Source organism: Leptosomus discolor, chromosome 26 (assembly GCF_034619465.1).
Source record: "Leptosomus discolor isolate bLepDis1 chromosome 26, bLepDis1.hap2, whole genome shotgun sequence".
NCBI lineage: Eukaryota > Metazoa > Chordata > Aves > Leptosomiformes > Leptosomidae > Leptosomus > Leptosomus discolor.
The window spans coordinates 2,354,138-2,419,311 of record NC_141416.1 but is presented as its reverse complement, the minus strand read 5'-3'; the positions used below and the strand labels follow the sequence as shown (position 1 = coordinate 2,419,311).

At 63.1% G+C, this 65,174-nt stretch overlaps 6 protein-coding genes across 8 annotated transcripts; 1 reads left to right on the top strand and 5 right to left on the bottom strand.

Annotated features, from left to right (window-relative positions):
• The first annotated feature begins 4,451 nt into the window (after positions 1-4,451).
• PAQR6 (progestin and adipoQ receptor family member 6) lies at positions 4,452-7,567 on the top strand. The gene is made up of 8 exons (XM_086478432.1): positions 4,452-4,502; positions 4,716-4,843; positions 5,258-5,463; positions 5,580-5,706; positions 5,951-6,047; positions 6,139-6,283; positions 6,424-6,681; positions 7,377-7,567. Exons 1-8 carry the CDS (start codon positions 4,452-4,454, stop codon positions 7,565-7,567), a joined length of 1,203 nt encoding a protein of 400 aa, XP_086334558.1.
• A 762-nt stretch (positions 7,568-8,329) lies between these two features.
• On the bottom strand, positions 8,330-9,201 carry BGLAP (bone gamma-carboxyglutamate protein). Its single transcript, XM_086478402.1, has 4 exons — positions 9,141-9,201; positions 8,809-8,853; positions 8,617-8,683; positions 8,330-8,462 (listed from the first exon to the last, which is right to left on the bottom strand). Exons 1-4 carry the CDS (start codon positions 9,199-9,201, stop codon positions 8,330-8,332), a joined length of 306 nt encoding a protein of 101 aa, XP_086334528.1.
• A 2,056-nt stretch (positions 9,202-11,257) lies between these two features.
• On the bottom strand, positions 11,258-13,769 carry PMF1 (polyamine modulated factor 1). The gene is made up of 5 exons (XM_086478250.1): positions 13,621-13,769; positions 13,402-13,507; positions 12,867-12,967; positions 12,164-12,359; positions 11,258-11,311 (listed from the first exon to the last, which is right to left on the bottom strand). The coding sequence occupies exons 1-5, from the start codon at positions 13,767-13,769 to the stop codon at positions 11,258-11,260; spliced, it is 606 nt and encodes a 201-aa protein (XP_086334376.1).
• Positions 13,770-16,535: 2,766 nt separating this feature from the next.
• On the bottom strand, positions 16,536-21,307 carry SLC25A44 (solute carrier family 25 member 44). The gene is made up of 4 exons (XM_086478368.1): positions 20,980-21,307; positions 19,345-20,080; positions 17,302-17,429; positions 16,536-16,769 (listed from the first exon to the last, which is right to left on the bottom strand). The coding sequence occupies exons 2-4, from the start codon at positions 19,964-19,966 to the stop codon at positions 16,578-16,580; spliced, it is 942 nt and encodes a 313-aa protein (XP_086334494.1). The 5' UTR covers positions 19,967-20,080; positions 20,980-21,307; the 3' UTR covers positions 16,536-16,577.
• Positions 21,308-27,440: 6,133 nt separating this feature from the next.
• On the bottom strand, positions 27,441-31,105 carry SEMA4A (semaphorin 4A). The gene is made up of 12 exons (XM_086478249.1): positions 31,043-31,105; positions 30,835-30,933; positions 30,253-30,361; positions 30,022-30,138; positions 29,773-29,903; positions 29,505-29,674; positions 29,272-29,422; positions 28,843-29,032; positions 28,632-28,747; positions 28,373-28,539; positions 28,173-28,285; positions 27,441-28,075 (listed from the first exon to the last, which is right to left on the bottom strand). The coding sequence occupies exons 1-12, from the start codon at positions 31,100-31,102 to the stop codon at positions 27,441-27,443; spliced, it is 2,058 nt and encodes a 685-aa protein (XP_086334375.1). The 5' UTR covers positions 31,103-31,105.
• Positions 31,106-40,664: 9,559 nt separating this feature from the next.
• On the bottom strand, positions 40,665-62,602 carry LMNA (lamin A/C). 3 transcript variants are annotated; one of them, XM_086478343.1, is made up of 12 exons: positions 62,220-62,602; positions 45,147-45,303; positions 44,845-44,970; positions 44,568-44,738; positions 44,335-44,460; positions 44,007-44,227; positions 43,713-43,917; positions 43,472-43,579; positions 43,162-43,281; positions 42,973-43,071; positions 41,396-41,653; positions 40,665-40,810 (listed from the first exon to the last, which is right to left on the bottom strand). In XM_086478343.1, the coding sequence occupies exons 1-12, from the start codon at positions 62,567-62,569 to the stop codon at positions 40,778-40,780; spliced, it is 1,974 nt and encodes a 657-aa protein (XP_086334469.1). In that variant the 5' UTR covers positions 62,570-62,602; the 3' UTR covers positions 40,665-40,777. The 3 variants fall into 3 exon arrangements, with proteins under 3 accessions (XP_086334469.1, XP_086334470.1, XP_086334471.1); XM_086478344.1 differs by having other exon boundaries at positions 40,665-40,804; XM_086478345.1 differs by lacking the exon at positions 42,973-43,071 and having other exon boundaries at positions 40,665-40,804.
• Between the last annotated feature and the right edge of the window lie 2,572 nt (positions 62,603-65,174).

The following is a 65,174-nucleotide window of genomic DNA, read 5'->3' as shown; positions in this document are numbered from 1 at the left end:
CATCTTCCCCTGAGGTTTTGCACCCCTGGAGAGGAGGAAAAGGCCCCAGCCCGTCCATCGGGAATCTCAACCGCCCAGTGGCGTCTTTCAGCTCCTCGCACCGAGCGGGGAGGGACAGGAACACCCTCCAAGAGCCCTGTGGCACCTCCTTCCTCTCCACAACCCGCGACTATGGCTGAGGACCTGATGGGTTCATCTGTTTTGGGGCGCACAGCCCCGGTCAGAGGGACACGAAGCTGAAACCGTGGGAGGCTTCAACGCTCCGCCACAGCGTAGCCTCAGGGACGGGGGCAAGCCCTGTCCTCGGGCGGGTGTTGCCTTCTCCTGGAGCCTCAACTTGACGTCTTTAAGTTTGGGGTGAAGGAAAACCCTTCTTAGCCCCAATCCCAGCACTCACAAGAGGTTGGGGTCTCCTCCCAGCGTCGAAATCGCTACAGCTCGCCCGTGGCCAAGGGCCAGTTTGCCCCACGCCGGCGTTGGGCTTCCACCTCCCCACCGCGACGCCAAAAGCAGGAGGGCTCCTTTCCCCGGCCGCGGGCTTTGCTGATGCTCAGCGCTTCTCCCGGGGCTAAAGCAAACTGGAAGGCCTGCGGGGAGGCTCCGTGGGGCCTGGCTTACTGCTGCCACGGGGGTTTCCCGGCAGCTCGCCGCGGCGTGTGGCTGCCAGCGAGCCGCCAAGGGACTTGCCAAGCTGCCGTCGCGCGAGGGTTGAGCCTTGGGAGGGCCGGCTCTGCTCCCCTGCTCGTCCCCGGGCTGCTGGTTCTGTACCAGCTCGAAGGTTGCCAAGACCAGCTCCGAGCTGGTCCCGTTCACGCCCGCTGCGCTGAGGGAGGAGAGCGAGAAGAAAAACAACACTCGTGGGCCGAAAGCGTCGCTTGCCACGTGGTTTTGTGTGTTTTCTTGGGTCGGGTTGGGTTGTTCTTTGCGTGACCACCGTGTTGAGCTCTTGGAAGCTTCTAGGGGTGACCCCAAGCTGGGAGAGCACAAGTTTGGGGTGGTTGAGGCTCGCTGGGTTTCCCAGGGAGGCAGCGGAGCGGCCAAGGGCCGTCCCCGGGCCGTGGGTGGTGGAGGACACAGTGACTCTGGTGCTTGTTGGACTTCTGCTCGGTGGTTTCGTGGGCTGTGCCAAGCAGCTCTTCCCTCTGCTCCCATCCTTGCTCGGCTCGATGCCACCTCCAACGCCTTGGAGTTTCGCTTGCATCTCAGATTATTGTTCCTTCTTGACGTCCAGCAGAGCTCGCCGGGCTGCCCGGGGCCGAAAATAGGATGGGGAAACCAGCGTGGCTGCGAGAAGGGCAGGAGGGGTGGCCCAGGGTCCCCGGCTCGCTGGTCCTTGCTGCTGGCAGGGAGAGGAGCGTGGCTCGGTTTGAGGCGAGGGACAATCAGCTCTCGGGCCTCCTGTTGTAGCACAAAACAAAACAAACAAAAAAAAAGCCCAGCCTGTGGATTTGTGCTTGGAGAGCTCTCGCTGGGGGACCGGGGGGACGGCCGTTGGGCCCCAGCTGGGCCGAGGTGGAGCTGGGGGGCTCTCACGGCACGTGTCTTGACTGTGAGCCGAACACATCGACTAGCTTAATAAAATACGAGACGTTTGTACCTCTTGGTCTGTGGTGATTGTGGTGGTGATTCCCGGCCCGGCCTCTCTCCTACGCAGCCCCAGAGACGGGGGTGGTGGGGGGGGTGCTTTTGATGTACGAATCCACCCTCCCACGGGCGCTTTGCTGACCAAACTTTCTGCTTTTCAGGGAAAAAAAAAAGGCAAAAAAAACCAAAAAAAAAGCTTTGCCACTCCCAGCGTCTCCCAAGGGCGTTTGTCTCGGGCGAGGGCAGGCGTAGCCTTGGTTTGCTTCTGGTTTGAGGGGCCGAACGGCAGGTGGGTCCCTTACCCCTCCAACGGCAACGGCGTTTGTTCCCTTCCCCTCTCCTGTGGGGCAGGAGGAGTTCGCCCTCTTGCCAGCACCTTCCCGCCCGCAGGAGCGTCCCCAACCCTCAGCAAAAAGCCCCGCCGTGGTTTATCGGGCCCCTTCTCGCCTTGAACCGCGGCGCCGGGCTGGGGAAGTGTGAGTGATTGAAATGTTCGTTTGAGGGGTTTGGTTTCAGGGGCAGAGCTGGGCAGCACGCTTGGGGTCAGGCTCCGGGAGGGTCCGTGCCAGGCGCTGGTGACTGGGGAAGCTGGGGGGAGGCCGTGTGTTATGGAGCGGGGCTGGGGGAAACCTTCCATTCCTGGTATTCGCTTGCGCCAAAGCTCCTTTATTCGCTCTCCTGGTGGGAAGCATCGAGCCAGGCACCGGGATGATTGACTCCCCAGTCCTTTGGAGGCTGCCAGCAGCGGGAAGGGTGGAGGAGGGAGGTTGTGAAAAGGCGAATCCGCCTTTCGGCCCCTCGTGAGAGACCGAGCCGTGGGCGAGACGTGCCCTGCGTCCCAACGCCGGCGCTGGCACCAAAGGGGCCCCTGGCGCTGCCGGCTCCGTCCCCTCCAAAGGGCTCGGAAACGCCTCCTCCAGCTCGGGAGGGCTGCGCCCAGCGGGCCTGGCCTTGGCGGGGGGCTGTGGGTGGGCTACCTGCCCCCTCCGCGAGGACCGTGCCTCTTTTCGGCGTGTTGGTGCCCCCGTGGTGTGGGGCAGGCCCGGAGCCCTCGTGCTGGAGGTGACCCGAGGGGCTTCGCTCGTGCCAAATCGAAGCAGGACAAAGCTTTATACCACCGAGCCAAGAGCTGGGACTCCTGGTTCTGCTCCGTGGGGCGGCGAGTCCTCGGGAAGTGCCGGGAGCCTCCCGCTCGCCCGCCGTTCCCCGCGCAGCGGTGGGATTTCCCTGCCCCAAATACGTCCCCGCCCGGGGTTTGCTGTGCTTGATGTGGGTTATTTTGGGGGGGCTTCTCAGCACCGGGGCCTGCAAAGACGCAGCAAGACGGGCAACGAACCCCAAACCCTCCCACCGGCCTCCTGGCAACGCCGGCTGGAAAAACGCGGCTTCCCCTTGGCCGGGGCTGCCAAAGCGCCCGAGCCCTGGATGCAGATCAGCCCCGCGGCTCTTCCTCCCGAGCTGGGGGGGGATCGAGCCGCTCGTCCTGGGCCGCTGGGGCTCCCCCCGCGCCCTGCCTGACCCCCGCAAGCTTGAGCCAGGAACATGAGCCCTCCGGGGGTCGATAAATCCCCGAAGACGGGGGCTTGGGCAGCTTCGCTCCCGCTCACGGCTCGACCTTCCGCCTCCTGAACCGTGGCGGCGTCCCGCCGCGGCGTGGGCACCTCCGCTGGCGTGTGCTCCCGCGGGCCGAGCCGCCGCCAGCCCGCCTTGTGCCAGCAGGACGCCGTCAGGTCGGTTGAGGGGGGACGTTTTCCCCCATTTTTTGTTTGCGTTTTCCACCTCTCTCCATCTCCCCGGCCTGACCCCGCGGTGTCACCTGGGGGGGGGGGGGGGTTTGCCGTGGGGTCCCGTGTGGGTGCTCGGCTCCGTCACCCCACCCCGGCTCTCCCAGCCGAGGGGCTCGGTGCTGGTTAAACGCTGGAGCCGCTTTCCACCAGTCCCTCCACCGCTGGACGCACACGGGCCCCTCCGGCAGCCCACCGGCGGCAAAACCCCCCTGTGCACGGCGAGGGGGGTCTCACATCCAGGGGGGATTTTGGGGGGGGGGTGTGGAGGCAGCAAGGCCGTGGCCGGGCAGGCGACGTGTCCGGCACAAAGCTCCCTTGGAGCCCCCGCGGCGAGGCCCCGGCTGCCCCTTCCGCCACCAGGCGGGAGCTGCCGGGGGGGGACCCTTGGGCCCCTTTCCACCCCCCAGGAGAAGGACGGCAATGGGGCCCAGACCCTGAGCCTGCGGTGACGAGGAGGGGGCTCCACAGGGCTGGAGGAGGGGACACCCCCCCCCCACGCCATCACCCACCGTCCCACCCGCGCTCCTGCTCCACCACGTGGGGTGGTGGGAGGCGTCTCTGGACGCTTTTGGGTTGGTTTGGGGGTTTTTTCCCATTTCTCCCTCACCCCTTCTAAACTACTGGGTGAGTTTTGGGCTGGAGGGGGGTTGGGGGTGGGGGACACACACACTCAGGACTCCCTTTGTGCTCCTGGGCTGCTTCCCCCATCCCGTGCCTCAGTTTCCCCACTGGGGAAACCCTTCCCTAACAGCCGAGTTCTGTGTCCTGCTTCGTCCTGCCCCTCTGGCTGGGCCAGGACTCGGGGGGGGGCCTGCAGGGCATCCGTGGGGCTTTTCCCCCTCTCCGCGGGGTCCCGATCCTGCTCACACCCCCCATCCCGCCCCGCTGCAGCTCTCTGGAAGGGTCGGCCGGGGAGCGGGCTCTGCTGGTGGCACCTCTGGGAGAGCCAAGCTGGGGGGCGGCTGTCCCAGCTCCCGCAGCCCTGTCCTCGTCACCCAGTGGGTCCTGTCCCACCTCCGCAGGACATGGGCCGTAGCCCAGCACCCCGACCCCTCCAGCCCTGAGCGCCTCGGCCCCGCCATGCTGACGATAAAGCTGCCGCAGATCTTCAGGGTCCATCAGGTGCCTCGGGTACGTGCGGCTGCGTGATGGTCCCCCAGGTTTCCCCCCACCCCGCCTAGTTCCTTCCTCCAAATCACCGGGGCTCCCCACCCAGCAACGGGTGAGACCCTCCCAGCCCACCCTGCCTCAGTTTCCCCACCCACCATGAAGCCAGAGCAGCTCTCTGGGGCTGCCCCGCTCCCCCTGCCATGTGTCCCCTGACCAGCCCTGGTGTCCCCACAGATCTTCTGGGAGGACGGGATCATGTCAGGGTACCGGCACCCCAAGAGCTCAGCCCTTGACTGTGTCCTCAGCTCCTTCCAGATGACCAACGAGACAGTCAACATCTGGACACACTTCCTACCCACCTGGTGGGGATGGGGACAGGGACGGAGATGATGGAACAGGAACGGTGATGGGCTTGGGGACACGGGCTAGAGACGGGACCGGGGATGGGGACAAGGATGGGAATGATGAAAGGATGGAGTTGGGAAGTGAGACGGGTGTGGGGATGGGGACAAGGATGAGGATGAGGGGACGGAAACAGGGATGGGGACAAAGGAAGGATGGAGATGGGGATGGGGACAGGGCCAGAGATGGGGATGGGGACAGGGATGGGGATGGAAATAGAGATGGGGACAAAGGAAGGATGGAGATGGGGATGGGGACAAGAATGGGGATGAGGAGGGGTTGGAAACGGGGATGGGGACAAAAGAAGGATGGAGATGAGGATGAGGACAAGGATGGGGATGGGGACAGGGATGGAGCTCATGCTGTGCCCCCAGGTATTTCGTGTGGCGCTTCCTGGTGCTGTCGTCCTCCCTGGACTTCTGCCAGGAGCCCTACCACTGGCCCCTGCTCCTCTACCTGCTGCTCGTCTGCCTCTACCCCTTCGCCTCCAGCTGCGCCCACACCTTCAGCTCCATGTCGGCGCGCGCCCGCCACATCTGCTACTTCTGCGACTACGGAGCCCTCAGCCTCTACAGCCTGGGTGAGCCGCTGCAGAGAGGGACTGGGACAGGGATGGGGACGGAGACAGGGATGGAGACAGGGACGGGGACAGGGACGGGGAGCCACCGGCCCCACGATGCTGCATTTCTCTTGCAGGCTGCGCGTTTGCCTACGGCGCCTACGCGATGCCAGACCCCTGGGTCGGTGGCGTTTTGCACCGGTGCTTTGTCCCCGTGGCTGCTTTGAACTCCTTCGTCTGCACCGGCCTCTCCTGCTACTCCCGGTATGTTTGGGGTCGAAGCGCCAGTGCCGCAGCTGGATGGAAACTGGGGCTGGGGATTTCCTCCTCCTGCTCCTCAGCTTTGGGGTCCTGCAGAGTGTTTCGGGGGGGGGAATGATGGGTGTCCCCCTGCGCAGGCGGTGCCTCTGGCCCAAAGCCAAGGTGCTCGCAGGGTCCTCGCTTGCGGGGGCTGACAGGGGTCTGTGCCTGCCCCCCGCCCCCCACCAGCCCTGTTCCCCCTTCACAGCTTCCCCGAACTGGAGCGTCCCCGGCTGAGCAAGGTGCTGCGGACGGCGGCTTTTGTGTACCCCTTCCTCTACGACAACATCCCGCTCTTCTACCGGGTGAGTCGGGGGTGTCCCGGGTGCCACCACCGGGGGGAGGGAAATGGGGGTCTCAGGGTGCTTCCAGGGGTGCTCACCCGCCTCCCCGCAGCTCCTCTGCTGCTCCTGGGGTAACTGCGCCTGGAACGAGGCTGCGGCCGGGTACTGCCACCACCTCCTCTTGGCGCTGCTCACCGGCTTCCTCTTCGCCTCCCACCTGCCCGAGCGCCTGGCGCCCGGCCGCTTCGACTACATCGGTGAGCACCAGCAGCCCCCCAGTGCCTCCCAGCACGGCTCCAGTCCCCTGCCCTCCCCCTCCACCAAAGGAACCCCTTTGCAGCGGGAGCTGGGGCAAGGAGAGCAGCGCCCAGGGGTGACGGGTCTCTCACCCTGGCAGGACACAGCCACCAGCTTTTCCACATCTGCGCTGTGCTGGGCACCCACTTCCAGCTGGAGGCCATCCTCTGCGACGTGGGCTCGCGCCAGGCCTGGCTGCAGGGTCGCCTGCCCGTCCCCGGCTTCTCCGGCACCTTCGGTACCGCCGGACTGGCCCTTTTGGGCAACGCCGCCATCATCGGCGCCTTCACCGCTGCCTTGCCGCGGGCGCCGGGCGGCTCTGTCGGTCCCCCGAGCATCCCCGCCGAGGCTGGGCGCTGTAAGGACCTGTGACACTGCGGGGGGAGCGCGGGGGCTGTGGGACGCAGGTGTCCTGGCACCCCCAAAGCCTCCCCCCCTGTGCCGTGTTCAAGGGTGAGGGGCTCAGCCCCCTCGTCCTGCTGTCGGGGCGTCCCGTGTCCCTCTGTGGCCAGCCAAGCTGGGCCAACCTCCGCCCCGTGCCTGTTTCCACACCTTTTAACTAGGGCTAATCCTACTGATCGAGGAGGGAGGGCACCCCCCCGCACTTACACTATCCCTAACCCACGTAGCAGCCCCACATGGAGGCGCCCAGCCCCAGGCCGTGCGACCCCCCCAAATCCATGGAGCACCCCCCCCAGCCCCTTTCCCAGCAGGTTCAGTGCAGGAACCCGTGCCTGTGCGTGAGTGGGTGTGTGAGTCTGTGCACGCACATGCGTGTGGGGGTGTGTGTCTGTAGCCAGGATTGTCACAGCCCAGCAGGGCCTGAGATGCAGCCCTGGTGGCCCTGGTGTGATGTGCATGGCCCTGCTGCAGCGTGCATGTCCCTGCTGCAGCATGCACGGCCCTGCTGCAGCGTGCATGGCTCTGAGACAGTGTGTGTGGCTCTGAAACAGCCTGTGTGGCCCCAGTGCAGCGTGCATGGCTCTGACACCGTCTGTGTGGCTCCACTGCAGCGTGCACAGCTCTGACACAGCGTGCATGTCCCTGCTGCAGCGTGCACGGCCCAGCTGCAGCGTGCATGGCCCCACCGCAGCGTGCACAGCTCTGACACCATCTGCATGGCTGCGCTGCAGCGTGCACGGCCCCAGTGCAGCACAGCCACTGCTCAGTGCCAGGCACTGGGTGCCCCGGGGCTGCGGGGCCTGGGGCTGGAGGCAGAGCGAAGGGATTTGGGCTCAGGGTGAGGGTGCAGAGGGCTGGTGAGGGGGGACCAGGGGTCGGTGGGTGCCCGGTGTGGAGTTGGCCCCAGTGCCCTGGCTGAGCCAGGCAGCGTGGGGCAGGGCTCTGGTGCCATGGGACCGCAGGAGCTGCGGCCAGGGCCGTGCAGGAGGTGACTTTGGGGAAGGGGAGCTGTGTCACCCCGCGCGGGGACCCAGCAGCAACGTTGCAGGTGGTGCGGGGGGGATCGAGAGGAGAGACGGAGCCCAGCAGCCCCCAGCACAAGGTGCGTGGGGCGGGAGGGGACTGGGGGTTTGCAGAGGAAAGCCTGCCGCTGGGAAGGGCGCTGGGGGGGCGCGGCCCCGCTGCCCCCCAATAACCCTCCGCTTGGGCCAAGCAGCTTTAAATTAAACTGGAATAACGGCGGTGCGAGCGCTGGGCTCATCCTTGCCGGGGAGAGGCAGCAGGCAGTGGGGGACGCTGCTCTGCCCCGCAGCCTTTGGGTGGTGGGAGAGGGAGGAAGAAGCCGGGGCGGGGGGGGGGGGTCCTCAGCCTTAGGGGGACGACGTGGGGTCCATCGGCTGCGGGCTCACCCCCATCCCACACCCTCCGCCTTAGGAAGGAGCTGCCCACATCGTTCGTGCGTTTATTTCTCGTCGTGGTTAACAGCCAGGGGGGTAAAAGGGGGTGGGGGTGGGGGGGGTGGGGGTGGGGCTGGTGCTCTGGGCTCAGACCCAGCACCTGCAGGGCCCCAACAGGGCTGGGGGGCGGTCGGGGGGGGGGGGGATCTAGACGGGGCCATAGAAGCGCCGGTACGCCTCCTGGAAGCCGATGAGGTCGGCCAGCTCGTCGCAGTCCGGGTTGAACTCGCACACCTCCCGCCTGGCCTCCAGCGGGTCCCGCACGGCCCCGTAGACGCTGCTGGGGACAGATGGGGGGACGTCGGAAGGTCCCCAGCCCCTTGGCAGGGGACACCCCCCCCCGTCCCGAAACCAGGATTTCATTGCTGGGTGGGGAACACGAGCCCCCCCGCCTCAGTGCCACCCAGGCAGGGGGACGTGGTCCCCAGCGGTACCTGCCGTAGACGTAATTCCTCTTGTGTCTCCGCACCATCGCGGCGCTGGCGCGTTTGGAGACGAAGGCTGCGGGGACACAGCAAGGGGGTCAGGGAGGGCTGGGTGTCCCCGTGTCCCCCCCCCCATCCTGGTCCCCATCCCTTGGGGGGGGTGGGTAGGTAGCAGGGAGGAATGCGGCCGCAGGCACTCACCTTCGGAGCTGGGCGAGTCGTCCGCGCTGACGGAGGGGTCGGCGGCTGAGGAGAGGTCAGGGTGGGCTCAGGAGGGGCTGGGGGGGACAAGGCTGGGCCCTCGCCCTCCTCCTCCTTTGGGGCTCTCATCCCACCCAGACACCCCCCCCCCCCCCCCTTCCCAGTTTGGCAAAGGGAGTTCTGAGCCCCAGCCCACTCCAGCCCCGCACTCCCCCCCCCCCCCACCCCGAGGCTCAGCAACTCCCTCCCTGAGCCCCTCGGCTCCCTCTAGCTCCTTTCTCGGGGTGCAGGCCCCCTCACTCCCCTTCACCCCCCACCCCCCCCCCCCGTACCTCTGCGGCAGAGGCCGAGGGTGAGGAGGGCCAGGAGGGCGAGCAGGACGAGGGCCTTCATGGTGCCTCTCCGCGTGGGCGCCGGGCTGGGTGCAGCCCCCCGGCACCCCGGGCGGTTTTATAGGGTGCTGCCACCGCCGAGGAGGGGCCCCGCGGCCCCGCCAGGGCTATTTCCAGCACATCCGCCGGGGCCGGGAGCCGCCAGCGCAGGCGGCAATTGTGGTTTGGGGCGAACTCGGTTCCCCCCCAGTCACCAGCCAGAGCCCACAGGGAGGGAAACGCAGCCCCGGGCCAGTGGGGATTTGTTGGTGGGCCCAGCCCTGCCAGCCTGGCAACCCCCAGTCCCTCACCCTGGCGCTGGTGGGACTCTTCGCCGTGCTTCCCAGTCACCGCCGGGGCCGTCCCAGTTCCCGCTGCTGGCTCCCAGCGGGGTTGCTGCCGCGCTCGGGGTGTCACCTGCCAAACCCACGGGGTTTTCCCGCTCGGGGCCAACGCGTTGGCCAGCGTTTGCCTCGGGAGGGGAGGACGGGGCCACGCCAGCTCGTGCCCCCCCGCTCCGCGGCACCGCCGCGACCCAGGAGAGGTGCCCACGGGCTCCACCAGCTCCCGGTGCCGCGTCCCACGGGCAGAGGCTGCCCCAGAAGAGGTTCAGCACCTCTTCAAACCCCGCCACGGGGCTTTGCCAGAGGAAAAAGCGGGGTTCAGGCATCGAGCAGAGGTGGGAGCGGAGCAGCTGAAGCAGCAGCTCGTGGTCCTCCATCCCCCCTGCTCTCCCCGAGGCCCCGGCAGCACTCAGGGCGCTCCCCCACCTCCCCAGTTCGCTCCTGTCGAGGGCAGCAGCGGGAGCCCCCCCAGGGCCGCCTGGGGTGACATTCCTCTTTGGGATCCTGACCACTTTCCAGACTTTCCAATCCTCTAAAATCCCAGGGAAAGCGGAACCGGAGGCTTTAGGGCGGAGGAGGAGAGAAATGCTGAAGCCAGAGCCTTTGTCAAACAACCCCCTAAAGTACAGGGTGCGGCGGCCAAGCGCCCGCAGCCGGAGCCAAGAGCGGGGGAACAACAGCTCCGATTTATTTCGGTTATAATGCAGCGAGGGGCGGCTTGTTGACAGCAGGAGGGAAACAGGCCCAGGGCAGCCCCTCGCAGGCTCTGGCGGCCTCTAATTGAAAACAGAGGCCGGTGCTCGGGGGAAAATCGCCGCTGCCGGGCTCAGGAGTCGCGTTCCCCCACGGCGCAGGGCGCGGAGAACCCGCTGCCCTCGACCGTCGGTTCAGTCAGCCCCGGTGAGGCGCGGGGGGACGCTCCTCGTCACCTGCCCAGCCCCCGGGAACGACCAGTTTGAAGCCGCATCTCCCTCGTGGGGCTTTGCTACGGCCCCAGCAGGCAGCCTCCAGCGAGTCCCCGCAGCCCAGGCTGGGAAACTCCGGCTGGAAAACTCAGGAATGATCCCGAGGGGTAAAGCCAAGCGCAGGCTGGTTCTAGGAGCCGGCACAGGAACGCATGAAATCCCTTCGCCACGCGCCCGCGACGCCGAGGCGAGGCCGTTGGAACCTCCCCGCACACGGCGCGTCCCCGGGGCCTTTGAGGGGGGGAAGGGTTGGGAAATACCCAGGAAAAAAAAGAAAAAAGAATCAAGTGCAACGAGGAATTTGAGGCGATAAAGCAGCTGCTGACACGACTGTTGCGACAGGTGGACGATTGTTTAAAGACAAAGGCGCTGACAAAAAACCCGGCGAAACCGCGGCGGAAGAGCCCGACGGGGCCGCTCGCGCTCCAGCTGCTCCCGGTTTTCCTCTGAAAACACCTTCGAGGCCACCAAGGGGGCTTCAGGCAGCCGCCGCCGGGCCTGGCAGAGCGCTGAGGGGGTGTGTGAGCGTCCAGCCGATCGGTGAGATCCTCCCCCTGCCCTTGAGGCGAGCGGGGAGGAGGAGGTGGGCGTCGGCTCCCCAAGATCCTGGGGGGTTCTGCTCGATTTCTTTGTGAGTTTTGATCCCGCTGTGGAAGCCCAGCCCGGCTCTTCCGTCCCACCGCAGGTTCCTTCCAGCCCGCTGAGGCGAAGGCGATCCGCACCGCCCCGCTCCCGAGCCGAGGATAAACCCCCCCCGACCCCCATGTCCTCACTGGGGCTCCTTGAACGTCAGGAGGAGATCTCGTTGCTCCTGGATGATCTCCTGGAAGGGAAACAGCCCCCGCTGACCTCAGAGAGCTTCTCCCCACAGCGCCCAAAGCTCAGGACACCCAGCGTCGCCCCCACAGCGCCCAACGCTCAGGACACCCAGCGTCGCCCCCACAGCACCCAAAGCTCAGGACACCCAGCGTCGCCCCCACAGCGCCCACCGCTCAGGACACCCAGCGTCGCCCCCACAGCGCCCAAAGCTCAGGACACCCAGCGTCGCCCCCACAGCGCCCAAAGCTCAGGACACCCAGCGTCGCCCCCACAGCACCCACCGCTCAGGACACCCAGCGTCGCCCCCACAGCGCCCAAAGCTCAGGACACCCAGCGTCGCCCCCACAGCGCCCAAAGCTCAGGACACCCAGCGTCGCCCCCACAGCGCCCAAAGCTCAGGACACCCAGCGTCGCCCCCACAGCGCCCAAAGCTCAGGACACCCAGCGTCACCCCCACTGTCCCCACAGCTCAGGACACCCAGCGTCGCCCCCACAGCACCCACCGCTCAGGACACCCAGTGTCGCCCCCACTGTCCCCACAGCTCAGGACACCCAGCGTCGCCCCCACAGCGCCCAAAGCTCAGGACACCCAGCGTCGCCCCCACAGCGCCCAAAGCTCAGGACACGCAGCTGATAAACCCCAGCATCGCCCCCAGCGCTGTCCCCCCCACAACCCACCAGTGTCCCCCCCCGGGAACACCCCACGGGGGGGGAAACCCAACCTGCCCGGGCCAGCGCCAGCAGCGCTTGGCTCCCGCCGCGGCCCCCCGGCCAGCGGAGGGCTGAAACGCGGCGTTGCCGTCAGCTGCCGCCCAGGGAGGGGGGTTCTAAGCCGGGGGGGGGGGTTTATTTCTACCTGCCAGGCACGTTGGCGAGCTTGGATGAGCCGCTGCAGCTCGGCGATCCCGTCCCTCCCCGCCAGCACGGCCGCCGCCGCCCTCCCGTTCTCCTCCTCCTTCTCCCTCAGGGCGCTCCGCAGGTAGCCCCGGTGCTTCAGCAGGTACGGCACCAGCGCGCCGCGGGCGTCCTCCTCCGGGATCCCGCTGGGGCGCCTGGGAACAAACTGGGATGTGAAGCAACCAGAGAGCAAGAGGGGGCGATGAACCTCCCCCCTCCCCAGCGCAGAAACAAGAGGCGGCGACGAGGCTTTCGCCGGGCGGCGCGTCCCCCGCATCGTGCCGAGGCCCCCAGCGAGGCTCCCCAGCCAGAAACGGCGATGTCACCTCTGCTCCCGGCACAGGAGCTGAGCCTAAAACGCGCCATCAGCCTCCTGGATGATTCAGGAGCGAGTTTCCCTCCCCTCTGGTCTCAGCAGCACCCCTTGCGCTGAGGGAGTACAGACACACGACCTAGGGAAGCGCAGATAAAACTTATTTTCGGGTGTTTTAGACACGGTGACGTTGCTGTTTCAGGTACAGGAGGTTGAAAAAAATTCCCTCGCAGCACAAGGACGCAGCAACACGACCCCCACGTCACATGGGAGCCGATTTTTGCCCTTGAAGGAACGTGGCTCCACACAAACGCGCTCCCCGGGCTGCGTTCCGCCAGACCAGCCATACCATGCAGGCTCCTCCCGGTTCTTTGCCTCCTCCACGATCTTATCCAGTGAATTGAAGAGCATATCCAGATTCCCCTCGTCCTTTACCTCCTGGATCTCCTCCTGCGAAGGAAGGACACCGCAGGGATTCCAGCAGGGCTTGAACTGGACCGACGCAGGCCTCCCCCTGCTCGCGAGCCCTCACCCTTCCCTGGATGAAGGCTGCGTTCTGAGAATCACCAGGTATCGAGCCACCATCCCTGGAGGTATTTAAAAGATGCGCAGATTTGGCGCTTAGGGACACGGTTTAGTGCTGGAATTAGGTTTTATGGTTGATCTTAAGGATCTTTTCCAACCTCAACGACTCTACAGCTCTCTCTGGGGAAGCCCAAGCGGTCTGGGAGGATCTCTGGGGAGCGGCCTTACCTTTGCCACTCAAGAAACGTATTGGCTACCCTTCGTATCAACGTTCAGCGCCCCCACACCGAGCCTCGAAGCCCCCCCGAAGGCAGCGCGTCCCCCAGGCCCTGCCCCGAAGGTTCTTCTTCCCCTCTCACCTTGATGGACGCCTGCAGCTGGGCTATAAACTGATCGTAAATGCTCCTGGTCATCTCGGGCTGTAGTTTGTAGAAGCAGCGGTAGCAGTTCGCGAACCTCTGGTAGCTGCAAAACCGGAGGGGCCGGGGAGTCACCGCCGGGGGCCGCGGCCTCCTCCCGGCGCAGGCCCCGGCCCTCCCGGCGCGGCCCGTCCCGCCGAGCCGCCGCTCCCGCCTCACCTCCCGGCCGCCACCAGCTTCTCCAGGAAGGTGTCCACCACGGTGGCGAAGAGCTGGGAGCGGCCCGGTGCCTCCGCAGCGGCCGAGCCGCCGCCGCCGCCATCATCGCCCGCCGCGGCCCCCTCAGGGCCGCTCCGCGCCGCCGCCATCTCCGGCCGCCCAACCTCCCCGCCGCCGCCGCTCATTGGCCGCCGCCGCCGCGCGGCGCCGCTACCATTGGTGGTTGCGCGGGGGAGGAGGCGGGGCGGGACCCGCCCATGCTGCCTGCGCATGCGGGGAAGGGCGTGCCCCACCCGACGGCAAAGCGGAGCGCGAAGACTCGGCGGCAGGGAGGCGGGGCCGGGGAAGGAGTGGGCGGGGCCGGGGAGGGGGTGGGCGGGGCCGGGGAGGGGCCCTGCAAAGCCCAGCTCAGCCCCGGACTCAGGCCGGCTTGGGGCTAAAAACCCCCAAAGCAGTAAAAATCCCAGGGGCGTGAAGTGCTTCCCCCGCCGTGTCCCGGCAGGAAAGAGGGAGCCAGGGCCGGGGGCAGAGCCACAGGCGCCATAACCCACCCCGGGCTGGGGGCTCCCGCCGAGAAGCTCCCCTCCCCCCCCCCCCCAAATCCCTGATCATTAATGAAATAAAGTGATCAAGGCTGGAGAATCCAAAGTGGGAAGAGAGGGAAAAACAACAGATCTCACCCCTTTTTGCCCTGTCACGATGCCACCTCTAAGAGTGAACCAGAACGAACCCCAGCTTGGGAAGGAGGAGCCGGCCTTGCAACTAATCGATGGTTTTGGATACTAAATGTGCTTTTTTTTTTTCTGGCTGGTTTTTTCAGGCAGGCACCTCTGGCCGGGTCCGTCGTGGCACTACTCAGAAGGCAAAGCATCGTGGTGAAATGTCAGAACCCAGCAGCCTCCCTCAGGGGTGTGCTCGCCCAGACCACCGCGCTTTTCAACTCAGGCGTCCAAACTGAAAGTCTCTGAAGTTTATTAGTTGTTAAGAACTTCACTGGTTAAGAGAGGAACACTGAGCTTGAGAGTGTCTCCCCACATTCCTGCTGTTTCCCGCTTCCATGACACACCCCGAGACCGACGCCGCTGGTGACCGGCAGAGGCCGATTCTCACCGTTTCTTTTACCATCGGTATTTTTACCACCTTCGAGTGAGAACGGGGCTGCCGCCGGCCCGGGCTGCCCCCCTGCCATCCGGTGATGCTGCTGTTCCACTGCTCAGAGCAGAAGCTGCCATGACAGAAAGAGCCAACTGGCGCCGTCTGTTGAACGCCAAACCCTGGGCAGCTCCGCCAGCGGCTCAGGCACTTGTCGCCTCAGCCGGCGCCGCGCGGGTGGGATTTCGGCGACGACCCCCCTGCAGCCCCACTCAAGAGCAGCTCAGCACCGAGTTTTGCCCTTCATCGTACCAAAGTCTCTCGCCAACCTGAGCAGCACCTGTCTGCGCTGGTTCCCCCGCCAGCAGAGGCACGGCCAGTCTCCGCCCGGGCTGAACTGCAGACGTCGGATGGAGGTGAGTCTCGGGGGGCGCGGGGGGAAGACACCTACGAGCCTGGCAGCAGCCCCAGCTCCGCAGGATCAACGCTACAACCAAGAATCCCTCGTTTTGGCGGCGAGAGGAACAGAGGTGCCGACCCATCTGCTGTTTGGAGGCGTCTCCTTCACCTCCCAGACACACAACCGGGACGAGCCCCGCGCGGGGGAGCGGGCGGCAAATCTCAAACGCCCGAGACCAGCGGAGCGAAGTCAAGCAATCCCTTCGTTCCTCCTCCGCCACGAGCAGCCTCTTGCTTCATCCCTCCACAGCAGCTTTTGCATCTGGTGACGAGCACAGCCCACGGCTTCAGCTGGATCACACGAGTGTGCGAAGCACCGGCCCTGCCCTCCCCAGACAGGACAAGCAGGATCCAAACTCACGAAGCGTCGACGAACCACGACTCCTTACTCACGCCAATCGTGTTGGAACTGGATCAAAAGCCAGCACAAGGTGTTTTCTTTTTTAACTCCCCACTTCACATCCAGTTGTGGCTCCGGTCTCCTTCAGTTCTCACCCCACAGCGTTGGACACTTCCAAACTCGGCGTCGGTTGGAGCTTAAACGAAAGGGGGGAGGTGGCAGCTGCCACCCTGGACATGCAGCGTCGACACTCGCACGGAACAAGGCCACAGAACAAGCACTCAGGCCCCTCCCCCCGCCCCGAAATCAAAACACAAACTCCCCTAGAACAAAAATTAAATAACAACAGATTAAAACCAGAGGTTAGGTGTCAAAATTGCCGTCAGCTAAGGACAAACAGCCGACTCGCCTCCCCGTCGGCCAGCTTGCCATTTGAAGGGTGAGAGACAGGGAAGGTTTCCCGAGGACGTACAAAAAAAAGGTATGTACAGATCTACTCAAAAAGCGGTAAATAAGGTCTGACGTGGTTCCGGGTTGCTCTTGCCTCCACGTCTAGAAACACACGTGGGGGATTGGAGACATTTCCTTCTCTGTTCGGTTCTTCCCACGGTACAACTGCAATCGGCACCCAACCCACCAGAGGGCTCTGCTGCAGCCTGTTAGACTCCCCTCCTCGGAAGTTTGGCAAAGATTAAAATAATTTAAAAGAATAAACTGGCTTTTTTTTTGCTTCAGCCAGTAGGTCTTTAATTTAAAAAAAAAAAAAAAAAAAGGGCATTAAGAACTCGCCAGGATGCGTTCAGCCCCCTGGCTGCTCTCGAAGGAGCTGTCACCGGCAAACGGCGCTGCCCAAGGTCACGTTTGGATGGTTTGGAGCAGCAAGGGCAGCAGAGCATTGTTACAATCGAATCTAAAGAGGTGAATTGCAGTTGCTCTTGCTTCTGCCTCGGACTGGGAAACCAGCTAGAGACAAAGGAGACGGCGGCTGCCTCCCCTCCCGAGCTTTCAACCGTGACGGTCCAAATCCAGCGGGTTCGAAGGGCGGTTCCTCTGCCAGCAGCTGCCTCTACCAGTGTCTCGAATCCACCAGCTCTGGGCGGAGGCTCAGCTTCTTCAGCGTCTCGTACCCCACCACGATGACGATGGTGGAAGGAGTGGCCGAGATGATGCGGGCAGAGAGGCCTTTCGTCAGGCCCCAGGGACCTTCCTCCGCCATGAGCTGTCTGAAGGTGAGGATGATGGAGCTCTTGCCTTCCACCTGCAAAGCCAGAACAAAGGGTCACGGAGCTGCCAGACCTCACACCGAGTGCTCTGGGGTTCTGCTCCAACCGAAGACTCAAGAGATTACCGATCAGCCAGGCCAAAATCCTTGATCTACCTCTAGAACTCCCTGAGGGTAGGGGTGAAAAACAAGCCAAAAGTCCTAAAGAGGCAGCAGCCAGTGGGATTCTTAGACCTGTCTCCTCCTTCCTCCCACCTAGAAGGGGCTGGATCAACACGGCAGCTCGAGTCTCACCAGAGCTGACGCTGCCAGTAGCACCCCTGAAGGATGCCACATCAGCTGGGGACAGTTTCAGCCACCCAGGCAGGCGAAGCCACCTTTGCCACCCGAGCTGCCTCCCGTAACTGCCGAGCGCCAACTAGGCGGCACGGGATCTCGGACAAACCCACCCACGAGCAGAGAGAGAAGGGGAGCAGCTGACCTGAACCCCTAGAGATCAGAGAGCAACCCCCACCCCTGCATCACGCTGCTGTGGCAGCCAGCCAGGCCAGGCAGGCTGAGCTCCTACCTGCACCCGAGCCCTGATGACGTCCATGGGGTTGGTGAGTGTGGAAGCTGTGGCAGCTGCAAGCGGCCCCGATATAGCTTGCAGGAGGAGGTGGGGACAGTCTTTAGGAGTCAAGCTGGAAAGCTGTTCTGGGAACAGGAGAGAGAGCGTAAAGTTTCAGGCTGCTTACCACTTCCTTAACTCCCCTTCCTGGCTGAGACTGGTTTGCACTGGGCAGAAGCCCTGACGTACAACCTGCCACCCCCTCCCGCAGCCCGCCTGAGCGGTGCTTTCTACATCAACCAGCCAGTCAGCCAAGCGCAGGGAGCAAGCCCTGAACCCCCCCCCCGGCGGCTCAGCGCTCCGGCACAGCCTCCGGGCAGCTCAAACACGGGCTCTCGGACCCGCTGGGCAGAGGCAGACAGGGCAGAATCACTTCTACGTCCCCAAAACAGCGCGTGGAGACATCCCCCCCCCCCCCCCCCCTTTAAAAGGCAGGGGGGGAACCTTTCGACAGGGCAATCAGCAAGTTGTCTGGAGAGATCTGAAAGCTGCCGCTACCACCGAGCGCATTGTCCAAGAGTTTCCTGCCTGGGGGATCTCCGAGGGAAAAACCGCTACGTCCTGCTCGTCCCAGGGCTCTCCTCGTTCTGCTCCTACCACCTGGCCAACGGGATTTGAATCTCCCCCACTTTTACTGGTTAAAGCACGGAAGACTTTAACCAAAGTCCCGGTTTCTTTGGATGACGGGGTGGTTGGGTCTCTCTGGCAAGAGGGAAGGAAGCTGCTGTTTGCCAGCAGCGTACTTTGAGCCCCGAGGAAGGTTCGATGAACCCTGCTGCTGCCAGCCGAGACCAGCAGGCTACCCAGGGACAGGGGACTGGAAAAATCAACAAAAAGCAGAGGTGCAGCGACAGCTGGGGCTTACGTTCAGCATCACCTCGATTTCCACTTGCAGAAGACTAGGAGAGAGCGAGCAAACTCCCCCAAGAGGCTCCGGATCAATTTGCTCCTTCTTAGGTGGCCACTTTTGAACCTCTTTGGCCTGAAAGTCTTCCAATTCACACAGCGGATTTGGGTATTTTGGATACAGAGAGCGAAGGGGAGCGCTCCCAAAAAGTTCAGACCGGACCAAGCTGCTGGTGCCATGGAACCGCAGCGCTGATGGGTAACCAGAACGCCCTCACCAGAACGTGCCCACTCTGAAAAGCAAACTAGACGTTCAAGACACCTGGATTTTTAAAAGCAGGTGATTTCCAAGATATACTTTAAGCCTGGTACAGTGAAATCTAAGCCTCTCATTACCATCACTTTCAGGCAGCTCGCTGTTAGGTAAATATTAGCCTAAAACCCACAGGCAAAGCTGCACGACAGAAATCGGAAGGATTATCAGGAGGGGGGGAAAAAAAAAAACACATCAATCTTAGCTGGCCAATATCTTTAGTATGTGGGAACACCCTAAGGATTACCAGAGCTGAGCTAGGGAGAGAGAACACCCTGTTCAGTGTAGTTTTGTATCACAAGGCTCGGTGCCAGTTTTAAAGCTGCAGAAACCAAAGTGTGATCTTAAGACACAAAACCACAGGAGATTTGGCCTTTGTCTCTGCCCGTGGTTTCGCTGGGCTATGAGATTTGTGGCTCTAGAAGTCTTTTTGCCGTATATGAGGCTCCCGAGTCCATGTGAACTGAAAGACAGATTATACTGAAATGGTGGCTTCAAAACTCTGCCGGGTGCCAGACATCAGCCTCCGTCCCTTCCATGCGGAAAGTCAGCGTTATTTGGGGTTAGCGGAAGAGAAAGTTAAAGCAGGCAAGTCCCTCTGGCCTCGAGCCACCCAGGTTTAAGCCCTCCAGCACTCCAACCCCTATTCTTTAACTTAAAACAACGCTGCCCTGTTAAACTTCCACCCGACACCTGCGGAATCCGTTCCCACGGGATACAGCGGGTTCTGCTCCCACCCCAAAGCAAAGAGAGGAAGCAAACGGCGCTGGGCCCACAGAGCCGGGCTGAGGGGCTTCTAGGTCTCCTGGGACAAGCTCCATTCAGAGTTTCCTTTCACTTACCGGCATAGAAGTGGTAGAAGGGCCACCAGACTGCGCTGTTGGGAATATAGGTGAGCAGCGAGGCCACGTAGCCCCTGTAGAAGCCTCTAAAGCCATCGGCCTTGAAAATCTGGACAATGATATCCTTGGTTTGGCCGAAGACCAACACCCGCTTGCCGTCTTGGTTCTGCACCTTAAACCTGCCCATGCTTTCCCCCTTCCTCTGCATCATGAGGTGCTGGGAGACCACGTCGATGGGGACCGTGATGCTCTGGGCCACCAGGGAGGCCGAGCCGCCTGCCACCAGAGACTTCACGGCGTTGTTGTTGTTGTACCGCGACACGTACTTCCGAGTGAGCTCGTACGTCGTCACGTAGCACTGTCCGGAGATGAGGGTGAAAGTGTTGACCAAAAAGCCACGGTAGAGCCCGGCTGCCCCTTCTGTCCGCAGGATTTTCACAAAAGCATCAAAAGTCCCGTTGTACAAGCTCTTGCCCTTCTGAACCTGCAACCGCGTCCGGATGAGCGTGAAGGGGTAAACGCTCACCCGGATCATCATCGTCATGCAAATCCCAAACACGTAGAATTTCCTTTTGTCCAGGTGCTCCCACTCAATGATGGGGATGTTGCGTTTGTCCTCCATGGCTCCTCGGAGCGGGGCGGGAGAGGTGGTAGGCCCCAGATCCACCTCGGAAGTACAGAGCAGATCCAGGCTCAGCCCTCCTGTCTCCACTGATTAGATCGGAAGCGCCGGCATCTGCAACGAGAGACACGTTCAGCAGACGACGAAGCCCCAAAGGCACCAAACTCCGCCTATTTTCCCAAATTAGAGGGAGCCCTTGCGCCAACTACGCTGCCGGCAGAGCGGGACCGCAACCCCGGGACGCAGGGAGGTATCACGGGGTGGATGGTGGCACCTTCGGATGTCACCGCAGCCATTTGGGAGGGTTTAACAGCAGTTCTCCCCGCAGCAAAGCAAAGCTGGGCGAGACTTTGCAAAGCAGCTCGAGATCCACAGAGGACCGAGGGGGACAGCTCTGCGCCGGGACGGCTCGGCGTGCGTCGGCAGATTCCGCCCGTCCTCCCCGCCAACCCCCTGAACGGCAGCGAGGGCTCTGCACGGCGCCGCCGCGGGGAGCCCGGAGCACCCGGCAGCGACTCCCGGGAGGCGGAGGGGGGACAGCGAGGCGGGGGGAAGCCGGTTGCCGGAGCACCGCCCCGCTGAGCCGTCCTAGACCCGTTTCTGCTCGTCTAGACGTGGTGCCGGTACTGCCGGGTGCACCGGGCAGGCGGGGAAGCCGCGCCACAGCGGTGGGGACCGCGGTCCTCCCCGGCACACGGCGCTGTGCCAGTCCTCCCCGTGTCCAGAGCCGCCGCCTCCCCCACCGCTCACCCCCTCACCGCCTCCTCCTCCTCCTCCCCCGTACTGCCAGCACGGTAGGAACGAGCTTGCGGGGGGTCCCCCCTCCGCCCCCCAGGCGCCTCAGGGGCTCCCCGCGGCGTCACGCGGAGCCCTCATTGATGTTCGAGGGTTTCGGGGAGCTCGCCGTGAGGCGGGGAGCACCCACAGAATCTGCCGACCCGCGGAGAGTTGTCCCCGCAGGGAGTTGTCCCACCCCCGCCGAGGGAGAGCGCTGCTCTGACAGCAAGCACTACCTTTTCAGGAACAGCCAGGAATTTGGACTGTCAGCCGAAGCAGCTTCTCCCCGGTTGTTCTGGGTTTGCGGCGCTCCTCGATGGCGGGATGTCACTTGTCAGTTCCAGGCTCTGTACAAAAAAAAAAGGAAGGGCCAAGTCTCCATGTGTGTTCCCAGCTTCCCCGCATAAATTCGACACGTTTTTCCATGCGTTTCCATTTTGACCTTCTGGAGGGCGACGCAAGCCAGGGACGGGGGAAGAGAAAGGCGTGAAAAGGGGAACAACGGCAAACGCAAACAGCCACGTAGAGGCTCCACGTTGGTGACCAGGACCCTGAAAAGAAAGGGTTAAAAAAAAAATCACAGCCCAGGGACCTCTGGGTGAAGCGGTGCCCAACTGTGCTTTTGGTGAGCAAAGTTCACCCTCGCTTCCGATACGGGCGGGCGGCGTTATCGCTCCTGGCAGGACGACACTCGCAAACCTGCGGAGCACCAGGGACTGAGGGCCGAGGAGGGGAGGTCCTGGCTCAGCCTCCGCCGGCAGACCCTTCCTCATCCCTGCAGCCTCTCATCCCACAGGCAGCAAACTCCTTAAGAATACTTCTCAAAAAGTGGTATAAAAATACAGTACAACCCCCACAGCCTCCAGTACAAGACTCGCCGTTACAGCAGCAGTTTCTAGAACATGAAATCCAAGACAAGCTACGGCGTGAAGTGGTAAGGAAGCGAGGCACAGTCGAGACAGTGAGGCTTGGACCTTAAGGGATGAGCCAGTGAGACTTGGGACTTTAAAGGATGAGACATTAAGGCTTGAGACACTAAGGCTCGAGACTTTAAGGCTCAGGACATTAAGGAACGAGCTATTCAGGCTCGAGACGAGACACCTCTTCCCCAGGACAAGGCCCTTGGTAGTTCCACCCGCCTCCCTCTGGGCTGTCATTTGCTCTAACCCGTGCGGGATTAAGCAAGGTTGGAACAAACAAACCTCCAGGCCAGGCACGGCCAAGCAAAAAGAGAAGAGAATCTCGAAGAATCAACCCAACACGAAGCTGTTTCACTGACCGCAAGCACTTTCTTTCCACATCCAAAAAAAACCCCACAACCCTCTGGGTCTTCAGGAACAACAGACTGTGAAATTATCACAGATAACAACTTCTAATTCTGCTTGATCACAACTTCTACTCCAGGCTCTGCCAAACGGGTCCGTGAAGTCTGTGCACAGGCACAGGGAGAGCAGAGCAACGCCGAGCAGCTCCGCTTGGAGCGGAACAAGGGCGCCGACACCCCAGAGCTGAAACCAGATTCGCTTCGAATCCGGAGCGAGAACCGAAATTGAACGTTGAGACGCCGCCAACGCATTTTGGGGCCATTTTACACCGTCTGTCGGGCAGCAAAGCCGCGGCACAAAGGGCTCCCGACCCCAGGCTCCACGACGAGAGCTCGGCCGAGCGCCGCTCGGTTGGGAACGAAACACGGAGGAGAAATCAGCCTTGTGAAATTACGGCGGGGGCAGGGCGGTGCTATTCACAGAACAACAAAATATTTGCTCAACACCAGCAAAGCACGTTCCGGGCTGCCACGGCTCTTGCCGACGGGGTGGTGAAGTTAAAAATACCCGAGGGCAGCTGGGTCCGACAGGGAGGGGGGGGGGAAACCCCTGGTTTACCCAGAGAAAACTACAGCGTTCCAGTCGATTGACTGGACAGGTAACGCGTAACAACCGCCACGGCTTGTCTAAACAAAGCTCCTGTTGCTCTAATTGTAATTACAGTATTGCTGGTTCACTAATACAGGCGTAATTAGGCAGCGTAAAGCTTCCCACACCGGAATTATCTGCGCACAGCGCCTACGAAAACATTATTTTGTCCTTGTTAGGAGGCCCCCCGCAGCTTAACATGGTATAAAAAAAAAATAAAATAAAGTTTAGCCAAATTCCTGGTGAAACCTGAGGGTTCAGTCCACACTCCACACGCCTCTGCCACCCAAAACCGGAACGACACATCACCGAGCTCCCCACATGAAAGGTGAGGGGAACCCGCGAAGAAAAATCCTCGCTGCTGCAATAAGGAAAACAAACAAGCAACAATAAAAAAAAGAATCCTTGGGTTTTATTTCGTTTTATTGGCTATAGAGCTTTGTTTCTAGGAGTTTAGCCATAACCTCCTGGAGGAAATAACTGTAGTTTCTTGGGGTTCTTCCTAATTTCATTCAGAATCTCAACTAGAAAGACAAAGCTGCTTTAATCCCAGGGCCCAAAAGCGATCCAAGCCACAGGGGGTGAAGGGGGAAGGCATCCTGGCACCACCAGGGATGCTTCGCTTCGGCCACCCCAGCCGCAATTCTCGCTCTGCCCAGACGGGAAGTTTCGCTCAGGGCATTTATTCTCCCAGAAATTAAACCCAGGGCCTTGCTGGGAGCAGCGATCCCGTCGCATCAACTCTCTGACGCTCTTTTGGGGAGATTGGTGTAAAAGGAATTGCTAAATCTCAAAGGAACGGACCTGCCCCCTCTCCCTCCCAGGTCACGGAGCCGTTCTGTGCTTCAGCACTCGAGCAGTTTCCACGCCAAAACTACAGTAGCTCTATGCAGGTGGCAACTCCTCACCACGGACTGAAAAGGATTTCTTGAATTTCTGCCTAGAAATTAAAGCTGAGGATCCCTGAGCAGCTGCACCCGCTTCTGCTCCCTCGCTAGCGTGACCTCCAGGACGCAGCTTCGCTCCTCCAAACGCAGCAACTGAGGACGAAACCCCCTCCCCAAAGCATCTCCTTTCCAGTGCAGCCCCATCAATCCCTTCCCCAAACCGGTTTTGCTGCAGCTGTATCGAAATACGACTCGTTGGCAAATAAAGACGGGGCCTTTGTATCCCCCTGGCCAAGGAGGGTCCTGCTCAGCATACTAATGCCTCACCAGGACAGCCTGGGAACCCTCCTGGAGCTGGCGGCGAGGCCCGAGCGCTCTCCGCCGTTGCCTGTGGAGATCCTCTCAAGTGGGAAAGCACGAAATCAAACAAATCCACCACAAGTCTCTCAAATTTAAAGCCTGCGCCGCGCTACACCGAACCTGGCCTAAGCGGGCAGCTCCGTTTCCAAAGTCTTTGCTGTTGTGCTCCTTAAACTGACCCCAGGATGGAGGTGGGTACAAAACCAGCCCCACTGAAGACCTGCAGTTCCCTCCGTGAGCAGCTGCCTGTCTGTGAACGACGAGGCAGAGACACTCAAAGGCCAAAACTTCTCAACACACCCACAGCACCGCCTCATGCCACCTCCTGCACGCAGCAGGCCCGTGGCCAGGAGCTGGGCAAGGCGGCGCAGCAATAACCCAGCCTCCCGGTAAAGCCACCGGCGCTTACGTTGGGCCAGACAAAACCAACCACCACCACCGCAACAAAGTGCTCTAAAGGCGGCGAACGGGTGGGAAGTTTGGCACAGGAGCCGCTCAAGGTCACCGGGCGGATGAGCAGCAGCACAGACGAGCAGCCTTGCCCAGCACCAGCCTTGCCCAGCACCCTGGTTTCATGTCGCACCCATGTCCCCGTCCCCGTCCCCGTCCCCCCCCCCCCTCCTCTCTCCCCCTCGCCAAGCACCTTTGCCTCCCGCAGCCCCGGAGCCGCAGGGGACCCCCATCCCCTTCCCCTGGGCTCCTCGATGGCGCAGCACCCGCCTCCTTCAGCCGAGCGGGTCTTGCATCCAGCCGCCTCCCCCGCCAACCTCTCCTTCACCCCGGTGTCCCGGAGCACACCCCGGTTGCGGGGACAGGGGACATCCTCCATCTGCCGCAGGCCCGCACCGGCCCCGTCCCGCAGCCAACCCCCCCCCCCCCGCGCCCCAGGCTTCCCCAACGCCCCCCAGCACCGGCCCCGAGCCGGGCCGCCCCCGTCCTGCCCCGCCGCCACTCGCCCGGGCCAGGCCTCCTCCTCCCGCCTCGCCACCGAGTCCCCGCTCCCGCCCCACAGCCCCCTGCCCCGCGCCTCGGGCCCGTCCTCCGCCGCTCCCGGTACCTCAGGCCGGCGGGCGGGAGGCCCCCGCCCCGCCCCGTCCCGCCGCCGGCCGGTCCCGCCACCCCATGGCCGCTCCCCGCCCCCCCCCCCCGCCGCCCCGCTTCAGCGGCCGCCGGCCGGAAGTGAACGGCGGCAGCACGTCGGGGCCTCGCGCGCGCCGCCCGAGCAATCAGCGGCCGAGCGCCGGCGCCATCTTGGGAAAGGGCTGACGCCGCTCCGGAAGAGACCGCCGCGCGCTTCCGGCCTCAGTAAAGAGGGCGGCCGCCCGCTGCGCCCCGGCAAGACGAGGGGCGGGACAGGGCGCGCATGCGCACAGCAGTACGCCTCGCCTGCCCCCCCCCCCCTTAAAGGGGCAGCGCCGAATTACAGCTCTTAAAGGGCCAGCTGCCCTTAACGGTGCGACGCCGGGGTTTGCCGGGAAGAATCCCCCGTGCTGGCTGCTGGGGGGCAGAGGGCACGGCGCGGTGGGGCGAAGAGCAGGGATGCACCGAAAGGGAGCGATGGGTGCGTGTGAGAGGGCCGTGTCCCCCCCGCCTGTGGGGTGGGGGTGGTGCCCCCGCCCCCCCCAGCTCCTCGCCCCTCGTTGCACGCGCACACCTTGCACGTGCGTTCCGCACCCGCGTCACCCCCTCGCGTCCCCCTCCACGTTGCACGTGAGTGCACGACGCCACGCGCTGCGCGGGTGGGCTGGCAGTGCCCGCCTCGCACGGCCTCGCACGAGCACGCTGCGGACACGCTGCCCGTGCACATGCACCTTGCACACGCACACCCTGCACACACGCACCTTGCACGTGTACACCCTGCACACGCACACCCTGCACACGTACACCCTGCACGTGCACACCCTGCACGTGCACACCCTGCACACTCACACCCTGCACGTGCACACCCTGCACATGCACACCCTGCCCACACACACCCTGCACACGCACACCCTGTACACGCACCTCACACACATACACACCCTGCACACGCACCCCCTGCACACACACCCCCTGCACGCACACCCCCTGCACGCACACCCTTCATGCACACCCTGCCCACACACACCCTGCACACGCACACCCTGTACACGCACCTCACACACATACACACCCTGCACACGCACCCCTTGCACACGCACACCTTGCACATGCGTACCCTTCATGCACACCCTGAACACACACGCCTTGCACATGCACACCCTGCACACACACACCTTGCACAAGCACTCCTTGCACACGCACGCCTTGCACATGCACACCCTGCACACACACCTCACACACATACCCACCCTGCAAGCACACACCCTGCACATGCGTACCCTTCATGCACACCCTGCACACACACGCCTTGCACACGCACGCCTTGCACATGCACACCCTGCACACACACTTCGCACACATACACTCCTTGCACACGCACACCCTGCACATGCGTACCCTTCATGCACACCCTGCACACACACGCCTTGCACAAGCACTCCTTGCACACGCACACCCTGCACATGCGTACCCTTCATGCACACCCTGCACACACACGCCTTGCACACGCACACCTCGCACACACGCACACCGCGTGGGCCTGAGGCCAAGGGGCCTGGCACTGCCCGCCCCGGGGCTGCTCCTTGGACCCGGCAGCACGAGGCGATCTCTTCACTTTTCCTTTTTTTAATTAAAAAAAAAAAAACAAAAAAATCAAATGTACAAAGAGCAGGAAAATTTACAGCTGGTTCATCTTAAAAAAAAAACCCAAAAAAGGCTCAACATCAGCAAAAAAAGCAGCTGGGGCCAAACCCCGCGAGGGGCAGCTGGTGGGAAATGGAAGATGGGGGCGTGGGGGGCCCCACCGCCATGGTTGTCCGGGGGGGGGGGGGGGGTCAGGGCGGTGCGGGGTGTCCCCCCCCAGCCCAGCACCCAGGGCGGTGGGGAGGGCTGGCGGCGCAGGGTGGGTGCCCATGGGGTTGGCCCGTGGAGCCCGTTGGGGGTCGGCCCGTGGAGCCCGTTGGGGGTCGGCCCATGGGCCCCATTTGGGGTCGGTCCATGGGCCCCGTTTGGGCTCCGCTTTCCCCATTTTGGAGCTTTTATGGAGCCCAGGGTCTTCTCATTTTCTGGGGTGACACCGGTGCCCGAGTCTGCCAACTCCGCCCGCCCCCACCCCACGTCCTTGCCCTACAGCCACATCCTGCCCTCAGACCCATCTCTTTGCCACATCCTTCCTTTGTCCTTTCCCTGTCCCCGTGTCCTTCCCTGGCCCCCCCATTCCTCCCCCACCCCACCTCCTTGCCCCATCCTACCCCCTTGCTGCCTCCCTCACTGCTCCCAGGGGCCCATCCCACCCCGCTGCCCCTCGCCGCTACCCCAAAATGTTGTTACCTTATGTTAAAACACAGGTATTAAATTAAAAAAAAAACAAACAAACAAACAAGAAAAAACACTTCACCTTCATGTCACCCCCGCACCCCACTGCTTCCCCACAGTCTCCCCGACCTGGTGGCAGCGTCATGCTGTACCCCCCGCTGGCACCCTGTTGTTATCAGCATCGACGTCCCCTTCAAGCTGGAGGCAGCAAGCACGGGAGCCTTCCTCCTCCTCCTCCTCTTCCTCCTCCTCGATGGGCACTCCGGGTGCCGGGGGCTCTCCGGTCCCCCCGTTGAGGGGTACCTTCTCCCGGCGCTGCGACGGGGGGCTGTGGGGCGCGCTGCACCCCCTCACCTTGCTCCTGGCTTTGAGCTGGTCGCGGTAGGCGAGGAGGGCCAGGCAGGCGGCCACGGCCAGCGTCACGGCCAGCAGCACGGTGACAGTGACAAACTGCGGCCAGTAAGACCGGGGGTTGCCAGAGCCTGAGGACCCCCAGGCCAACCCCTCCTCAGCCAGCCCGTCCGGCTGAGGGGTCGCCCCGCTGGGGTCCCGTAGCTGGTAATGAGCCACCGTCCAGGTGTAGCCGTTCTCGGTGGCCCGGCACTTGTAGGTGCCGGCGGTCCCCTGCTGCATGATGACCACCAGCGTGTGGTCGGGCAGCAGCGCCGTGTCCCCTCGGCCCCCCTGGCCACCGGGCTGCTGCCAGCTGTAGGTGGCCAGGGCGGAGCGGCGGGGGCACGGCAGGCGGACCACGGCGTTCAGTGGGGGGCTGAGCCCTGCGAGGTGCGGAGGGGGAAAGTGGGGTGATGCGCTGCACCCCACGTGCCCCGTCCCACCCTCCTGTCCCCGTCCCGCTGCACCCCCATACTCAACTCTCTGCGGCAGGATCCTCGTGTCCCCCCCAGGCCCGGGGCATGGCCGCGCTCCTCCCGCGGTGGCACACGGTGGCCGGGCTCCCCGCCTCGACGTCCTGCAGCCACGCGCTCCTGCGCCTGGCCGGGAGAGTGACATGAGCATCCCGGTCCCCTCCGCGTCCCCCTGCCCATCCTCATCCCGACGCCTCTCCGGCTCACATGTCCTCGGCGGGGGTGGTGCGGACGGGCTGGCAGGAGCCCTCGAGGCTGTGCCAGGCGCAGTACGGGTCCCGCGCCAGCACGCACTCGGCGCAGCTCCGGTGCAGGCTGCAGTTGGCCAACGGGACTTGGAGGACACCACCGGAGTAGCCCACGTAGAGGATGCCCTGGGGAAGGAGAGGCGCGGGGCTGAGCCTCCCCGCCGTCCCCGCCCCGTGCCGGGCGTGGAGCGGGCTCTCGGGTGAGCCCCATCCCCTACCTTCCTCGGGGACAGCAGGAGGTTCTTCACCGGCTCCGGCGTCTCGAAGAGCTGGACGCTCTCCACGATGTGGGGACCCCCAGGCAGCTCCACCGCTTTGTGCAGGAAACCCTCCGCTGTGGGGGGCACAGGGGACATCACCGGCATTTTGGGGGCCCACTGGGGAGGAGGGGTGAGCGGGCGCCCTGTGCCTACTCCCACGTGAACCCACCCGTGGCCAGGAACATGACGCGGTAGGTGGTCCCCGAGATGCCACGGGTCTCGTCCACCACGATGCGCGTGTACGTGACGTCTGTCTTCACCAGCAGCGGCCGCCCGTGGGTGGGCGACACCTTCCCGTCCATTAGGAAATGGTCCTTCATGAAGGTGAGGGCTTTGTCGGAGGAGGGACCCATGTGACACTGCAGGGAGAGAGGAGTCAGCGCTGGCGTGGGGAAACTGAGGCACGGGGAGGGGGGGACGTGCCACTAGGCTGTCCCGTGCCAGTTGGGTGCCAAGGGACCCTGCCACCTTTCCCATTCCCGCTTGCAACACCACCACCACCTCACCCCAGTGCGAGCGCACGGGGCAAACTGGGATGGACAAACTACCACCGTCCCTCCGGGAGGGTCTTGTCCCCCCCCGGGCGGGCAGCACTCACGCTGCCGGGCCGCGGACTCATGTTGGGGCCGCCGTAGACCGTCCAGCGGGAGCTCTCCTTGTTCAGCTCCTTGTACTTGCCCTCGAAGACCTCCTCCAGGGCCTCCTGGCTGTAGGCACAGACGGCGGCGCTGCCCGCCCTGCCCGCCTGCCTGCAGGGACAGCGAGGTGGGTACGGGGAGGGTGCGGGTCCCCGCAGCACCCGCAGCACCCCCCTGGGGTGCCGGCACTCACCACTGCGAGGTGAAGACGGCGTAGAAGTCGGCGCCGCCGTCACGGCGGGGCAGGGCGAAGGCGTGGTGGATGACGTTGAAGGGGAAGCGGCCGGGTTGCGAGCACACCAGCTGGGCCTTCAGGAACGTTGTCCACTTCTTCTGCAGCACCTTGTCCCCTCCGACGTCACTCTGCGGGAGGCGGGAGGGTGCTCAGCCCAAGGGCGACAGCAGCCGGGTCCCCCCCATCGTCCCGTCGTCGCCCACCGCCGCTGTCCCCCCGCGCCCACCTTGCAGACACGGGCCACTCGCGGCACCAGGAGCCGCTCGAAGAAGTCGAACTCGTCAGCCGTCTCCTCGAAGAAGAAGTAGACCTTGTCATCTCCAGGGATGCTGAAGGAGGCCACGAAGGCGGCGTCGGCTGTGGGGCACAGCCAGGGCGGCGGGGGGGTGAGGAGCTGGAGCAGGGGCTGCTGCAGGCACCCCCCCTGTCACGGGGAGGGCGAGGTGGGGCTGCGGGGGGGTGTCTCCTTGCTCACCCGAAAGCCAGCGGAGGAAGGCGTCCGTCTTGAGCAGGGTCCGGCTGCCCAGCGAGCGGGAGATGATGGGCTCGTTGCCCTGGAAGTTGTTCATGGTGCCGGCGTAGAGCTCGCCGTCTGCTCGGGGATGGGGTGGGGGTGAGCCGCGGCGGGGACCACCCGCCGCCGTCACCCTCCGCTTCACCCCAGGGATGGGTGCCCACCCGTGGGGGCCGCTCGCCCTGTACTCACCCACCAGCAGGGCCGTGTGGGTGTGCTGGGGGTCGAAGGGGCACTGGCCCTTCCCATCCAGGAAAGGTTGTCCTCTGCCGCTGGACACCAGCGTGAAGTTCTCCAGGTACTGTGGGAAAGGGGAGAAACATCAGCCGACGGGAGTTAAAACAAACCCAGAATCTGCAAGAAAAGTCCCCTCTGGCCTGTGGGGAAGCTGCGGTGCTCAGCAAAGTGGGGAAACTGAGGCAGGACAGGTTGCCTGGCTTCACCAGGGAGAACCCGAACCCAAAATCAGGCGTTTGCCACCTGCATCTGACCCAGCAGGTGAAAAGCTGCTGGCAGCCGTGGTGAGAAACACCGTGGGCTCCTTTGGTCTGTGAAATGCAAAGATACACCTGGGTGGCGGGGTCACCCCGCACCCCCCATCCCAGGGGGCTTCCCGCGATGCCATTAGCTCAAATCCCCCATCCCGCTGGAGCTCCTTGGGCCGGTATGGTGTGGCTCCTCATGGCAATGCCACGACACGTCCGGTGAGTCCCCCTTGTCCCTGTCCTCGGCGGGGACACACACACACACACACACACACACACACACACTCACGATGTAGGTGCAGGCAGGGCTGAAGGCGTAGGTCCCGCAGACGTAGAGGTGGGTCTGGTTCAGGGCCACCAGGACGCGGATGAAGTTGAAGCACTCGGTCTGCGGGAGGCAAAGAGCAGACGTGGGGGCTGAGCAGCCCTGCAGCTCTGTGGGACCCCCCCCCCTCCCCCCCCCGCTCCCCCCCAAGCCCCCCTTGGTGTTGTCTCACCTCCTGGCTCTTCTTCTTAAAAGCACACTCAGAGGTTTTCTCGGCCGTGGGTCCCCACATGATCTGCGGAGGGAAGGGAGAGGGTCCAGAGCTGCTGAGCCGAGCCACGACCACCCGGCCTGAGTGGGGAAAGTGAGGCACGGCGGAAGGCACCTCCCCAAAAGCGGCTGCTGCTCACCGAGGCTTTGGCACGGACGGTACCCGGGGTGCCGACGGCGAGGGCCAGCACCCGGTCACGCGCGCCCACGTACAGCTCCTCCTCGCTCTCGTGCAGGAGGAAGGTGTCGTAGTGGGAGACGTTGTCCTGGCTGAAATGGGTCAGGGTCCGTCGGGGGTCCCCTGGCAGGAGCAAAGGGGGATGACGGGGCCCAAGGGACACACACACGCGCACACGGACGTCCCGGCACCACCATCAACCCCGGGCGGATGCAGCAGCAGCTGCCATTGCGCCCCACGTCACCTCTCGTGGGGGAAACGGGGGTGTGTTGCTTCCCCCAGGGGCCCCCCATCACCGTCCCCGCTTCCCCCTCCAGGTCCTCACCTCCCCCTGCCCCCACACCTCTGGGTCCTGCTGCAAGGGCTGGATGTCCCCAAGCTGCAAAGCCCACGCATCCTCCACCCTCGGATGCTGCTCTGCTCTCCCGTAAGAATCGGGGCGCATTTTTCCCGGTTGGGCTGCAAATTCTGCCCGTGATGCTTTGGGGCCACGGCCGTGGGGTGATGCTCCGTTTGGGGGATGCATCGCCCCAAGGTGCCAGCCTGGGGTGGGCTACAAGCCCCCACTGTGCCCTAAACACAGTTGGGGGCCGCAGGCTTCGTGTTTTCCCCCGCCAGCCACCAAAACAGGGAAAAAAGGCAATTCTCGGAAGGGCTGCATGGGGAAGGGGAAGTGGCAGCGGTGGCAGGGGCCTCGGGAGGGCAAGGCCCTGCCGTGGGGGCACAGCCCCCTCTCGCCGTCCCCCAGCACCACCGAACCCCTTTCTTTGCCATCTGCCACCTGGCTGGACATGCAGGCAGGACTCAGTGCCCCGTCTTGCCGAGCAGGCAGCTTTTCCTTCCATTCAGGGTGCCAGGCGGGTGCCAAAATCACTCTGCTAGATCTGGCACCCTGGGGTGCACCCAGCTCCCGCTTCCCAAAGGTGTTCAAGTGCCAACCAGCCTCATTCCAGCTGCCCCCACAGCGGCCCCGTAGCTCTTTTGCACCATCCTGCTGCCACCAGCACCCGTCCCCAACCCCACAGCCACCTTCCCCCTTCCCCAACCCTGCCCGGGGCTAACGAGAGGGGCACCGGGATGGGGAGGCTGTGATGGAGAGCAGCCCACGGGTGTCCCCGACGCTGGATGCTCAACCCTGGGGACAGACGCTCCCCCAAGCCGCTGTTGTGTCCCCCCCCAGCTTGTCCCCATCCCCTCCCCAGCCATTTTGCTCTCTCGGTGCCGTACTCACCGCTGGGGAAGGCGACGCGGGGCAGGGGCTCGGCGCAGAGCATGGCGGCGGGCATCACCACACCGCAGAGCAGGCGGAGGGCAGCCGCGGGCATGGCGGGGGGCGGCAGGGATGTCCCCCTCGAGGGTCCCGGCACCATCCCTGCGGGAGGGGTGGGGGTGAGGGCAACCGCCGCTGGCGCTGCGTGGCACCGAGCGGAAACAAGACGGGGAGGGAAGCTGGCGCCCAAAACGGGGGGGGGGGGGGGGCCGTGGGGCCCTGGCGCCTCGAGCCTCTCGTGGGCCCCAGACGTGGGGGAGAGCTTCCCACCGCCACCCCGGCACAGGAGGGGACGTCCCCATGCCCTGCTGGGCTCCCTGCACTGGGCCCCCCCCCGCCCCGGCACAGGGGTGCCCAGATGCTCCTGCCTTTGCCCCCGCAGTGGCCCACGGTGCCCGTCCCCATCAGGGACTCCTCCGTGCAGCTCCGTCGGTGGCTGGAGGCTCCACAAATTTAGGAGAGGACGGCACCCCCCCCCCCCCTTCTTGCAGCTCCTTTGGCGGGCCTTGCCGGAAGCCACGGGGAAGGAGCGACGCCTCGAGAACCGTGTGGTGGCCGGCACCCCTCGCGGGTGGCCACCACGTCCCCAACGCGCGGCATTACCTCTCCGGCGGGCGAGGGCAGAGCTGGCTCACCTCCGCCCCTGGAGCACCGGCCCCCGGCAGGCGCCTGGCCCCGGGGGTCTGCGGCCAGAAGACCCCCGTGGGCCCATGCCCAACGCCCGGCCAAGGTCCGGCCGCGGTGCCAGGCTCCCGGCCCGGCTCGTGGCAGGGCTCGCTGTGGCCCGGCCCAGCCCAGCGTGGCCCCGCCGGGGACTACGGGAACCAGAAAGTCCTGCTGGAAGAGGACGAGCCTCAGCAGGTTGGGGCAGCGGGCGCCTGCTCCTGCCTCGCCTGCCTTGCAGCCCCAGCGGGAGGGCAGCGAAGCCTGGCGGAGGGAGGCGGGAGGGGAGCCGGGGTGCTCTGCTCCTCCGACTGGGGTACCCAGGGGGTGACGTGGGGGGGGAATGGGGTGCCTGGGGTCCCGTCTTGCCTGTGGGGCAATCTTTGGAGTGAGAGCGAAGCAACGTCGTCGCTCCTGCTGACCGCGAGGATCGGCCACGGGGCTGAGCATCGCATCGCACCCCCAAACGGCCCCCCTGGGGCTGAGCATCACCCCCACCGATACCCCCCCAGGGCTGAGCATCACCCCCTGCAAACAGCCCATAGCTGTGCCAGCGGCCAGGCTCCTTCCCTGACCCCACGCTGCTCTGGGATGGCTGTGGGCAAGAAACCCGCCAAAGCCCAAGCCCTGGCATCCCTCCAGCGCCATAACCACATCCGAGGTGCCCCAATATCCCGCTCCAGACAAGGCTGAGGAGCATCCTGCCCCGGCAGGGCCTCCTTACCTGCCTCCCCTGGTGCCACCATCCGCCTGCCGGGACACCGAGCCCCGGGAGGGCAGCGCTGTCCCCACCACCTTGCTTGGCCAGGACAGAAAGCTCCTTGTCAGCACAGAAACTAGGTTACTCTGCCCCGGATTTCCCACTTGGCGAAGGGTTGGCGGAGAAACGGGGCCGCACGGAGGCTTGGACCGGCCACATTGTTCTGCCCTGGGCCAGAGCCACTGGGGCCAGAGGAGGGGGAGGAGGGATGGGAAAGGGAGCGGAGGCTCCTCGGTGAGGCTGAAGGCTCAGGGGGGACTGGGGCTGGGGAAAGCCCCTGGAGAGGGTTCCCCTGGTGCGAGCCAGCTCTGAGGCAGGGTGTGAAGTGAGAGCAGCCTCAAGCTGCTCCAGCGGCACGGGGAGCTGAAGCTCTGTCGCAGCCCTGTCCCTCTTCCTTTCTGGGTCCCCTGGCCAAGGTAGTCTGGGGACACGGGGGGGCGGGGGGACATTACAGCCTCCCTGCATAGGATTTGACACCTGGAAGCAAGTGTCACCAAGGGCCTCTCCACACTGGGGTGGGTTTTTTTTCCTCTGGTGTGAGTATCACCGTGGCCATGGCTCCACGGGACTCGGTCTCTTGGCCCACTCACTCTCCAGATTCCCTCCAAGCCAGGGAATATCACGCTGCCAATAAACACACATCCTCCTTGCAAAGAGAGGTTTGACCTGTCCCAGGACGGAGCCAGACCCAGCCCGTGTGCTCAGCGAGGTGAGACGTGACGGCGCTGGTGGCCACATCGGCGCTGACCTCCTGCCTGCTAAAAATTTCCCTGTGCCTCAGTTTCCCAAGCGGCTGGGAACCGGGGTCCCCCCCCACAGCAGGGAAGAGTGTGTTTCTTCTCTGCTGCTTGACCCCAATCCCTTGCCCATCTTGTGTCCTCCCCCTTGACTCCAACCCCCTGCCCATGTCATCCCCCTCCCCCTGCTCCTAAGGAGCATCCCTGTGCCATGGGGAGTGCAGGGATGCTTCCAACACCCCGACAGAAGTCGGGGGCTGGGGCAGCCCGGCTCAGGCTGGGGGAGGCTTTTTCGATCCCCCCAAGATCTGGAGCAGAAGGGGGTGTGGGGGAGCTGGAAAGCAAGAGAGGAGGCGGGGGGGGGGGGGGGGGGATGCAGTAAGGGTATGGGAGGATGCAGGGGAGGAATCTGGGGGGTGCAGGGGAAGATGGGGGGGTGTTCAAGAGGTGGGGAATGCAAAGGGCAGCATGCAGAGGGTGGGGACAGCTGTGGGGTGGTGCAGGAGGATGCACAGGAGGGAACTGGGGGGGGGGGGGGCGGTAGGGGAGATGTGGAGGGATGCCCAGGAGATGTGGGAGGAGGAAAGGGGGATACGGGCGGGGGGCCAAGGTGGGGGATGCGGGGAAGCTCTCCCTGGGATTGGGACCTCAGCCCCTTTGTCACTGCCTGCCAGCGTCACAGCTGTCTGGGGGGTCCCCAAAGCCTGTCCGTCATGCACCCCCCTCGCCCCCCCACCCCCGAGGCCCGGCTCTGCCTCCCGCCCCCGAGGGGGCATCCCCTGCCCGTTCCCCGCCCGGTGCCGGTCCCGGTCCCGGTGCGGTGGTACCGACCTGTGGCAGCACCGGCGCCCGGGCGGGCGGGGAGGCCTGGCGAGCTCAGCATCCCTGCGGGGCCACCGGATCCCGCTCCAGTCGCCATGGCTACGGCTTACCTCGGCCGGCTCCGGCTGGCCTCACCCCCCCGCCCCCCGCCCCCCGCGCCCCGCCGCCGCGCCCCGACACACGGACCGGACGGACAGACGGACGGACAGAGGGACAGTGGGACAGAGGGACAGCCGGACGCGCACCCCGCGCTCGTGCACGGGCACGGCTGGGCGCACCCCGCAGATGCGGGCAGGCACAGACACCCCCGGGCACCCACCGGCACCCACCGGCACCCACCGGCATCCACGGGCACCCACTGGCACCCACCGGCGCCCACGGGCGCACCCGCGTGTGTCCCGTCTGACACGGCTCTTGACATGGTCCTGTGTCCCCATAGCCACGTCGTGTCCCTCCACCCCATCTTTACTCCCCCCGCTGTTTGCATCACCACCCTGCACCCCCATGTCTGCATCCCTGTATCCGTGCTGCAGCCGGCACCCCATCCCTGCATCCCATCTCTGCACCCCCAGATCCACACTGCATCCCTGCGCCCCCATCTCTGCACCCCCAGATCCACACGGCATCTCTGCACCCCCAGATCCACACTGCATCCCTGCGCCCCCATCCCTGCACCCCCATCTCCGCTCCCCCACACCCACACCACATCCCTGCACCCCCATGTCTGCATCCCTGTATCCGTACTGTAGCCTTGCTTCAGACTTGCGCCCCATCCCTGCACCCCATCTCTACACCCCCATATCCACACCGCTTCCCCGCACCCCCATATCCACACCACATCCCTCCAGCCCCACCTCCGCACCCCCATCTCAGCCCCCCCCCATCGCCGCTCACCCATCCCAGGTGAGCCGTGCTGGCTCTGGCTACCTGCACTACCTGGATTTTGGGGGTCCCAGAAGGGGGTTCGGTGCCACCAGCAGCTGCCGGGTTCCACTCCGGAGCAGGCCACATGTATCCCCACACTGCCGCAGCACCCACAGCACCCAGTTTTGGTCAGAGGCACTTCCCTCCTCGAAACTTCCCCTCCAGGGAGGCCAAACTGGTGCCGGCAGATCCCGCTTCCCCTTTGGAACCTGCCCTCCTTCCCCTTCCTGGCTGTGTGGGAGTGGGGCTTGAGGCACCCCGAAACAGGATCCTCCGCCATTGCCGCCTCCTCCCTGTGCAACAGCCTTCCCTGCGCGACCTCAGGTGAGTGACTTTGTCCCCAGCCTGACGTTGCACAACCACGGGGCACCCAGGAAAGGTGCCAGCCCTGCTTGCTTCACGCAAGCCGGGGCGGGGGCAGTGTCGGCACCCTCAAAAGCAGCGAGCTGGGAACGGGCCCATCCAGGGACCCCTTTCCACCCCACGCTGGGGGTACCCGCCCTGCCCCGACCTGGGGAGCGGACTCAGATGCCCCCTCAGCCGCTCCTCGCTTTCTGCCGCCCCGGTTCCCACGGGGCTCCCGAGGTCGGGAGCCTTTGCCTGGGAGTCGTAAGGAGCTTGTGCCTGGTGCCTGCCGGCCCGCCGGCACTGGAGGCTTAGCCGAAGCCTGCTGTGGGGAGGCAGAGCTGCCCTGACCCCCTCCCACCCCAAGGGTTGAGCCACGACTCCCCCACCCCTGCCTGGTCCCCCCCAAGGGTGCCCTGTGGGTGGCTTGCGCCATGCAGCACCTTGGGGTGCAACCTTGGGGGGTGGCAGCGGGTACAAGCTCACGTCTTAAACCACCCTTGGGATTAGTGGGGCGGCCTGACCTTAATCCCCCTGGGCATGCAGGGGCCTGGAGGGGGCCAGCGTGGGGCTCACAGGGCCCCCAGCACCCGCTCAGCCGTGCCCTGGCCTGGTAATCCCCGGTGGCTGCCCAATGTCGGGGGCAGTCCTGGCTCTACCCCATCCCAGCGATTGCTCCAAGGCTCCCTTGTGCTAGATTTTTTTCCCCTTAAAAAGCCTGATGATCCCCAACCTGTGCCCCCGTGTGTTGGTTTGCTGTCCCCAAACCCTGGTGCTCCCACCTGGCCGCGCGCCCTAGGGTGCCTCTGCAGAGACCCTGACACTCGGTGCACAAGTGAGCGAGGCCGGGTCATGGCTCCTTGCTCTGGGCTCCCGGTTCTCTCTTGCCAGGAGGCAGAGCCGGGGCTGCAGGAGGAGCTGGAGAAACCCTGACCCAGCGCCTTGGCCGGAGCGGGGCTGGAGTTCTTGTGCATCGTCCCCATGGGCTGTGCGAGGTCCCCGTGGGCCATACACGCTCCCTGTGGGCACTACAAAGTCCACGTGGGGCTGCTCAAAGTCCCCACGGGCTGTACGTGATCCCCGTGGGCTGTGCAAGGTCCCCGTGGGCCATGCAGGGACCTCATAGGTCACACAAGCTGTGGAGCACCGGGAACGGCGAAGGGGCACGGAGCCACGCTGCCAGCTCAGCCATTCCCCGGCGTGACCCAGCCCCGCTGTGCCAGGATGCCTGGGTGCCATGAGGGGGGATGTGGGGAGCACCCGTGACACTTCCCCTTGCCTCCTGACCCAGTCACTCCCCACGGCATGGCTGGGCAAGAGCACGAGGTCCCAGCAGCGCCGTTGGCTTCCCTTCCACCGTTCAATAACCTGATATTTTGGGCACAACCTCATGACTTTTGGGGCCCGGTGGTGCAAGGGCTCGGGGTCAGGGTGGATTCCCAGCTCAGGGCCAGACGTGGCACGGTGGGGCCACGCTGCAGCTCCTCGGCATTGCCAGCCGTGCGGGGTACCTGTCCTGGCGTCGCGGCGCTGGCATCCCTGAGCTGACGGGGTGGGGGCAAATGGGGCACCCCGTGAGCGCCCACCTCTGAGATCCCCCTCTGGAACCTCCCCTCCTGGGAGAGGAGATACCTCGCTGGGTCCCCACAAGCCAGCCCAAAGCTGGAAGGTGGCAGCGCTGCCCCAGAGACCCCCTCGACGCCCCTTTCCCTCATGAAGCTCAGCCCTGCTGGCCCCCAAGTCCAGAGCGACGGGACTCTGGGGGGGACCCAGGCATCCGAGCGCTGGGGCAGAGGGTACCCCCAGGGTGGGCACCCCGGGCACCTACCTGGCTGTGCCTGCGCCCCGGCCGCCTGCCCGCGCTCCCTCACATCGCTGCTCGCCGGTGCTGTGCCCGGTAAAGCCGATTACGCGCCGGCTTTATGGCTCTCTCCTTCTCCCCAGCATCTCCTCCCGCCTCGCTCCAGTGCCTGGCACGGCCCCGGGGCGGGCAGGGGGGGTCCCCCTTGGCGGGGTGCCGGGGCCACCCCCGTGGTAAGAGCAAAGTCAGGGGCTCACTCAGCTTCTGCACCACCCGCTCCCCGCCCAGTCCATCCCACCCAGGGGAATGTCTGCTCCCCAAAATCCCAGGGGGAGGAAAGCACTGAGCCCTCTCCCCAAATTCCACCCCCTCCCCACCAGCCCCTCTCATCATCATCATCGGGGGGGGCGGGGGGGAAGCTTTGGCTGCCCCAGCTCTCAACATCCCACCCCGGGCACCCCCCTGGGTGAGTCGGGGTGCTTGTGGCCACCCTGCTTTCCCCCTGTCGGTGGTAGGGTGCTGAGCCCCAGCCCTGGCTGTGGGGCTACAAGGGATCCCCCCTTTGGGCCAAGAGGAGCCAGCACCAGGCTGGGGTGCAGTAAAGTGTCCCCCCTCCCCAGTTTCCACCCCCCAAGGACAGCAATGACCACAGCACACGGGGTGGGAAGGGTTTGGCTGTATTGATTCCAGAAGGGAATACAGGCAGTAATACAGAAGCTTCGCAAGCACAGATACATACGGGGTCTCACCAGATTCCGACGGAGCAGGGGGTGCTTCTGCTGGGGACCTGATCCTGCCCCTAGGCTGCGCTTGAGGCAGGGGGTTCTGTGGGCGTTCCCCAATTGAGGCAAAAAGCTAAAATCTCCGTCAACAGCTGGATGGACCCTTGCAGAGAGGGGAGCTGCCTGTGCCGGACCCCCAAATCCCCCTCACTCAAACAAAAAAGCCTTCCTCAGTGCCTTCCTGGCAAACCAGCCCTGTCCTGGACTAAGCATCCTTTGGCCTCATCCTGCCCTGAACTGGGCTCCTGAGCTCCTGCCACCAGAGAAGAGTCAAACTAACCGCAGCTGAGAAAAACTGAACCTCACTGGATGCAGCAGCCCCCAAAAAAGGGGGGGTCCAAGAGGGTCCCACTGGGTCCGAGCCTGCAGGAGCGAGGTCCGTCACCCCATCCACCAAATCCATCTGGTCCCGGGATGCAGCTCCGGTGGGTTTTCACTTCCCCTGCTCCATCTACCCTCGATGCCGTGCGGGGTCCGTGCTCCGGAGCGGCCCCCGCCTCGGCTAAGGCACAACTGGGCTGCTTAAAAAAAAACAAACAACCAACCAAAATCCAAAGGGGCAAGAGGTGCCTTGGATGGGAAATTGGGAAATACAGTACGTGGAGCGATGGGGGTGCCCGTGGACAAGGGACTGGGAAGGGGGGTAATGCCCGTACGGCCGCGGAGAGGCGTGGGGCATCGCCTGCAAGCTGCCAGGAGTCCCCTGCGCCAGCACTGCAGGGAAATCGAAAAGTCTTTAAAGATGAAAAGGGAATTTTGGGTTCACATCCCTAAAAAAAAAAAACAAGGGAATTTGGGATTTGGATCCGGAAAAAAAATAGAGAAAGAAAAGGGAATTTTGGGTTCAGATCCGACAAAATAAGGGTTGCAAAGGCGCTGTGCTCTGCTTGAGCCAGCTGCCCTCCACGGCACGGGGCTCTCAGCTCAGCCTCTGCCCCAGCACCTCTGCGGATCCGCTCCTGCTGCCGCCCGAAGACGCAGGCAGGAGCGCGCAGCTCCGACGGGGATGGCTTTGCTTCTCCCAATTCTTTACAAAAAAGCTTTGGCAAAAGTGATATAGTCTAAAGAGCTCTTGAACTACATTCTCGTCCCGCATGGCTGTTCGGTAAACACAATTCTTCGGTGTCTTTGGCTGAAGTTTTAAAAAAATTTTGAAGCTGAAAAGCTTTTTTTTGTTTGGTTTTTTTTTATAGAAATAGATTTTTTCTTTACAAAAAAAAAAAAAATCAAAGCATCTCTTAGCATTTTTAATATATATATATATATATAAAATTCCTGCTATAGAAAACAAAAAACCCAACCTCGGTTTTTGATATTGTTTTTTTAAAGGAAAAAAGAAATTTCTTTTGCTTTGGGAAAAAAAAAAACAAAACTAGCTCGAGACGGCCAGGAAACACAGGAATGGTGCCACGGAATTACATGATGCTGCAGTTTTGCACAGCCTGAGCCTGGGAGGAAGAAAGAAAAAGAAGAAAATGAGAAATAACCCGGTGGTACAACCTGTTCGCTCCGGCTGAGAAGGAGGCAGCGATGTCCGAGGGGGACCCTCGGGGTGCCCAGACTGTGTGTGCCCCCAGCTCTCACCCGCCCTGGCCCTTGGGGTGGAATAAATACCCCTTGGCTGGGGTATTTATAACACTGAAGTCAGAAATTTGAGAATTAGCGGTGATATATGAGGGTAATAATGAGGGTATTAATATTCAAGTGCTGAAATATTCCGGATACCAGCACGGATAACGCTCAGCAGTGGGGGAACGAGAGCCGAGGAGGATGAGGGATGCTCTGGGGCTGCCAAAGAGGCCGAGTGTGGGGTGGGGTGGGGAGATGCCACAGCCATATCCTTTTCCAAACCCTCTCAGACTTAGAGAGAGGCAGAGGGTGCCCGGGGCAAGAGGAAAAGCAGAGTGGAGGAGAGGAAGGAGGGGAAGGGACCCCCACGGCACTGCCTTGCTGAGAAAGGGTGACGCCAGGACAGGGTGGAGACCCAGCAGCACCGGGACAGCCTGGCCCCGGGGTCTGGAAACGGCACTAACCTGCCTACGGGGACTGGAGTTCCCCAGGAGGTAGGACCTGGTCACCAGGCTGTCCCCAAGGCCGATGCTGCCGGACTCGCCCACGCTGCGGTAGCTGCGGGTGACGGTCACGCTGGAAGTGGACGAGCCCGAGGACACGGTGTTGATACCGGTGCTCTGGTTGCCTGACTTGTCGGCCGGCTGACCGCACGTGCCGCAGACCACCGTGCGCGAGCGGAGGTTGTATTCGCCGGGGTCCCCAGAGCCACCGCAGCTACCCTGGAGGTGGGGAGGGGGGGGGAGGGGACACAGACAAAACCACCTTGAGCACCCACCCGAGCACCTTCTGCCTTGAGCACCCTGCCCTGAGGACCGCGGCAGCACCCGTGTGACCCAGGAGGGCTCTTCAAGTTAGTCTTCAGAGGGGGTCCGCGCTCCACCCATCCTCTCCATCACATGGTTTAAAAATAATAACATTTTTTGATGATGATGATGATGATGATGATGATGATGATGATGATGATGATGATGATGATGGTGATGATGATTCCAAATGAGTGGGGCTGGCACACTGCAGATGGGTGAACTGTCCCTGCTGCCTTGTCCTTGCACCCTGGGCTCTCAGCACACACGCAACCCCTTAACTGCGCTTCTCTTGTGCTTATCTAAGAGCATCCTCTTCCTCGCTGCCTGGAAGCGTGCAGGCTGCCTGCTTTCCAGTGAGAAATGGATCTTGGAAAGGATTCAGCCCCTAGATGAACGGGCAAGCGCTGGCCCGCAGGAGCTTGGCTGCTCCATCCAGGGATAATCAATATCCGTCTCGGCACCGCTCTTCAGATCCAGAGAACTCAAAGGAGAGCAGATGACGGACGCCCCATCCCGCTCCTGTCGCACCGAGCCGTCCGGCAGCTCTTTCACCGCTGTTGAGGCACGGCGTGGCGGTGACGGCACCTCTCCATGTGTAATTCCTGCGGGCATCTCGCGCAAGACAGGTCTCTCCTTGCGGGATGGCTCTAGGATAGGTCTCTCCTGGCGGGGGGGGTTCCTGGGCTGCAGCCAGGGGTGGTTTCTGGGGAGAAGCGGCTGTCGCTCTGCTCCTGGCACTGCCGCCTGCTCTCTGCTCTTCCTGGTGCATATTTCAGCTCCGTGAGGGGAGTGATGGGCTGAGAGGAAGGACAAAGTCACCTCTGGATTCGTTCCAGCGCCCTCGTGAAGCGGAGAGGATGGAGCAGCTGCCGTGAAGTGTCGTCCATCAACTTCCCACCGTCCTGTTCTCCACCGCCAAGCGATGCGAGGTACCAGCTCAGCCTCCCTCCGGGCTCCTCCAGCCCTTTTCGTGGCAGGTCAAGGTTGCTCAGGGTTGGACGTGACTTCCAGCAAGGTCTCCAGAGCTCTTCTGGCAAGCAGCAATCTTCTCCAGGTGCCAGAGGTCTGTTGGCTTCTCCCGTGCGGTTGTTCCCACAGCGCCCTCCCAACTGCCTTCTCCCATAGGGTCTGATCCTGTGTGATGCTGAGCTGCCTCCTGCCTTGACTGGGACCGGACCCAAGCTCCCCTAGCATCCCTGTGACAGACCCCCTGGGACCAGCGCGGTACTCACGTGGTGATGGCGGTGGTGGATGTTAAGTTCATCGTCGTCCTCATCCTCATCGTCGTCGTTGATGATCACGGTACGGACCAGTTTCCGCATGGCCACCTCCTACGTGGGACAGGAAAGGAGTTGGGGGGGGGGTTCGGTGTCTGCCGACCCCCCCTGTGCCCTGACCCAGTGCTGCCACCGGGCTCTCACCTCCCCGTTGGAGTTGATCAGGGCGGTGCGCAGGCTGTCCCCGGAGCCCCAGCTGCTCTGGGCTTTCCACACCACGTTGCTGGGGGGGCTATGGGTCGCCCCAGCCCCCGAGGCCCAAATCTAGGGAGAAAAGCACAGAGAAAAGCAACGTCTCAGGTCTGCAGAGCCCAGACCCCGGGGACACAGGTCTGTCCCCCCCCAAAAAGCCCCGTGCCATGGAGCTTGCGCCCTGGCTCCGGCTGCTCCGCGTCACCAACGGCCCAGCTGGGTTTGGGATCTCGGCTGGATCCTTCGCCGGGCAGCGACTCACCGTGACCACCTGGCCAGCCTTCAGGGTGAACTTTGGGGGGAAGCGGTAGGTGATGGGGGGATCGTCTCCATTCTGCCGCTTGATCTGCCAGTTCCCCATCGCCTGGTCCTGCGAGAGAGAGAGAGCAGCAACCCTGAGACCCCCCCAGTTCCTCCCCACCTTGTCCCCGTTTACCTCCTGCCTGTGGGGTGACGAGGGGCTGAGCTACACCCCCAGGGATCCTCCCTGAAGGCAAACACACCTCGTTGGACTTGTTCCTGAGACGGACGAATCTGCCCTCCAAGTCCACCTCCTCCACGCCGACGCGGCCGCTTGTCCGGGCGTGGTGGGAGAAGCTGGTCCGACTCTCGCTGTCCTCCAGCTTCCTCTTCTTGGAGGAACCCGGGGTGGACAAGTGGCTACGGGATGCACCTTTGTGGGAGGAAGGGCTGGGGGACAGCCTCAGCCTGGGCAGGAGGAGAAAGGGAGATGGAGTCAGTGAGGACGCGAGGGCTGGGACCAGCAGAGCCTACTGGGTGCGGCGCCCCGTGCTCACCGCTCCTCCTCGCCCTCCAGCAGCTTGCGGTAGGCGTTGATCTCCATGTCCAGAGCCAGCTTGATGTCCAGCAGCTCCTGGTACTCATCCAGCTGCTGCTGCATGCGTGCCCGCATCTCGGCCATCTCACGCTCCTTGTCGGAGAGCAGGCGCCGGTTGGTCTCGCGTTCCCTGGCCAGGATATCCTCCAAATCGTGCAGCTTTGCCTCCTTGGCGGCCAACTGCGTGGAGAGGGAAGGTGAGAGCGGCTGCTCCGCCTGGGGCCATGCCCAGGAGGGGACCATTCCCGAGGATGGACATCCAGAGGAATCCCTTGGTCTTGACTCACCTGCTTCTGCAGCTGGCTGACTTCGGAGGAGAGGTTGTCGATGCGGATGCGGGTTTGCTGCAGCTCCTCGTGGGCAGCACCCACCATGTTGCTGTTCCTCTCAGCCGACTGCTTGGCGTTCTCCAGCTGGAGGACAAGACGGCGTGGGTGAGCACCCCCAGCACCCTCTGCCCACCGGCACCCCGCAGGGCAGGGCGGGAAGAGGACGGCGACGACGCGCGGGTGCTGCTCACCTTCGCCCCGTAGGTCTTCTCCAGTTCCTCCTTGTAGAGCCTGATCTGGGCTTCGTGTTGGCTCCGCAGCTCCTGCAAAGCTTCCGAGAGTTTGCTCTCAAACTCCCGCTGCCGCCCGTTGTCGATCTCCACCAGCCGGGTCTCGTGGCGGCGCTTGGTCTCCCGCAGCTCCTGGGGACGGGTCAGGGGACACGGTGTCACCTCAGGGTGGCATCGGCTCGGGGATGGGGACACAACACACGAGGGTGGGGGGATGTGATCCCGATCAGTGGCTCACCTCGCTGTAAATGTTTTTCTGGAATTCGAGCTCTTCCTTCAGCGTCTGCAGCCGGTTCTCGGCGTCCACGCGCCGCAGCATCTCATCCTGCAGCTGCTTCTTGGCTTCGTTCAAGGCGCTTTCCAGCTGCAGGGAATCCAGAGGGACCGTCACGGCCGGCTCCTGGGCTCTGCCCGGGCTCAGCACCCGGCGCTGGCTGGGGACCCCTCGCCCAGCCGTGCTTCTGCCCCGCAGTCCCCTGGCACAGAGAGGGAACCTGGGGGGTTGCTGGGGCAGTTGGGGACAGGGCTGCCACCGCTTACCTTGGCCACCTGCCCCCTCAGGTCCCGCACTTCAGACTCCAGGTTCCTCTTCTCGCCCAGGGCTGTGGAGAGCGCAGCCTCCTTGGAGTTAAGCAAAGCCTCCACGTCCTTGAGGCGCGCCTGGGCGGTCAGCAGGTCCCCTTCCTTCTTGGCATTCCTGCAAGGCACCGGGTGGCACGGGTGAGCGCACGGCGGGGACAAACCGTGAGCTGCACCCTGTACCCCCCCGCCCCCCGCCACGGAGCATCGCGGCCGCACCCCTCTGAGCACCCCCAAAACTGCGGCAGGACCGTACACAGCACCCACCTGCCCTGGGGACCTGCAGGTCCCACCCAGTGTGTCCAGCGCTGGGCTGGGAACAAACGGGGGGAGCGGGGGTGTCTGGGGGCTGTAAAGCCCAGCCTGGCCCCGGCTAGAGGTCAGGGTGGTCCAGGGTGGTGCTGGAGCGGCGCTGGGAGGGGGGACACTGGGCAGCAGCGTGTGACATGGGGCAACAAGGTGTGACATGGGGCAACAAGGTGTGACACGGGGAAGCATGGCATGGCACAGCACGGCATGGTGTGACACAGGGCAGCACAGTGTGACATGGGGCAGCAGCGTGTGACATGGGGCAGCACAGTGCAGCACGGCGCGGCACAGAGCAGCGTGGTGTGACACGGTGCAGCACGGCATGGCAATGCGGCGTGGCGTGACACGGGGCAGCACAGCGTGACATGGTGCAGGACCGTGTGACACAGGGCAGCACCATGCGACCCAGGGTGGCATGGCACAGTGCAGCGTGGTGTGACATGGCACAGCACGGTGTGACATGGTGTGACACCGTGCAGCACAGTGTGACATGGTGCAGGACTGTGTGACACAGAGCAGCACCATGCGACCCAGGGTGACATGGCACAGTGCAGTGTGGTGTGACATGGCACAGCACGGTGTGACACGGTGCAGTACGGCGTGACTTGGTGCAGCAGAGTGCAGCACGGCATGGCCCAGTGCGGCGTGGTGCGACACGGGGCAGCACAGTGTGACACGGTGCAGCACGGCGTGACATGGTACAGCACAGCGCAGCACGGCATGGCACAGCGCGGCATGGTGTGACACGGGGCAGCACAGAGTGTCATGGTGCAGCACAGTGTGGCAGGGGGCAGCACAGCGCAGCACAGCATGGCACAGTGCAGCGTGGTGTGACATGGTACAGCACGGTGTGACATGGCGTGACACGGTGCAGCCCAGTGCAGCATGGCACAGCATGGCACAGTGTGGTGTGACACGGTGCAGCACAGTGCAGCATTGCTTGGCACAGTGCAACACGGTGTGACACGGTGCAGCATGGCACGGCACAGTGCAGCATGGTGTGACATGGTGCAGCACGGTGTGACACGGTGCAGCCCAGTGCAGCATGGCACGGCACGGCACAGGTGGTGTGGTGTGACACGGTGCAGCCCAGTGCAGCATGGCATGGCACAGTGCAGCATGGTGTGACAAGGTGCAGCACGGTGTGACACGGTGCAGCCCAGTGCAGCATGGCACGGCACGGCACAGTGCAGCGTGGTGTGACATGGTGCAGCACAGCATGACATGGTGTGACACGGTGCAGCCCAGTGCAGCATGGCATGGCACAGTGCAGCATGGTGTGACATGGTGCAGCACGGTGTGATACGGTGTGACACGGTGCAGCCCAGTGCAGCATGGCATGGCACGGCACAGTGTGGTGTGGTGTGACACGGTGCAGCCCAGTACAGCATGGCACGTCACGTCACAGTGCAGCGTGGTGTGACATGATGCAGCCCAGTGCAGCATGGCACGGCACGGCACAGTGCAGCGTGGTGTGACATGATGCAGCCCAGTGCAGCATGGCACGGCACGGCACAGTGCAGCGTGGTGTGACACGATGCAGCCCAGTGCAGCATGGCACGGCACGGCACAGTGCAGCGTGGTGTGACACGGTGCAGCCCAGTGCAGCATGGCACAGCACAGCGCAGCACGGTATGACACGGTGCAGCCCAGTGCAGCATGGCACGGCACAGTGCAGCGTGGTGTGACACGGTGCAGCCCAGTGCAGCATGGCACGGCACGGCACAGTGTGGTGTGACACGGTGCAGCATGGTGTGACACGGTGCAGCCCAGTGCAGCATGGCACGGCACAGTGCAGCGTGGTGTGACACGGTGCAGCACGGTGTGACATGGTGTGACACGGTGCAGCCCAGTGCAGCATGGCACGGCACAGCGCAGCGTGGTGTGGCACAGTGCAGCACGCCGCGGTGCGGCACGGTGCAGCATGCCACGGCACAGCGATACTGTGCGGCGCGGCGCAGCGTGGTGCGACGCGGTGCGCCACGGCGAGGCACGGGCCTGCGTGTTGCGGCAGCAGCTGGGGAGCAGCGAGGGGGCTGGAGGGTGCAGAAGCCGCCCTGCAGCCGCAGTTACCCAACCGGGGCAGCCCAGGGCAGGGCAACCCGCCGCCCCTCGCCGGCACGGGCGGGCTGGTGCCTCTCCCTGGAGGGCACCGGGCGACGCGCTGCGCCCGGGGGCTGCCCGAGCTGTGGCCGTGCCTCACCACGAGCCGCGGAGCACCAACGCCAGCCCCTGTGTCCCCCCGGCCGGGCTCAGCCCCCAGCACAGGATTGCAGACGGGTCTCCTGGCCCCCCCAGCACCTCTGTGCAACCTCAGCACCCCCACTGGGCCTCCATTCCCCCCCCCACCCCCCCACCCCTTTGCTTTTTAAGCCCTCCAGGAGCAGGTCAAGGCCGTTTCCCACACCAGCCGACCCGAGCCACATCGCTGAGCGCCCGGGGAATCTGATCCGACTAAAGCACCGAAAAAGCAACCGGGCGCTATTTCGGTAGGCCCTATAAAAAGAAAAGACCCAACGCTCTTTCTGCGGCACCCGGTGGCCGTCAGCACCGGGGTGGCTTGCGCCGTCGGCTCACGACAGACGTTGTCACCCCACCTCCTTCAAAACGGGGTGTAGGACTCGCGGGGGGCAGGATGAGCCCGGGGGCCCGGCGCCGGCTGCGGTGCCCCCTCGGCCGTGGGCGAGCGCCGGCCGCGGGCCGGCGCGTGGTGCGCATTCCTGGGGCGGCGAGCACACGCGCGTGCGCCATGAGATCACGGGTAAAAAATACCAGGGAGGGGCTGGAGGCACGGACGACGCTCAGCCTGGCCCAGCTGCAGGATCTGGCCCCCGGGCAGGATGGGGAATGGCAGCAGCGAGCCACCGAGGAGGGGGTTCCACTCCTCTCCTCCCGCCCACGGGGACCAGGACCCCGGGACGAGCAAGGACCGGCATTCCCAGACTTGTGCCTATGTGGGAAGCTTGGTGCTTGGCCAACAGCAGATTTTTTTTTTTTCCTGCATTTCTCTCTGCTTTCTGACCTGAGCCAGCACGGAGAAGTTATTCCGAGCTATCCACACCGCACAAGGCCCTGCCGCGCTGGCTGAGCCCCCTTCTTGCGGGGAATCGCTCGCCGGAGCCGGCCACCCCAGCGCCACGCCGGCAGGTCCCTCCCGTGCAACCCACTCCTTTCGTGCCAGTGACTCATAGGACAAAAATGCCATCTGGGAGCTGATCTGGAGCCTCCCCGGCTCACTGCAAGCATCATTTGAAGCTGAGTTTTCCCATCTGGCAGCGGCTCGCCCTTGCAGCCAGCGTGGCCACCCCAGCACTGCCGGCAGGGATCAATCCTGCTGTCCTTGGTCGAGTTAAGCACCGCTGGACTCCGGGGAGAGCTCGCCCTTGGCACTTTGCTCCCGGAGCTCTTTGCTCGCCGTGTTGGCTGCAGGGACTTGGGTATGGCTGGGGATCACTGGCTTTTTGGGATGGGGCTTGTGGGATGTGCGGCACCAGGCACGTCCTGAAGCCTCTGACTCTTTAGGGGACACCAGTACCAGTTATAAGAGAAATATGGAGGGTGAAATGCTGAGACCAGGTGGTTACACTTGTGTCTCCACAGAGGTGACAGATTTGCCTTCTCCAGGGACAGAAGGGAGCCAGGGTTCGTGGGCAAAACCCACCGATGCCTAGAAGACCCCATGGTAAATGGGAGAAGACTTGAGGACAAATCCATTTTCCTTAAAAGCCTCTGGGGCTCAGCTCTGGGTTACACCACGGGGGAGCAGAGACGGGAGCTTGGGGAGCACTGAGCAGCGGCTGAGTTTGGGAGCAGCTTTGCAGGAAAGAGAGGGGTGAGACAAGTCCTGTCCTGTCCTTTCCTCCGGCGAGTCCGGAGGTCTGCGTGCCACGGCTCTCTGGGCCTGAACATCTCCCCCCACATTCCTTCGAAACACAGCCCTGACCCCAAACGCAGCAGCCCCCAGACAAGATTTCAGCATGAATGCGAGTCCCCTCCCGCCCCCTGTGCCCACGGGTCTGCACGAGCCCTTGTGGTCCCTGTTCCAGCCCAGCCAGGCTTTGGGTTTTCCCTTCGCCTCCCGTTGGGTCCTGCTTTTCTTTCCCCTGCAGCCTCCCGGGTTCCAGCTGGCGCTGGGCTAAAAATAAAAACTTTCATGGCAACTGCGTCACTCCCACTTCCCTCGGCAAGGGACGAACGGGGACCTTCCTCCTCCTCCCCAGAGGGTTTCACTGGTCTCCTCGTCCTGCCTGCCGGAGCCTAAAAGATCCCAAATCCTCTCCCGGCCAAAAGGGAAGCAGAGACCCACCCCGAAGGGCTGTGTGCCTGCGGCCAGGGGACCTGGGCTCAGCGTCCCACAGGATTTGGTCCCCTGTGCCAGCAGAGTCGGGTGTAAAAACAAGCATCTGTCGAAGCCAAGAGGAGAAAGCGCAGCAGAGGCACCAAATCCTCAAGAAACGAATGTCTCGAGAGAAAAGATGGAGGGAAAAGGGGCCTCAAGATGTTTTATTTTTAGCTTTTAAAAGCAGGAAGGAGGAAAAAAAAAAAAAAAAAAAGAAAATTTCAGCCAAGCTGCCAGAAAATCCAAATGGTAATGGAAAGTTGGACCTGCTCTGGCTGTCCTCAGCACAGACACAGAAACAAGCCTACAAAGCTGACGCGACGGCTTCAGAAAGGGCCAGGGCTGAAGACCCTCGGGGCAGACGGTCTCTGCAGCAGGTTCAGGGCCAGCCCCGCAGAGCAGGATCTGCTATTGCCCCAAAATCCCAGCCCGGAAACCCGATGGATCTGGGCTCTCCCTCTGGAAAAGCTGAGACAGGCCAGAGCCATCGGAGCTCACGGGAGGCGAGCAGCTTTGGGCACGTGCCCTACCGGGCTGGCGGAAAGGTGCCAACCCTCCCCGAGAAGCCAAAGCTCACTAGACGCGTTTTAGGAAACACCCTTTGGTTTCACACCCCACTGCTAATCCCCACGAGCCATTTCTGAAGCGCGAGGCTTGGGCAGCGCCGCGCTTCGCACGCTGGAAGGGGACCAACGGGGTGGGATGGAGTCAGTGGAGAAACCGGCGTTCCCCTCCTTCCCCGCCTCCAAAGCGCGGCCGCCCCACCCCAGCCAAGGTGCCAAGTCAGGGGAACACGCAGGCTCGTGCCCCACCTATAAATCTTTTTTGCCCATCTCCAAATCGGCGAGTTTCTTTCTCACCTTGCGGCCAGGGAGCCGGGCAACACGCCAACCTGCTCCCCCGCCACCAGACTGTGGAGAAGCTACCCCAGAAAAGACTTGATGACGTATTTACAGCTCGGGAGACTGAGCTAAGAGAGGCGTCGCGTGCCCGAGGGGGGGTTGTGATGGATGTGATCGCTGGGAGGAACCCAGAAAACCTGCTCTGCCCCCCCTGGGCCTTGGGGCTTTGCGCTGCGCTGCCTCCAGCACCAGGGATCAGTCCCAGGGATCGCTCCCTCACCACAGGGATCGCTCCCTCGCCGCAGGGATCGCTCCCCCACCGCAGGGATCGCTCCCCCACCGCAGGGATCGCTCCCCCACTGCAGGGACCAGGGTTCCACAGGGGAAGCAGCAGGGACAGCATGAGGAAAGGCGGTCTTAGGAAAACCTCTGTGGTGGGGCAATGGGAATGTGGCAAAGCAGCTTCTCCCAGCTCCTGACTCATCTGTGCCGCTGTGCCTTTGCCAAATCACCAGGATAAACATAAGGCGGTTTCCTAGCAGGGGAGCTGTAAATAGCCGGCGTGATGTATAGCGAGGACAACATCTGCACGGAGCCAGCATCCTGCCAGGCACCAAAACCCCCTGCCAAATGGCAGCCAGGGGATGCCAGCGCTGGCTGTGTTCAAGGATGCATGGAAACGGCTCCCACCCTCCAGCATCAGCTGTGCCAAAGCTCCTTCCTGGTGCCAGGGTTGGTGCCGGCCATGCCGCCGCACGCTCCTGGCACGCTCGTCCCTGGGGCCGAGGGGTTTGCTCAGCTTCACGTGGCCCCAGCGGAGCGAGAACAGCTTGTTGGCACCTCCTAAGGGCTGGGCTTCCCCCTCCTGGAGTCGGGATCTGGCTTTTCCTCGCAGTCTAAAAATGAACCAAACCCGCTCCTTCGTTGGGAACCAGCAAAGAGCATTTTGCAGGGATGAAAACGGATCCTTCAGTCTGGGGTTCCCAAAATCTTAGTTGTTCCTGTCAGGACACCCTCGCTGGGAGTTGTGGATGCATAAAAAGCCCAGTGCAGTTATTCCTGACGGAATCAGCTACAAATACTCCCCCCCAAAGCCTTTCAGGAGCTTTTCTCTGTTCACTGGATACGCCAGAGCAAAGGCCCTGCGCCCGGGCGCCGTCCCTGCGCAGCCTCTCGTGGTGGGGAAACGCAATTAGGCTTCATCAGCACCGCAACGAATCGATGCGCGTGACGACGGCAGGGACCGATGCCCCCCCCCCCCACTGCTTAAAAGCCAGAAGCACGATTTCAGAGAATAAATAGTGTATTAAAAAGCCTCACCCACCCCGTGCTGGCTGGGGAGCCCCCGTGTCACTCACTCCCCGTCCCAGGCTGTTATGCCACTGCTGGTGACTCATCCCAGCCTTCGCCAGCGGCTCGGAATGGAAATCCCAAGTCACCAAGTGACGTTGCTGTTTGGGCTGAGTCCCCCCTAGTAACAGGAGGGCTCCGTGGTTTTTGAAGCACGGATGGTGTTACCAGAGCGGTTTTATGGCTGGAAAAGGGGGTTCTGCCAGCTCCCCCGTGGAAGTCGGTGGGGGAACGGACGGGATGTGGCTTTCCACTGCCCACACTGCGCTTTTGGGGGGGCCCCAGGTGAGGTTTGCATCAGGCATAAATCTGTGTCTGCATAGACAAGGGGCAGGATTTCTTCTCCACAGACACGGGCCCCAGCGTGGAGCGGGCGTAGCCACTTTGCACCGGGTCTGCCGGTGCCTCGCTGCCTGTGAAACACCCTTTGGCAGCCGCCTTTAACTTTTCCAGGGAGCAGCGAGCCACAGGAGACAGATGCAAAGAGCTGGGAAAGAGCAAGGGAGCATCAGCTGCTGGAAGCCACCGGTGCCAGGGGCGGGCAGACCCTGCCACCGCTCGTGGCTGCGCCTCGGGGACAAGCGATAGGAGAATTTCCCTACGGATTCCTTTCACCACCAAAACCCCTGGGTTAGCTGGAACAAGCAGGGACCCAGGCCTCCCTCCAGGCTGGGATTACGCGCGAAGTACCACCAGTTGAAACTTGATTTAGCAAAACTGGTCCAAGCCCCACGTTTGTCCCCAGAGCCGCTGTTGCAGCGCTCGGCAATTTGGCTGCACGGTGGGCAGGAGAAAACCCGACCAGCGGTTTTGCCTGAGGGAATCGGCTCACCCTGGGGTTTTTCCAGAGGTGGGGGGGGGGGGGGGCTGTTTCCTCACTTGCAAAACCTGCATTTTCCCTCGGAAAAAATCACCAAAGACTTTAAAAACCTCAACATCTCAACAGCTCGGAAAACCACCATCAAACACGGATCTATCCCCGCTCGCCAGCCCAAGCTCAGCACGACCCAAACCCCTACGTCACGAACAAGCCAGCTTGCCTTTCGCTGGTTTCTCATGGAATTTTGAATCCGATTATCCAAAAGACACTTGATGGCCTGGACTCAAACCATCTCAAATACAGATTAAAGCAGTAACATTCTTCAGCAGGAAAAAGGAACTCTCAAAAAAGCCTGGAATTGTGCTGGAAAGAAAATTCTTTTAGACATAGCTCAAATATGCGAATACACCACCTTCCGTGTGGCTCGCTTTCCATCTTCTGAGGACAAGGTCTCAGTGGAAAAGGCAGAAGAAAAAAGCTTGTTTTTCCAGTCCAGAATTAACCTACAATTTGTAGTGTTGTGTATAATCTAAGAGCCTGTTCAAAGCTTAAGCCCTGCGTTGCGCATACCTCTGCCTTTGGGAAGAGGAGAGAGCAAGGAAATTCCAAGTATTCGCTGCGATACTGTGAACATTCACACGGGTGACAAGTGCAGCTTCGTGTCTTTCATATAATGGACAAACACACAAAAATTGCATCTCAGACTGAACGAAATTTAAGGGATTTTGCTCAGTCTTGACTCTCTGACACAGTAAATTCCAGTTTTTGCAATAACTGGGTTCAAATTTAATGGGAAAGTTTCGCATGTCATTTTTTTCCCTTGAAAATAACTCCTAGTGTCGCACCTCCGTAGAAATCCCAGAACATTGATCACAGCCTTTAATACATCCTTCTCTTGATGCATGAGAAACGCAAAGCCTATAAAACATCGCCTTAAAGGATGAAGACAAAGTGCAGATTCCCAGTGTTTTCCTGGGGGATTCGACGCCGTGGGGGGAGGCCTTACAAATGTAGTTAAAAACAGGGAGCTGAGTCACTCAAATTAGTCATGTCTTCGGGACTGTTGGGGCAGGCGAGGGGAAAACAGCCGTAAGCTCGTGTTTCGCTGGGACCTGGCAGCCGGCGACGCGGCCAGGGCTCGGGGCAGCAGAGAAAGGGCAGGGATGCAAATCCCAGTCCCAGGAGCAAGGAAACGCGTTGCCACCATGCAAACGGGGCGGTCACCTCCTTTCCCTCCACACCCACGTGTGGTCTGATGGTGGCTCTGAATGCAAAGCTTTGCAAGCCCCTAAGCGGGGCGATGGAAAGCGAGGAGGAGGTCGCTCTGCTGAGGGGAGCATCGCCGTCCCGGCTGCGCTGCGGGGAGAAAGCTGCCCCCCAGCCGGTGCCTGCTGCATTGCCTCCACCCGCAGCTGGACACAAGGTCTCTGGACATGGTGGGACAAGGCGAGGAGGACCCGAAACAAGGGGGCAAGCTCAAGGTCTCCTTTTTCCTCCCCAGCAGCGCCTCACCCCATTTTCCATCAATCCAGGTACGCAAATTTTCCGGCCAGCGAAATTTTCCTAAGAAACAAAGCAGGGGATTGTTGGATCCAGCTGCCGCCTATCTCCCTGGGAACAAAAGGGTTTGCTATCCCGGCTCCGAGAGCGCAGATAAAGGCAGGCGAGGTGTTTACACTGCCACAAGGTCTGTTTGCACGCAGCGGCGGCGAGGCCGGCGCGGGCTGCACTGGAGCTGCCTTGCGCGCCCGCTTCGGCTGCCGGCGTGAGTCACCGCCGGCGCTGCGAGCTCCCGGCTGCGCTGCCTCTGGCGGGGTGGCTGCTGGGGTGGGTCTGAATCGTAGAAGCAGAATCCTTTCGGTTGGAAAAGGCCTTTAAGATCAAGTCCAACCAGTTAAGATCGTTAACCCACCACTGCCAGTTGGGAAACCGCGGCTCGGCGCAGGGACGAGCAGCGGCGAAGGCGAAGGCCGGTGTGTCGCTGCGCTCTGCCATGTGCAGCCGCGGTGGCAGACGCCCCCAGGGCGCCTCTGCCCGCTTTCCCTGGCAGCATGGACTGTGCCGGGGTGAAGCCCAGACCCCCCTTGGCGCGTCTGCAGGAAATAACCACTCCCCCACCAGCGGGGGCTGCGGACTTGGCATCCCCAGAAAGGGCAATTCAGCCCCGATTGCTGCGTGCGCGGGATCTCCCTGCCAACGGGGCCACCGCAAGAGGCTTCGGCCTCACCATCACCTCCCTCCTGCTCAGCCCCATGTGCCCTCACAGCGCTCGCCACGGGGCAAGCCCCAGCCCAGCAGCTTTTTGGCACTGGAGCGACAGGGCCAGTCGCGAACCGCAGCGTCGCTGGCTCGTCGGGACACGCACGCCGCAGGTTTGCGACTCTCCCCGATCAGAGCTCTGGGCGCAACGCAGCCTGCACGAGCACGATGCCGAGGAGCAAATCTGCTCTCCCCAGCGCTCCGCTTCCCCCCGCTAAAGCCCACGGAATGAAGGCTCAGCTTCGCAAAACCCTCCCTCGTTCCTCCCAGCGCCCGCAGGGCTGCGGGGAGGTGACTGGGGGAGCGAGCGCACCCTCGCACCCCGCAGAGGGTGGCGGGAAGCGGGTTATCCGCGAGCAGCCGGCACGCCAGGAAGGAAGGGGCAGGCGAACGTGGCTATCAGGGACGGGGCGAAGCGTGGCCCCGCGGCGGCCGCACCCTGCTGCAGCCCCGAGACGTGCAGCTGAGCGTGACTCATCTCCCTGCTTGTGCCCCCGTGCAAGTCTCTAACCCTCCTTCTCCTGTCCCGCTGTGACCTCCTTGGCTGTCCCCACGGAGGGGACAGGGAGAGTGGCGCAGGGCTTCGTTTTATTCATGTCCCGCTTCACCGCTGGGCTGCAAAGGCTCTGCGAGCACAGCCAGGGCTGGATCCAGAGCCACCGGCCAGCCCAGAGCTCTGCTCGGCCACCCTATTACAAGGAGAGGGGGACAAATGGCTCTTCCCAGTGGGGACTGGGAGCTGCAATGGGGCAACTGGCCACCCCTAGCATTGGAAAACAGCTGGGTGCCCATGAGCACTAGGGCCCAGTCTCCTTTGGGCTCCCACCCCTTCGGAGCCCCCACATTACACATCCACGTCAAGAGTTTGGCCTTTTTTTTTTTTTAGGCTCACATGATTCAGAACTGGGGTTTTAATGGAGAGAGCATGTCCCTAAACTGTTATTAAATAAACCCCCAACAAATTGGCACTACCGAGCTCGGCCTCCAGCCAAGCGCTGCGGCGGGGAGACGCCGAGCTTTGCTCAACCAGGGCTGGGGGCACCGACCTGGATGGCAGGAGGACGTGGACGTTGAAAGCAGGAGCCAGAGCAAGCGGCTGGAGGTGGCTTTTGTCCAAGAGGATTGAGTCACCTCTGCTATCAGAACCCTTCTGCTACCGAGGTGCTTCTGAGCCACTTGCAGCCCCGATGCAAAAATTCAAAAGCTTCAGTAGAGACATTGTTTGCTCCTGAGCCCGGCTCTGTCGCCTCTTTACAGGAACAGGGCTCCAATACCTGCAGGAGCAACCCTGTATTTAAGCAGGGTAAAGTACAGGCAGCAGGGCATTCACCGCGCACGGTCCCCGGGCTGCGGAGGGACTTTGTCCCTGTTGCCACCACACGTAAACACGGGAAGGCAGCGATAGAGCATCACAGCTGGCTACAGCTCGGAGGATAACCCCAGCCACGGGCGCCTTCACCTTTACCGTGGAAAGGAAATTGGTTTACGATCGACAACGGGCGACGTTGACTCAGCGTCGCTCAGGAACAGAGGTGTCCTCACCCCGGTTTGGTTTTGTGGCATCTCTGCGGGCGCGGTTCAACGCGCTTCGTTAACCAACTTCCACCCGCTTTGGCTCTCCCGAGCACCCACAGCCCCAGATCGCACCGTGGGGCTCACAGACACGTTGCAGCGCCCTTCGCGTACTGAAACGGGGCTGCTCCGGGCCGGCCGAGAGCCAGGCTGCAGCGCTAGAGGCTGCAGCTGCCACCGCAGCGAGGGGGGCCGGGGGACCGCGCCAGCCCCCGGCAGTTGTTCAGCTTCACACTGGGGCTATTCAGCTTACGGCTGTTTTCCCCTCGCCTGCCCCAACAGGGAGGGGAAGGGGGCAGAGACAGGTGGGCCCCCAGACCCGACACCCCGGTGAAGGGCTGCGGGTGACCGATGGCGGCTGCGGAGAGATAAGGATTTCACGCGGCACCGGCCTCGGCCGTTTGGGAACGTGCCGAGGCGGCCACAGAGGAACAGGCTCAAACGGCCTCGCAGAGAGAGCAGGACGGGGAAATGGGTCACGGAGAAAGTGCAGGACAGCGGGAGGCGATTCCCAGCATTAGCCCAGGGCAGCCCATCCCGAACCCACCGGGCTGATGCTTCCCAGTGACCCCTCCATGCCAGCCCTGACCTTGCCCAGGACCAGGGGGGAAAGCTCCAGCGGCTTCCTCCTATCCCAGCCGCCAGCAGCAGGGAACTGCTGCTCCCAAAGGGCACAAATTCAGCAAAATAAGGAGCCGGCAGCAGCCCAGCGTGCCCCACCCCAGCCCCGCCGCCCTCTTCGATTGCCTCTTGCTGAGCTCTCACTTCTGCCAGGCTCCAAAGTTGAAGTGTTAATGGGGCTCAGACAACTGAAGTGACGTGCACGAGGCTGAAAAACACTTGTGGCAGCAAGCACGGCCAGAGCAGGCTGGGACGTGCTGTGCTAGGCGCTGTACGGGGATGGATGCGTTCCCACACCGCAACCAGCCCCGTTTCCCTTCGCAATTGCTTCTCTTTAATCCCCCAGCTCTGAGGTTAAGGTCCTTAATTTGCCAGGGTGGATCCTATTGTACCAAAAAAAAAAAAAAAAAAAAAAAGCTGAAGGCAACAGGATTTCCTTTCGTTCCCCTCATCCCCGGGAACACGGCACACAGCGAGGGGACGACCCAGCCCTGCAGCAGGACGGGGTAACAGCAGTGTCTGGAAGACGCCAGCGAACGCAGCCAGCGATGAGAGCAGAGCCACAAACCGAAAGTACCGGAGCCTTTTACTCTGCCTGAGATTTTTCCCAGCTCCCTGAGCAGGACGAGAGGGGGCTGGATGTTTGCAGGGACAAGAAACAGCCCCGCACAGAACTAGCCATGGGCTAACGAAACCCTCAGCCCCGAAGCAACGGCGCTTTTGCCCCAGAGCCTTTCAGCCCCACGGCGCGCAAGGAGGGCAGGCAGGCACGCCTCGCCATCCCGAGCTGCTGGGTGGGGATATCAGGGGAAAATAAATCTATCCAGAGCGCTGGAAACTCAGGGGCGCTGTGTTTAAGAGGGTCCCCAAGGGGCATGGGTGTCCCAACCCAGCCCCAGCTCCGCGTCGCCTGCTCCCCCAAAGCATCCCCCGGCTGCACAAGCTGTTCTTTGTTTGCTCCGAAAGGGCAAAGCCTCCTCCGAGCCAAACCGTTCCTTCCCTGGCAGCGATTCTACGAGACAGAGGGGGGCAAACAGCCCAGGAGCCTGAGGTTTCTCCCCCACGCAAAATGTTCCAGCACAAGCACATTGCTGCGAGAGGCGGCACAGAGGCAGCGCCCAGCCCTGCGGCGGGGAGGCCTTTGTGGGTTGGGTTTTTTTCTCTTTTTTTCTCCTTCTTTCAGTAAACGGGTCCCGTTTACCTGCTTACCCATTTACCTGGGATGGGGCTGGGCTGTAGGGTTCACCCCAACCCTCCTGGCACCCTCGCTGCTGCTCTGCCCTTGGACGAGCTTCCCCCCTGCCTGCCTACAACAGCCTTTGGGAAACAGGAGATTTTTTTCCTCATTAAGGCCAGGGATGAGATCTGGACCCGGGGAGGAAGAGGCGCTGCCAAAGCACCGGCTTAATCAGGTTAGGGGCTGCAATTCAGGAAGCCATCGCTCATCAGCCGCACAGCTAACAAGGGCCTGGTTCCTGTTTTGGAGGAGGGAGCCGACCACAGCACAGCCACCCCTTGCCCACGGGAGCTGGGCACTCAGAACCCCCCGCCCAGGGCTCCTCTTTTGGGGCTGGAGGTGCCCAAGGGCTTTATCGATACACCCCTGCGCCCCCAGACTGGGGCTTGCACTAGCAAACACCTCTGCCTCGAGGACGTGGGCTGAGGTGAACCCTCGGTGGAGCGAGGGCTGCGGCTCCTGTTTTCACCCGCTGAGTCAGGAGCCAGCTCATGGAGAGGGGGCGATGGGCAGGACCGGGGTGCAGAGCACCTCTCCATGGCAGCCCGGCGCTGTGCTGGAGCCTGCGCCCTCCAAAACCACCTGCCTGCTCCTCCTTGGGGACCACGTCAGGGACATATGCGACAGGGACATTTCAGGCTGGTCCTGCCTCTCCCCACGGGCTGGGAGGGGACGATGCCAGGCGCTGCCAGCACCCCTGAGTCACCAGCCACCCTCGCCACACTCTCCGCTTCGCCTCGCCTGTGGCTTCGGCACAGCCAGCAGCTACACGGGGCTGGGGAGCCGACGGGGAAGCCCAGGGGCTGGGGACACGCGTGGCAGAGGGCCAGGGAGCTGTGCCAGGAGGGTGTCCCTCGTCCCAGGGCACAGCCAGTGCCAGGCAGCATGGGGGTGAGGGTCTTCTGGTGCAAGGAGCCAGGGTGGGTGCTTTGGGAAACCCAGCATCGAGCAGCCAAACAGGCAGTGGGAAGGGTCCAGCCCGAAGGGAAGAGCAGCCAGCCAGGATTAGAGGGGCAGCAGGAGGCACGGGGCGGGCAGCTGCCTGCACCTCTCACCCCAGCTCTGCCCCAGCCTGGCCAGACCCTCCTCCACCCACGCAGCTCTTGCACCAGCGCATCAGCAGCTGGTGAGACCGGTCTCCTGTTTGCACAACCCGTCCCCCTCCAGCCAGCACCTCTTCCCCCACCCCAGCTACGGCACCCAGCACCTCGCCCTCCCGGGGTGGGCCCAGCACCCCGCTGACTCCGCCACCACCCAGGCACCCTGCCCGCAACCAGACAAGCCGTGCCTCGACACCCCCAGCCCCCCGCCCTCCCTTCTGCGCCGGCGAGACAACCCCGGCCGCAGGCAGCGGCGATGCTGCGGGTGCCGATAACGTGGCCCCAGAGCCGCCTGCCCCGACGGAGATACCCGGTGCTTCCCCCGGGGGCTGCCGAGGAGACCGAGGGGAGCAGAGGGCTGCCGAGTCGGTTATGAGCCAAGCAAAGCGTCACCGCACCGAGGTCCGTCGCTGCCCAGGACAAGGCGCTGACCCAGGGGCTCGGGGTGGGCAGGCAGAGCTGGCAGGACCGGCACCTCCCTGCCCAGCCGGCTGGCAGAGAGCGGAGCATCACCCGCAATGCCTGCCCCACCGGGAACACGGGTCCTTCCTGACCCCGTGAACGGCTCCGACCCATCTGCAGCGTCGGGCTCGCAGCAGCCCCGTTCCCAAAAGATTCGGGGCACCCCGGCCAAGCTGAGCCCTGGGAGCAACATCGCGGCTTGGCAGCTGATTCGTGCCCCTCTCTGAGTAACCTCGCCCCGTCGCGAAGGTCCCCAGTGCCACGAGAGGAGCTGCAGCCCCTTTGCGAGGGTTTTAGGGGTCGGAAAGCGGCCGTGATACTGCTGCCCGGGGAAGCAGGGGCACGCCAGAGACAGGGATGAGCGGCACCGGCTTCCCCCGACAGAGCCGCTCGTCCATCTCACAAACCGTGACTCAGAGACGACTCAACACCAGAAAACACCTCACCTTCAGAAACCGCGCTCACCGCCCGTTCTCCGAAAACGGCGGCCCAAAACCCCACCGAAACCCGCCGCCAAACCGAGAGCTGCTCTTTGGGAATCCCCTCGAGTCAAAGCACATTTTCAGGGGGATCTGTCAGCTTCAGGGAACAGCTCCAGGAGCACAGACCACCACAGGAAAAAGCTTAACATAATTTTTTTTTTTTTTTTTTTTTTTTTCAGAGACAGCTCTGCGGCACAGCCAGCTCCGGGCTGAGCACACAGCCCTCAGCCAGGGACGGCTGCAGGCCGGGCATTTTTTCCAGCCCTCAAAAGATCACGGCCAAGATAGTTCTGGGTTTGCATAAGGCAGCAAAAGCCTTTAGACAGCTCAGCTAGCTCCTCGTCTCGCCAGCTCCCAGCTCCCTGGGATCTGCCTTGCAGAGGGTGGGACGAGCGAAGCCGCCTTATCTAGGGACGGAGCCGCAGCAGCGCACGGGAAATAGAAAGCTAAATATAAAACACCGCACGGCTCTCAAAGACAGCTGTAAAAGGCTGCACATTCACTCCCTTCCCAGTAGGTAGAATATTTATGGCATCTTCTGAGGAAGTTAATTTTAGCCTCGTTTGGTAAAGACTCAAAACGAGGCGTCCAGAATAAGAGGCAAAAGATCAAATGGAGGAAGAAGGGGTTGTCCCGCCACTGCCCAGCCCGGATCCTGCCCTGAGCCAAAGCTGATGACCAAAAGGGACTCACTTGCTCCTTCCGTGGAGTGGGGCTTGGGGAGCTGAGCACGACGGGGGCCGCGGTCCCAACGCCACACGGGCTGGCGAAGCCCCGAGGAAGCCCAGTGGCCGGTCCCTGCCTGGCCAGCGGTGTGGCACCGGCCAGGGAACCCCATGCAGGGACCCACGTCCTCAGGGGACCTGGGCTGGGCATCTGCCACGGTCCCGAGGAGGGGAGAGCGGCTGCTGGCAAGGAGGTGGCATTGCTGATGTCAGGAAGGGAAAGATCGAACCCTGACGGGAAGGGGCTGGGGGGATTTGAGCCTTAAAGCAGACCTGGAGCACATCCCCCAGAGCCAGCCGAAGGGAAAGGGACGCAGGCGGTGCCCGAGCGTTGCTTGCCTCAAAGCAGGGGACCCCGCAGGGTGGGAACAGCTCGGCACAGGGAGGGTTAAGGCAAAGAAAACCCGAGCAGGTTCTTCAACGGGTGCCAAAGACAGCAGAGGAAAATAGGACGAGCAGGCGAGATCTGTGGGCAGGACAGAGCCAGCTGGCTGGCACCGCTTCCCGGTCTGCGCTGGAGCGCGTTTCGGAATAGCTCCAGGATGACGAAGGCGGAGGGGCCGCCAGCCCAGCGCTCGCGCCCCGCGTCGCCCGGACCCTCCCCACGAGCCCGGGGCACGTCCACTCAGCCCCAGCCCTCAGCTTTCACAGCTCTGCTCCCGGATTCCCCCCCTCCAAGGGCATCCCGGCTAAAGATGGCGCTTGGAGGGAGAGCCGGAATGCCGGGAGAGCTTCCCCTCCTCTCTCGGTCCCTGCCATAGACACTCCTGCCCCAGCCGGGTCATGGGTTTCCCCTCTCCCTGCCTCCTCCAGGTCACTCCTTCCTCCCTCCCGGCTCCCTGCCAAGCATGACGACAGTGACCGTCCCGCCGCGGTGCCCCCCCGCCGTCCCTGTCCCCGTCCCCACGGCACTCACCGGGCTTTCAGCTCCTTGTGCTCTTCCCGGACTTTGCTGAGCTCCAGCTGCAGCCGAGCTCTTTCCTTGGCCACCGAATCCAAGGTCTTGCGGGCGTCCGCCAGCTCCGACTCGTAGGCAGCCTTGATGCCCGAGACCTCGCGGCTCACCACCTCCTCCGACTCGGTGATGCGGAGCCGCAAGCCGGCGTTCTCCAGCTCCAGCGAGCGCACCTTGTCGATGTAGACGGCCAAGCGGTCATTGAGCTCCTGCAGGTCCTCCTTCTCCTGCAAGCGAGTGATGCGGGTGGGGGACAAGGGGGTCCCCGAAGCCCCGCTGCGGGTGGTCCTCTTCTGCGAAGGCGTCGCCATGGGGTCCGGCGTCGAGGCGAAGGACACGGCACAGGTCACGGCTCGGCGTCCCACACCACCCACCCAGCTGTCTCGGCTGCTCCTGGTTGTCTGAGTGACTTGCTTATATCCCAGCTGGGCTGTGCACTGGGAGGAGGAGCTGCGAGGAGGAGGAGGGTGGAGTTATCCGAAACCTGGGTGGAGACAACCCACTTGCATCAGTCAAGGCCTTTGCTTGGAAAAGCATCCCTGGGAAAAGGGGCCTTGGGAGGGCAGCTCTGGGGAGCGCAGCTCAGGGTGACCCCCCCTTGCAGACACCCCGTGCCCCCCCCTTTTCTAGTGCAATTCCTCCAGCTGAGGATGGCTTTCAGCTGGGGGGGGGGGGCTTGGCAAGAGCAGAATGCACCCTGAGGGGGGCTGCAGCCATGGGGTGCAGCCACACCCCTAGGGCCCCCCGGGCTGGGCATCCTCAGGACATCGCTGCCCCACAGGACACGGCTGGTGGCATCTCAGCAGCTGACCCCAGGGTGCTGGGGGGGGGGGTCCTGGCATAGCCCAAATGACCCCAGGGTGCTGGGAGGGGGTCCTGGCGTACCCCAAATGACCCCAGGGTGCTGGGAGGGGGTCCTGGCATACCCCAAATGCAGGAGTCCAAGGCTGCACAGGACACTGAAGCACCCCGAACTCTGCACTCCAGGGATCCAAACAGAGAGTCCCAGGTCACCCAAGACACCGTGTCCTAGGTTACCCGAGGTGACACAAACATAGAGCCCTGGAGCGCCAGAGGACAGCCCGCCCCGCCCCGCCCCCCCGCCAGTTTCCCCAGCACTCTCTTTGCCCAGTTCTCTCAGCATCATTTCCTCGATCTCCCCAGTACCAGCTGTGCCCAGTTTTATCCTTTCTCCCAGTTTCCCGTGCCAGCTGCGTTCAGTTTGTAACTCCCCCAACTCTGAGCACCAGTTGAGTCCAATTTCCCCTGCCCCAGTTCCCTGCGCCCGCTGTTTCCCATTCTCCCACCTCTCAGTGCAAGCCATTCCCAGTCCCACCAGTGCTCAGCCATTCTTCCAGTATCTCGGGTGATTCTTGGAGCAGGGTGCCTTACCTCCCTCGAAGCACTGCCAAGACTCGTCAGCTCGTGACTTCCAGATCTGCCACACGTTTCCTGACACCCCCCCAGTGCTACCATGTGTGTGGGGGGTTGTCCCCTCCTTCATCCCCCCCTGCTTTGCACTGCAAAGCCAATCCCTCCTGCACAGGAGAGGGAGAACTGGGAATGGCGAGGGGAATGGAGAAGCACCCCTGTTGCACCCTAGAAACGAGGGGCTGAGCCAGGACCTGGGCGGCCAGTGGTCGGGGGCGGGGGGGAGTCTCCAGCTTCCTACTTTGCGAGCTCCCGCTTGCAAAATTGGGCTCTGCAGGTGAGGAAAGCTGGAATGGGAGCTGCACCCCGCGACTGGGGATACTGGGGAGAGCCCGGGCAGCAGCGCCCACCCCAAAGCACAACCCACCCCAGCCATTCCCTGCGGACGGAGGGGTCCGGGACTGGCGAGGTGCAAGGCCACAGGCAAAAGCGCCGTCCCAGCTCCATCCCACGCTGCGATGGAGCTGGGTTCACTTCCCAGCTAATGGAAGGGCAGCAAAGCCCCAGGCAGGCTGGGAATGACTCACCCAGCAACGAGAGCAACACACACAAACACACGCACACACACACATACACACGCGTGTGCGTGCGCGCCGTATGAATGATTAATCCCCGCGCCGATGAGTCACTGCTGCCGGCGAACGGTAGCGGGGTGGGGAGAGGGACGGCAGCAAAAATCCAGGGTCCAACTTTCAAAAAGCAACAGCCCGATGCCGGGAAGCCGCCCCAGCGCCGTGGCAGAGCTGGTGAGGGGTGGAGGGGGGCAGCCTGGGCGCAGCCCTCCTGGCACTGCAACGGGGAGAAGTTGGGGGGTTATTTGGGGTGCTCAGCTCCCCTGGCCTCGTTACACCCCCTTCCCCACCCCTGCTCGCTGGGGGTGCCTCTCTGCACCCAGAGGCGCCCTTGGGTGCTGCATGCCGCCACCCGCCCAGTGCTGGTCTCCCTGCCCGGGGGTGTCTACTCTCTTTTACCCCACTCTCTCCTTCAGTCCTTCTCCTCCTTTGCATTTGCAGCTGATTTCCCCATTTTCTCCCTCCTCATCCGTCCCTGGCTGCCTTTCCTCCCCCAGATTCCCCCCATGCTCTTCTCCCCTTCCCTGGGGCGGTGGGTGACAGCCCTGGGGACCCCCACGCACGTCACGTCGCCAAGGGAGGTGGGAGCACGCAGCACCCTGGGGCCTGGCAACGCGGGCAGGGGACACGGACAGCGATGGTGACGGTGGTCCTGGCACCATGACGGGCCCGGTTGGCGACTCGTGGCCCCCCCAGGACGCCCACGCCGCGCAGCCTCGCTGCCGAAGGCGGGGTCTGGCCAACGGCGGCTCCGGCACAGCGGCTGCCAAGCCGCGGGGCACTGTGGGACGCAAACAGCCTCCTGCCACTCCGCAGCTTTGTTTTGGTTTAAAAAGTAACCCCAGGGTGGGAAGGAAAGAGCTTCGTGCCCTTTGCCTCCGGGTGCTCCCCGAGCAGGCGATGTTCACCAGGG

Excerpts from the sequence above, each read along its gene's own strand:
- PAQR6 (XM_086478432.1), top strand. The coding sequence starts at position 4,452 with ATGCTGACGATAAAGCTGCCGCAGATCTTCAGGGTCCATCAGGTGCCT. Across the intron at positions 4,844-5,257 it reads ACACACTTCCTACCCACCTG|GTATTTCGTGTGGCGCTTCC; the intron begins GTGGGGATGGGG and ends CTGTGCCCCCAG. Across the intron at positions 5,707-5,950 it reads GGCCTCTCCTGCTACTCCCG|CTTCCCCGAACTGGAGCGTC; the intron begins GTATGTTTGGGG and ends CCCCCTTCACAG.
- SEMA4A (XM_086478249.1), bottom strand. The coding sequence starts at position 31,102 with ATGTGGGGACCCACGGCCGAGAAAACCTCTGAGTGTGCTTTTAAGAAG. Across the intron at positions 29,033-29,271 it reads TGAGTCCGCGGCCCGGCAGC|TGTCACATGGGTCCCTCCTC; the intron begins GTGAGTGCTGCC and ends CTCTCCCTGCAG. Across the intron at positions 28,540-28,631 it reads TCCTGCTGTCCCCGAGGAAG|GGCATCCTCTACGTGGGCTA; the intron begins GTAGGGGATGGG and ends CTCCTTCCCCAG.
- PMF1 (XM_086478250.1), bottom strand. The coding sequence starts at position 13,769 with ATGGCGGCGGCGCGGAGCGGCCCTGAGGGGGCCGCGGCGGGCGATGAT. Across the intron at positions 12,360-12,866 it reads AACCGGGAGGAGCCTGCATG|GCGCCCCAGCGGGATCCCGG; the intron begins GTATGGCTGGTC and ends GTTTGTTCCCAG. Across the intron at positions 11,312-12,163 it reads CTCGCCAACGTGCCTGGCAG|GAGATCATCCAGGAGCAACG; the intron begins GTAGAAATAAAC and ends TTTCCCTTCCAG.
- SLC25A44 (XM_086478368.1), bottom strand. The coding sequence starts at position 19,966 with ATGGAGGACAAACGCAACATCCCCATCATTGAGTGGGAGCACCTGGAC. Across the intron at positions 17,430-19,344 it reads CTTCTACCACTTCTATGCCG|AACAGCTTTCCAGCTTGACT; the intron begins GTAAGTGAAAGG and ends TCCTGTTCCCAG. Across the intron at positions 16,770-17,301 it reads TCATCAGGGCTCGGGTGCAG|GTGGAAGGCAAGAGCTCCAT; the intron begins GTAGGAGCTCAG and ends CTGGCTTTGCAG.
- LMNA (XM_086478343.1), bottom strand. The coding sequence starts at position 62,569 with ATGGCGACGCCTTCGCAGAAGAGGACCACCCGCAGCGGGGCTTCGGGG. Across the intron at positions 45,304-62,219 it reads CACAAGGAGCTGAAAGCCCG|GAATGCCAAGAAGGAAGGGG; the intron begins GTGAGTGCCGTG and ends GGTGCCTTGCAG. Across the intron at positions 43,918-44,006 it reads CTGGAGGGCGAGGAGGAGCG|GCTGAGGCTGTCCCCCAGCC; the intron begins GTGAGCACGGGG and ends CCTCCTGCCCAG.
- BGLAP (XM_086478402.1), bottom strand. The coding sequence starts at position 9,201 with ATGAAGGCCCTCGTCCTGCTCGCCCTCCTGGCCCTCCTCACCCTCGGC. Across the intron at positions 8,854-9,140 it reads CCTCGGCCTCTGCCGCAGAG|CCGCCGACCCCTCCGTCAGC; the intron begins GTACGGGGGGGG and ends ACCTCTCCTCAG. Across the intron at positions 8,684-8,808 it reads CGACTCGCCCAGCTCCGAAG|CCTTCGTCTCCAAACGCGCC; the intron begins GTGAGTGCCTGC and ends GTGTCCCCGCAG.